Raw genomic sequence first — 71,084 nt, 5'->3', positions numbered from 1 at the left:
GTCTTAGGCATGTGTTGCTGCCAAATCTTAACTGGAGTGGGCCAACAGAAAGTTGGTCGATGGGCTAAATAGTTTATCTAGTAGTCAATCGAGCTAGTGTGGCAAAATGGTACCGTGGGTCATGTATCTGTAGATAAGTACTGGTCAGATAGAGTCAGTTAATAGTGTCTATAAAATATACATTTCTCATCGTTAATAAAAAGAAGTCAGACATTCCCAAGTAGCGTGTGTTTTCTCATATCTTCGATGCATCGTCATCCTTTTATAAGAGTAAGTGTCATACTGCCCTGATGTGGTATACAATAGATTGCATCAGGACCATGTGATGATCTACCTTATTTTGGTCGATCTTGTACTAATCATTGTTGTTGGCAAGATTTGCTAATTATCATTGTTTCGTTTAAGCTATGTTATGGATTGTTCTTACATAGTCAGATGTGTATCGCTCGTCCAGTAGTTACATTCCACGATGTGCGGCTACAACATGTGCATACAACAACTCGAGAGACCAATACACATCTAACATCCTGCCTTACATGTCTTAGTCGCATCATCTGTCCGGGGTTGTTGGACACCAAAATGAGCGGACGGTCCGGCCCTTGGGCCCGGACGGTCCGCGTGTCCCGAGATTAGATTAACTCAGATGTTTATCCTTATCTCGTGCGTGGTTATCCATCTAATCACGTGGGAGTTTGTTGGCTATCTCTTAGGAAAAGGTCCAGACCTCCTCCCCTATAAATATAAAGGGGTACGACCGATTGAGAACCCCCGAACACATTCCAATCGAACCAATTACCTTATTTACTTTTCCTGCCCTAGGAGTAGATGTAGCATAGTTCTAGTTGTAGTCTTCCACATATCCACCTCCATCCCTATTCAACTCTACGTCGTCTAGATCCGTCTTGGGTGGCCTGCCGATCCCAAGACAATCCTAGGATCTCACCCCTCCCGGGGGCAAGATCTAGTTGTCCATCCAAGATCTCTTCCTAGAATTGATCTCTTAATTCCTATGCGGCTCCATGTCGTCTGGGGACGCCCCGGGTGATCTATCGACCCAGAGCACCTTAAGATCTTTTCCCCCCAGGGGACGAGATCTAGATTCCAGCAAGGAGGAGGAAGACGACCATGTCGCCAGGTCGCGGACCGTCCGGCCCTAGAGCGTGGACTGTCCGGCCGTCAGGCAGGGAATCCTAGCCTCGCGCCAAGTCGCGGACCATCTGGCCCTGTGCCGCGGACCGTCCGCGCCTGACCAGAGAGCACCGCCGCCGGTTCGTATTGAGTGATTGGCGCCCCCAAAAAGGCACCAACATACTTTTGGCGACTCCGCTGGGGACGAGGTTGAAGATCTACAAAATCAGGCTTATATGGTCGATTCTAAAGATCTCAACAGGGCTTCTCCAAACAGCAGCACAAGGCTGACTAATTTATCGGCCGCTGAGCATAAAAGATTAAAAGATGACATGAAGAAAATAGACGAGGAGGTCCAACGACAAAAAGATCAGGTGCTCAAGGTGGCGGATAAATGGTTCCTCTCGCACTTCAGGGTGGATTGCCACCAGAAGACCGTCCAAGAAAGGGAAATAGACGTCGATTACATGTCATCTGTGCTGCAACAGCTCCCCACAATAGGTGATGCCAGGTCAGTCGATGATATTCCATCTATTAAAATTTCTTTTGATAATCGGATTAAAAGTATCACAGAGGATATAGAAAGGATGGCGCATGCATTAGGAAAAACTCACATGCCTAGTTTTTTTATCACATAAATTAGGCGCCAAAACAATTGCGCCAACACACATCGGCAACAAATGGGTTTCCCCAGCCATACTCTAGTATGCCGATGGACTCATATCCAGGATGACCGTCACCACCATCTTCACTAAATGGTGAGTCAACTCTAAGCGCGGTCGGACCGTCCGCACACAATAGCGGACCGTCCGGCCCTCCGTCAGACCGTCCGGCACCCTACGCCGGACCGTCCGGAGTTACACAGAGCCCACAACAAGGGTCACAGGTGTTGCCTGACGTGACCGGACAGTCCGAGGATAGTACCGGACCGTCCGATCCACCTGCAGACCGTTCGACTGTGCAGGTCGGACCGTCCGGAGCACCAGAAGTCACCTGTGATCCGCCTAGTGCGGAAGGCCGACATAAAATAATCGGCCACCCAAGCCCCAAGAACTAAAAAAGTCACATGTCCCTGAGCTTGTTTGGCCCACTAAGGCTAAACCTTCTGTTCGCCCTCACCCGCACTCGACACAAAAGGAAAAAGTTAAGTTCACATTTAATATTACTAAATGTGATAAAATATTTGATGAGTTGCTTAAACATGGTAATATTAAATTGTCACATATAATTCCTCCGGTTGAACAATTAAAAGGGCGCGTTTATTGCAAATGGCATGGCTTCTTTCTCCACAACACCAATGGTTGTGCCGTCTTCCGTCGGCAAATACAATCGGCTATAAACGAAGGCCGGTTGAGGTTTCAAAAAGAGGTGAAAATTGACAGACCACCTGTTCCTATCACCACATTAGAGCCAACGAGCAAAAAGGCCATAATTCGGCCTTGTGCGGCCGATAAAAGTAAAAATAAAAATATCGTCATTGGTGATCCTCTCACACCAAATATGTCACGCAGAATGGTTACTCTGAAGGCTTCGGACAAAAGAAAGACCGGAGGCACCGGGGGGCAAGCACGATCGGACACCCGATCACGGTCACCTATCCTGCGTACGCCGGACGATCCGGGTACTAAGGCCGAACAGTCCGAGACAGGCGCGGACAGTCCGGCTATGATGGTCGGACGGTCTGCAGATGGTCAGAAGCAGCAACCTCAGACCATCGGACCACAACGTTCCAACACAAGTGTTAGGAAACAAAACACTACTAAGACGTCTGGACGACTCAGTAGAGTCGACCCTACTTTTGGTCAGTTGCTTGCCAAATATATGAAGAAGGCCGTTCCACACAACCGGCCAATAAAACAAACGAAGTCAAAAGGGCGACATGTGCGAAAGCAAAAGCCGACTAAACGGACCCAAAGGGTAGCACAACCAAGATCGCCTTGTCATCCTCCTCCGGGGATAGCATGGTGCGTCCCGTTCTATCCATCGCCGATATGTTGTCCTGCTCATGTGTGGGGTGGTACGGCGATGAATTCGTATTACTGGCCCAATCTGTTTGCTTATTTGGGCTGGGGGGCACCACAAGTTTTTGCCTATTGACAGGTTGGTCAGGTAGACATGGTCGAAGAGGCTGCGATCCGAAACGGCCTCTGTGCATTAAAGTTCCATCAAGTATTTATATTATCTGATCGCAAGAGCCGATGACTTGCATCGAGCTGAGTCCTTACTTCGGGAACAAAAGCTCATGAGGTCAATTGTTTCCGAAGTTTTCGCTGATGCTTTTGGTTCGCCAAGCTCCACCAAAAGGCAGGGGGGCATATGTTGGACACCAAAATGAGCGGACGGTCCGGCCCTTGGGCCCGGACGGTCCGCGTGTCCCAAGATTAGATTAACTTAGATGTTTATCCTTATCTCGTGCGTGGTTATCCATCTAATCACGTGGGAGTTTGTTGGCTATCTCTTAGGAAAAGGTCCAGACCTCCTCCCCTATAAATATAAAGGGGTATGGCCGATTGAGAACCCCCGAACACATTCCAATCGAACCAATTACCTTATTTACTTTTCCTGCCCTAGGAGTAGATGTAGCATAGTTCTAGTTGTAGTCTTCCACATATTCACCTCCATCCCTATTCAACTCTACGTCGTCTAGATCCGTCTTGGGTGGCCTGCCGATCCCAAGACAATCCTAGGATCTCACCCCTCCCGGGGGGCAAGATCTAGTTGTCCATCCAAGATCTCTTCCTCAAATTGATCTCTTAATTCCTAGGCGGCTCCACGTCGTCTGGGGACGCCCCGGGTGATCTATCGACCCAATGCACCTTAAGATCTTTTCCCCCCAGGGGACGAGATCTAGATTCCAGCAAGGAGGAAGAAGACGACCCTGTCGCCAGGTCGCGGACCGTCCGGCCCTAGGGCGCGGACTGTCTGGCCGTCAGGCAGGGAACCCTAGCCTCGCGCCAGGTCGCGGACCGTCTGGCCCTGTGCCGCGGACCATCCGCGCCTGACCAGAGAGCACCGCCGCCGGTTCGTATTGAGTGATTGGCGCCCCCAAAAAGACAAAAAGACACCAACAGGGGTGGACTTCCTTGGAGATCCTGATCTGTGTTCGTGTGTTTGAGCATCGACTCATAGTTACATATGTTTTTAGGGTTGTCACCATGATACATATTGTAGATTAGATCTAAGATGTTTTATGTACGGTTTACCTGGCCTGGATTCATCATATGGTGTGGGTAGTAATGATGGCTCTCTGGTCCGTTTCTTCGCCTTTGCTTGCGCGCATCGATCTAGGATAATGACGATCTAAAATCATGTTTTAGGCAGGTTTATTTCCTTTAGGAACACTTTCAATATACGCCTATATGTGACCGCTGTGACCGAGAACGTTTGGAATTATGGGCTGTGAGCTGTGTCGGCAAATCGTCATCTGACTGCCTGACCTCTGCTACTGCTACTGGCTTTTCTGAGAGCCAAGGCCTGATTTGCTGCCTATACATTCTTGTTGTTCCGGGCTACACTGGAAATCTACTAAAGGAAGTACTACAGTAGAGGACAATAAAACAAGGAGAAACAAGCACATCATTCTGAGTTTCCAACGACTAGCCGTTGCAGATCCTAGCTGAATCTTAACCATGCAGTCGTCGCCATGCCGAGCTCATCGGTACAGGCAGCCCCTGTACGCGGGCGCCCAGCAGTCCGGCAGGGTGTCATCCTGGTATGCTTGCGAGGTCAGCGAAACAGGGACCAGGCAGAGCCCCCTGCCCCTCAAATCATGCCCCGTCCCGCTTTCCTCCTCTTCGCCTCTGAGTCCAATGTGACCCTGAAATAAAATACCGGCAAAGGTCGTGGCCACGCATTATTGGAAAAATATTAGTATAGATCTGTTGCTTTAGTGGTACCTTGTACGTGCTTTTCGTCATGTACGGTTCACTAAACATCTGCAGGATGGAAGAGTGGATCAGCTCATCAGCATGGTGGTTAACTTTTTTTAAAAAAAATATTTAGCAATCAACTTGTCAGCATTACTAGGCTTCAGAAAAAAAGAAAAGAAAAGGTAGACTAATGGCTGTGAGAGTGTGTAATCGACCCTTTCCCCCCTTGGTCTATCTATTGGTGTCTGAAGTCTGGAAAAGGACAGCATGGTTGTTGCACAGGACTTGGGCATGACTTGGAAGTCCACTGACAAAAGGTCAATGTGGTATGCTCACTGAAACCAGGGCAAATGGCTGGTCCACTGTATGTATATATTATCTTGGATGGTAGTATATTACATAATTACACGGCCTACTCACATTTCTCAGATACAGTTTATATAAACCTGGTGACGATTAAGGATCTTAGCTTGTTTCTCAATCTCAACTTAGTGCTGCTCCCTCTATCTTAAAATTATATGATGTTTGTTTTTCTTTATTACATTGTATATCGAGACATAGCGTATATTTAAATACGTAGTAAAAGCTACTCATCTAGAAAAACAAAACGTTTATAATTGAGAACTGATTGAGTAGTTACAAACATATATCAGATATTGCAAATCGTGTACATGGAGTTACCCGGATCTGCTCATGAAGAAATTTTATGTACTCGATCGTTTCAAACAGCACCGATGATGTATCAGTCTGGCAAAATGGAACGTTATTTATCAATCAAAAGAGAAGCAGGAACAGATCGAAATAAACTGCATGGATTTCATTTTTGAAGCACAAGTGGCGGCAAGAACCTCGATCGTACGTACCTTCCCGAAAGGTGACACGATTTGCTGCAAAGCTGTGATCTTCTCTCCTATCTTCACTCTGGGCGCTTGAGGCTAAGTTTGAAACAAAATCGTCAGAACGCTTGCTTGCTTGCTCAAAAGTTCCGGGACCAACGCCTTCGCTAGTTAGTTCATCCCTAATTTCTTAGTGATTACCTGCTTGGGGGAAGCCTCCTGCTTAGATTTCTTCGTGTTTCCTCCAAGCCCTCCATCTGATTTCCTCCTCGTGGCAGCTCCTCTTCCACTGCTGCTACCGCCCACCCGCTGCTCCAGTCTGTCGCTGTTGCTGGACATGAAGTCCGCACTTGACCTGTTGCTGTTGTACTCGTCACTGAAAGAACCAGCAGCATCCGGCAAGCTCCCCACGACGCCAAAGGAGGTCTCGAGTCGACTTTGAGACACCATGCCTAAATAACCCAGGCCACTCTGGAGCTTCGTCTCCACTCGGCTCGGGATCATCATTTCCTGCAGAAACGCGGCCGCGGGAGCTCCAAAACCCTGCGGCTGCCTGCCACCAGTTGGCCGTTTCTCCTCGTGGTCGTCGTCGTAGCATGGCATGCTGGTCCCGCGCACCACACCGTCCCCCGAGTACACGAGTGGCGAGCTCGCCGTCTCATGGTCGACTGGAGGAGCACGGCTGGCAACAACAGGAGAGTAGTACGGGTCGAGGAGGCCATAGGCGGCGGCTGGGCCGGCCATGTTGCTGGCGGCGGCGGCCGCCCCTCCTCCGACTCCGAGGTAGTCGCGAGACGGTGACGCCGCGGGAAGAACGACGACGTCGTCCTCGAACATCTCTGGCGTCACGTTCTTCGAATCGAGCAGAGACAGGAAGTAGTTCCCTCGGTAGCCGCTGCCCCCGTCACGCGCTCCCACGCTGCTGAAAACCATGCAGAACGTCGGCTTGTCAGTCGTACAAGAGCACGCATCGAGGTAGCAGTCATGTCGATCGTATGCGGCGCGGGTGGGATTGGATGTGTATGCCGGTGCGGTGTACTTACGGGGCGCTCTGGTTCCAGGCACAGTCGGGGCCGGGGCCGCGCTCGCTCGGCAGGCTCGAGTCTGCCGCTGCCACCATGCCGACCCCGGCGGCGAACGTGCCGGCGTAGGGGATCCAGGAGGGGAAGGGCGTGTGCGCTTGCGTCTGCCGAGGAGACTCCCACATGCCGGTGTCTCGTGAAGGGGAGGAGCTGCTGCGACTGCCACCGACTACTGGAGCTTCGTGTGCTTCTTGGGCCATGAAATATACTACGGAACTAGCTGTGCCAGTGCAGTGCCTGCTGCTACGTTGCAGTCCTGTCTGCAGAAGAGAAAGAGATGCCCGTGCGGCGTGCATGCGTGCGTACGCGGCGCGCATGGAGCAGACGGCACTACGGACGCAGTGGACCAGGTTGACGGATGGGGCTATATTTTTGTAGGTGCGCGACGGATGGGGCTTTTCCTTTGTCCTCCCGAGGCGTGGGGTTATCGAGGGTGATATGTTGTCGTCGGTATGACGTGATCATTTCGACAATACCCGTCTCGAGCCTCAGGTCGATATATATTATCAGCAGTTGAGCAGAAACTATAGCGAGTCATTTCGATTTCTAGCACCACAATCATTGTCGGGACAGACGGCCCTCCTCGACATTCAAATCGAGACAAAGCACAAAAAGAGTCTAGTTAAATCTCTTAACTATATTAGCATTCATCTATTTCATCTAGAGTAAAATACAGCAGTGGTCCTTAAACTTGTCATGTTGTGTCGTTTGGGTCCTCGAACTTAGAAACCCAGCAAAACGAGTCCTCTAGCTTAGTCGTTCCATGTAAAATTGTCTAAACTAGATTTGCTCCAATTGGATGCTGACATGATATGACACATTGGAGCACACTAATCAAAGTTTGGGGACGCAAGTGACATAGCATACCAAGTTCTTGAACCCAAAGAGACATGTCAAGTTCATGGATCCAAGTGAGTCCAATGTGGCACGACACGCTGACATTTGGTTTGAGCAAAACTGGTTTTAGACGATTTTATATGAACGAACTAAGTTATAAGTTATAGGACATGTTTTTGCTGATTTTCTGAGTTCGGTGACCCAAGTGACACAATGTGCCAAGTTCGAGGACCGTTGATGCAATTCACTCTTAAAAACCAAGTGTTCTCTCTTGCAGTATTGAGAATAACCAGGGGCAGATCTGAGGGGGGGCTAGGGGCTCTACCCCCCCCCCCCTCCCTCGACGCCTGCACAGACAGTGGAGGAAGAAGGGAGAGAAAGGAAGAAAAGGGGTAGGGAAGGAGAAAAAGGGAGAGAAAGGAAGAAAACCAGGAAGAGAAAAAAAGAGAAAGAAAAGGATAAAATGGAGATAATCAGCCCCCAGCCCCCCTTGCGATGGATCCTGGATCCGCCACTAGAATAACTATATAAATAACATCTTCGTATGGTTTTTAAGGAAAATTTTCTGATGTAGCATAATGTGTTCATGATGGCATGGATGTTCATAACCCCCTAAAATGTTGAGTGTTGACTGTATATAACCCCTAATTTTAAAAGTTGCTAATGTATAGTTATTAAAGTATCTGCTAACATTCAAATGTCTCTGAATGGTTTTGCCAGACTAAATTTCCATTATAAAATGTCACATATTGGTTTGATTACAAATGTCAAAGCATAAGTACATCTATAAGATAAGTATGCCTAGCTTGCTAAGGTTGGTGTGGGACAGGAAGAAAAGGAACTCATTGGTGAACTAGCCATATAGAAGAAAGTGGGAGTGAAAAAGGATGTGGAGGGGATGTCGTTAACATAGACACTCTGGGTGAGCTTGGTTTCCTTGCTAGATACCATGTTGCCTTGCCCAATAAGAAGTTCGGGTGAAATGGAGGTTTAGTTTCTAGGCAACGACAAATTACACCTTGATTTTTTCAAACTTTCCATGCTAAAAGAGGCGGACAAATTTTGCTCTCCTGCACAAGTGAGGTTCGGGTCGCCTTGCCCAACGAGCACATGTTAGGTTAGCTCTAAAACCAAGCACGCCCTATGTGTGAGCATAGATGCCATCGAGGAGTGATGGTGGTAGATCATGAGACAAGCAGTCATAAGTTGCTTGCAAAAAGGTGTGGTAGGCTAGAAAAAGATAAGGTAAAGGAATGCATGCATACGGGGCAGTGAGAATGAAGGGTAAAAAAGAATGTACACACTTACAACTATGCTCATGTGATAATCAAGTCATCATGATGAGGTTATTGTAGTATGACAAACTATCTCAAGGGATCATTTGAAAGGTATCTAAAATAGTAGTCATTATAGTTTAGAGGTTATGCAGTCAATCCTCAATATGTTAAGTAGTTATGTAATTTTTTCTATTATTTGTTGATTCATAGTGTTGACGACAAGGGAGGCGTAGAATGGGGACGGTGATGAGAGGAGGGAATGGACAGGCTTGGTAGCAAGAGATGCAACTACAATGGGAGGAGGCAGGGTGACGATCGTTAGTGTACATGTATCATGAGATGAGCATGACAAAGAAAAGAGCATGCGACGGGCAAGCCCACATGGGTGTGTGGCATATAGGGCAACACATCGGCGCCATAAATTATGACACTGAGCTTATGGCATATCGATGTGTCACCCATTCACCCAACCTTGTCCTCCAAACTGAGCGCCATTCCTATGGACCTTAAAAAACCGATTTAAGATGACCAAAGGTATAAATATGAATATATTTAAAAAAAAAAGAAACTAAAAATAAAACAAATGGCAAAATATATGATGTAGCCTCGTGAAAAGTAAACCCCTCAGTCTTTGGAGACCAGGTGAACAAAAGACTTGTGTGATGAAGCCAATGCCTAGGAATGTTTAGATGGCAAATGATTATGGTGATGAATGATAATCTAATGGTCCATGCATGTGAAAGGTACCTGAATAATGCAACCGGTGGGATCTCTCTCGCTGTCCGGCAGTCCCTTCTCCAACGCCCATGCCGCCATGCGCATATATGTTTCTATGCAAGCACGCGCGTGCTCTCGAGGTCTCGCCAACCGCACGCACATACAAAATAAAGTACATTTTCGCCAGGAAGAGAAACAGGTCACAACCTGTCAGTTTGTCGACACTCGACAGTTTTTTGCAGGACATCGCTGTCGCGTTTACAGTGAACAAACAATGGCACAACAAGATTATAAAGTACAAGATGCTGTTAGTAGTGATAATAGTTGACGAGAGCCTTCCTTTTTGTAAAGAAAAATAACCCATACATGTATTGGCGTGATCTGTCTTTCAGAAGGAAAACGGTTACTATACCGGCATTGCCTTCACAAGTGGAGATGGGCCACGCGATTTCCAGTGATGCGTGTGCCTACCTTATAACAATTCGTAGTCTTTAACCTAAGTTTGAAATAGAGGATAAGATAAGAAACCTGCTATTTACATAGTGAAATTTGAAATATAGGATGAGATAAAAGACATGCTGAAAATGGCCTTAAAAGATTAAACAGTAGCATAATTCTTCGTTACGAAATAATGACACCGGCATCTAAGCTACGGTACAAGATAGGATATTCTTTTGACAAGAGTGAGCAGTGCACCTTCAGTGGGTCGGTGCAAAGTTGTGGTATGTAGGGCTGCACATGCATCTGTTGTGAGACATACTGTGGAAAAGACTGCGGTCTGCAGTCTGCACAGGTACAAAGACCTTACCATTGCGGCCATGGCGTCGCGTTGGTGCGCCAGGGAAGTTTCAAGGCTGCAATCAAGTGCTTCTAGACTGTAGCACGTAGGATGTGGATCAGAGGATACAAGGAAAGGAGTGTCTGGACACCCCGTCGCAACTGGAGAGCCTTTTATCTTGGAGCTCTCAGCTCTCCAACCGAAGCCAGAACATACAGCATACAAATTAATTAATACTGCTCTGAAGAAAAATAACCATGTAACAAGGAAATCATTCCTCCTGCGGATCAGCTTCAAACGGATGACAAAATGCTGTAATTGACATCACTTCGCCACAAACACAAATGTACATAAGCGGCATTGGCAAAAAAAAATAGCAACAGAAAATAACTTTAGCCAAGTAATTTTCACTACAACTCCTAATTTAAGGTTTTAAAACGTAAACACAATGGGCAGCAAGACTAACTTATTATCATGAAGTCATGACAGAATCACAATGAGCAGCAAGCCTGTAACTTATCATCACCTTTGCACACTAATCCTTATTCTACCTTTCCAATCTTCGAAAAAACATTGTACGGGCACGGATTCTATCTACAGCTGAAAAACACAAACGGTCGCTGCAGCCATTCCACAGTGTTCCGTTGAGTGGCTCGCAGCCACAGCTGCAGCGGCAGGTGCCGCTTTGGCTCAAGCGAGCATAGTTTTTAAAATTATTTGCAGCTAATATAGCTATGTACATTTGCAAAGGTGATAATCTCTGGCAGATTCAATAACAGAGTATCTTGTTTCCAATTCTCAGCAATCAGAAAGCAAAGAGCCTAATAAGGCAACAAACTTGCAGCATTAGCCGCATTTATTGGTGCCTCAATTAAATTAAAAGGTTGGACGGGATGAAGCTTTTATTATGATCTATAAACTACCACCATTAGCCGCCAGAGACTGGTACCTGTAGTTGGTTTTAAATACAATCTTCATCAAAAGGAAACTGAGAACAGAACAACAAGCTCTTTTTATAATGCATTTGGCTAATAGCTAATTAGACAAAAGCCCTTCTTGGAAGACAGCAAACTGTTACCAAAATGCCCATTTGTATCCAGCACCAAGAAAACGTGTGGAGCTAAATGATACCTGATGAAATGTCAACGTAAATATGGAGAATATGGTCACAAAAAAACCATCCTAACTAATATGATCCAAGAACCAAAACCAGTTACTAGATGCTATATCACAACTACCAAACTTCACTTTCAAGAGAAGGGCCTGGTGGTCCTAACTTTCAGAAAAGAAACAAGAGGCAAAGCATGGATATCCAGCACTGAGCATGCGTACAATCTATTCTAATTGAGGAGAATAAGATGTGAAGGTATGGATCACTTGCTTTCTAAAAGCAGGGTTAAACCTTGATCTAAAAAAAGAATAAGAGATGAAGGGTATTATTAAGAGCCCTCATGCCGAATGCGTCTTTGTTGTTTACTCTATGTTGACACCTTCCGTATCAACCACTAGGAACAGGTTCATCTCAGGTGGGTGGGGACTGACATAAGGGCTCTAGAAGCATTTTTCCCTTATTATTGTGTGCTGACATTAACATGGATAAAGGGATAGCTGCATGCCTGAATCTACATTGAATTTTTCAGTAGTGGTGTGCAGGATACATGCTCACAGTCACACTGGTTCAGTCAAAAGTGCTTGTGCTAATGGGAGAGTTGCTAAAAGGGCAATATCTTTCACTACAGTCACTACAAATCTCTATTGAAATTATAGTAAGTTGCAAGGACTTCTTTGTGAAGTATAGGATACATACTCACAACTTCCATTTTTTTTACAAAAAACGGCTAGATATTACATTAATATTTTACAGAAAATACCACACAGCATAAGGGGAACTTTTGTTAAAGCTATCTTCAACGGTCTCTCATATCACATCTCTTATTTTAAACTCCACTTTATAAACAGTGTAATCTACGGTCTAACATCTCTTATTTTAAACTCCACTCCGTAAACAATGTAGCCTGTAAAACAGTATTTTACAAAAACAGTGTTTTACACGACAATATGTGTGATCTGCTGCAAACAGCCTTAGGTCTACCTGTTCTAGGATCTAGCCTTTTGAGCTGGATTCAAACAGCAATGCAAGTTTGCAACCATATCGGCCGGTTATCCTTGATAGCTGATTAGATGAGCATCTATGTTTTGCAGAAATACAAATCATCAGGAGGTAATTGTGCTACAGCCAGAGGCGGATTTGAGCCCTAGACCACCTGAGCCATGGCTTGTGTTAAAGTATTGTTAAGAGTTTCGGGGTTAATCCTTGTGTATTTACTTGCATACCCACTATTTCGGGGCTAGTCCTTGTGTAAACGGGTCAACTTACCATGGCGAAAGCTACACCAGCTGCAGCTCTTGCTGCCTCCCTGAAAATGGTGGCTCCAGCAATACCAAGCCTCCCACCTCGTCCACGCTTGCTCCTCGCAACTCTCCAGCGCCGCCCCAGCGCCCACATCAGCAGCACCCCAGTGGTGGCTCGGGTGGCGGCTCTGGATCTTCGCAGCAGTGCTGGAAACGCGGCAAGCGCGATGGTGGACACACTCCTGGTGGCAGCAGCCACACCTTTGGTGCCCCCAACTCATCCATGGACCATGGGCCACAACTACTACAACCCCTGGACGGACGCCATCTATGTGGCTGGGGCAACGTCCTCCCTCTTCCTCTTCTTCACGTCCTCCTGCTGGGCCGACCTAGCAGTCACACGCTCTCATCGCCGGAACGCCCGGACAGTGGGGTGTCCCGCTGCAGCTTATGGGCCTCCACCTGGCTATGTTGGCCCGGTCTCCTCTCCGCCTGGTTGGGACCAACACACCTTGGCCACCAACTTCCAGACCATGACTCTTCAACGACCACAAGACTGGTATTTTGGTACTGGTGCTTAGAGTCATACTAGTCGGTTGCCCGTGCGTTGCAACGACTTACACCAATACCCACGGAAACTATCCATAAAAAAATTTCAAGATTTTTTATTGATTGTCTCCGCTCTCTGTATAATATATTTTTTGATTTGGCTAACTGATGTTATTGTTTACTCCATGCAAATATGTCTTGGTACAACACGACCAATAAAGTGAGCGATTAGAAGATAGTTCACAACGATTGACTGGATGAACAAAGATTATAAAATGATATAATTCCATCATACAAAAACCAAATAAGAGAAAGTTTGTGAGATCAAGTTTATAAAATAAGTGCCATGAAGTCAAACTTATAAAAAATAGATCAAAAATATGGAGTGATTGCTAAAGTCAGGCATCAATAAAAACTGGATGCGCTCCATATAAATTACGCTACTTCGTAGCAATTACTAACGTTTAAAATCAACAAATAACCTTTCATTTTGTTGTTAGTGTGATAAATCATTGCTGCTCCATCCAATTCAGCAACCTCAAACACCATGTAGTCCATTGCACCATGTGGTCTCAGAAACGACCTAATGCTTGCAAGAGCAAAGAACGTCGTGCCGTGCTTGGGCTGTAGCCTCGGCCCTTAGTGCTGGCCCGGCCCGACACGATTATTTTTTATTTTACAAAAAAACATATATACAATTTATATTCAATATTAAAAACATCTTAGCGTGATGTTCTACTGGTTAGACAGTTTCACCCAGTGTCTCCCGTCCTTCTTCTATCACCCCACCTCCTGCACCGTTTTTTAACATTTTACGCTGATTTAATTAAATGAATCAACGGGCTAACAGGCTGGCCCCGGCACAGTTAGCAGGCCGGCATAACGTGCCTGTGCCATAGTTCTGGCCCGCGTGCATCTAGCCCGTGTCGGGCGTCGTTACGCTGATTTAATTAAATGGATTGACGGGCTAACGGGCTGGCCCAACACAGTTAGCAGGACGTGCAACAGATTAATTTGAAATAGCTGTGAGGGGTTATTTGTAAAAAAATGACGTATGACAACCGTTGAAACTGATGCTTTAATATAGTATAGATGACCTCCGATGCTGGTACTCCCTCTCACACAACCCCCTCTCGCCATCTTCCCTCTAACATTGTTGTCGGTAACGAGAATCTTCTCCCAGTTACCTCCACTGGCACCGGCCAGCTACCTCATATTTTCCGCCTCAATAATGTCTTAGTTCTCCAACTCTTATTAAAGATCTAATTTGTGTATGCCAGTTTACTACAGATAACAATTGCTCTATGGAATTTGACCTGTTTGGTTGCTCTGTGAAGGATCTTCCCACTCGACGCATGATCCTCAGATGTGACAGTTCCAACTTCCAAGCAACTCTATCCCTTGAAGTCGTCTGCCTCTGCTCTCCATGTGTCCACCACCTCGCTATGGCACCAACGACTTGGTCATCCCGGATATGCGACCCTCTCCAAGCTTGCTCAGTGCTCTGCTATTCCCTGTATTGCTAGCACCTGTGAACCCCTCTCTCATGCATGTCAGTTAAGACGTCATGTTCGTCTACCATTTCATATGTCTTCCAAACATGCTACTCGCAATTTTCAGTTAACTCATTGTGACCTTTGGACCTCTCCCGTAACCAGTGTCTCAGGTCATAAGTATTACATGGTTATTTTGATGATTGCCCGCACTATCTGTGGACTTTTCCTTTATGTCTTAAATTTGACACCCTTCCCACACTTACCTCGTTTTTTGCTTATGTCCACACACAGTTCGGCGTCACCATCCAAGGAAATCAGTACGACAATGGTCGCGAGTTCAATAACCTCAACGCCCGCACATTTTTTTTTCCCTCCCACAAAGTTCATCTTTGCATGCCATGTCCCTACACTTCCGCTCAGACCAGTTGTTTGCTCCTTACTCTTCCAGGCCAGCATTTCTCCCATCTTTTGGGTTGTTGTCCTAGGAACTTCCACCTATCTCCTTAACATTTTACCAACCAAGACTCTAGACTTTCAGACACCTCACTTCGTTCTCCTAGGAAAACCACCCTCCTACGAGCACTTTCGTGTTTTCGGTTGCAAATGCTATCCTAATCTCACCGCTACCACCACCCACAAACTATGTCCCCGCTCTTCCTTGTGTGTATTTCTTGGTTATTCCCTCCACCATAAAGGATATCTTTGCCTAGAACGTCCTTCCAATCGCCTCATCATCTCCCGCCATGTGGTCTTCGAGGAAAACTCTTTTCCCTTTTTGAGGTTTCCTCTCCTCCCACGTGTGCATCCTTTGATTTTTTGGACGACATACCTAACACGGCTCCAGTTCCTTTCGAGCTATCACCATTTGTTTCTACGGGGACTACAAACGTTGCATGAACTCCTGGTGTTGCTGGCACCATGCCTGCACCCTGCACATCCTCTGGCCCGGGTCCGACTGCTCATCCGTCGGCTATGGTCGGACCACCACCTGGCTCCCCCCCCATCGGTTCTACCACAACATCAATCGATGAGGGCGGACCTTCAGCTGTCTCAAGCAGACAGCAGACTCCGACCAGGACGGCACCTCTGGTTGCCCCTGTCGTTTTCGCGGGCACGTCTACTCATGTCGTGATCATGGTTCAGCCCCTGCTATTGCACCACCGATCGTCCCTGCTTCTTCGTCGTCACCACCCGGCTTCACCGCACCCGACTCCACTGCGCCCGGCTCCACTACGTCGACCACTTCTTCCTCACCATCACCATCCGTCCGTGCTAGTGCTGTTCCCGTCACCAAGGCCGACCCTGAGGGATGGTGACTCGTGCTAAGTGGGGTCTACGGTTTCTAGCTCTATTTGAAGCCACAACGCTCTCTCCAATTCCTCGAAGTTGCTGGGTTGCTATTGCCGACTCAAATTGGCATGCTGCCATGCAGCAAGAGTTCTTAGCTCTCTTGGCAAATAACACCTGGGATCTTGTGCCTCGACCACCACACTCCAATATTGAGACAGACAAATGGGTTTTCAAGCACAAATTCAAGGCTGATGGTTCTCTCGAACCTTACAAAGCACGGTGGGTTCTTCGTGATTTCACCCAACGCCCTAGTATTGTCTTCTCCAAAACTTTCAGTCACGTTGTCAAACCAGCTACAGTTCGCATAGTTCCCTCATTGGCTCTCTCACGTGGTTGGGCACTTGGGCTATACACCAGCTTGATGTCAACAATGCTTTCGTCCAAGGCTCCCTCTCTGAGACTGTTTACTGTGTTCAGCCTACTGGATTTGAAGATTCTGCACATCCAGATTTTGTGTCGTCTCAACCGCTCACTCTATGGTCTCAAGCAGGTCCCTCGTGCCTGGTACAGTCACTTCGCCTCACATCTGCTTCGACTCGGATGTATCACAAAGGCGACGTTATGGTGTACCTCTTGCTTTATGTTGATGATATTGTGCTAACCGCGTCATCACCAACTCTTCTTCGACGCATCATTAATGCCTTACAGCAAGAATTCTCCATGAAGGATCTTGGGCCATGACACCACTTAGTATGCATGTTCAGTACACGGCTTCCAATTTGTTCATGAATCAGTGTCAATACATGCTCGAGATTCTTGATCGTGTTGGTATGAGTGATTGCAAGCCATGCACCATTCCTGTTAATGTGAACCCAAAGCATCCTGTCGTTGGTGATCCTGTTGCAGATCCTACAGTTTTTCACATCTCAGTTGGGGCTCTTCAGTACCTCACTTTCACCCGCCCTGAGATTTCGTATGCAGTTCAGCAAGCATGTCTTCACATGCATGATCCTCGAGAACCTCATCTTGCTGCTTTAAAGCGCATCCTACGCTATATATGTGGTACTCTACATTTGGGTCTGCTTATTCGACCTTCTCTGTCTGAGCTGGTGGTCAATTCTGATGCTAATTGGGTTGATTGTCTAGATACTCGCAGGTCCACGTCTGGGTATGCTATTTTTTCTTGGTGACAATCTTGCCTCCTGGTCTTCCAAGCGTCAGAATATTGTATCCCGCTCAAGCATCGAAGCTGAGTATCGTGTTGTCACCAATGCAGTTGTTGAAGCTTCCTGGCTCTAACAGCTATTGATTGAACTGCATTCCCCCCTACGCGAGTCCACATTGGTTTATTGTGACAACATCAGCACAATTTATATGTCTTCCAACCCCGTTCGGCATCAGCGTACTCAACTGTCACACCCGGTTTTAGAAGGCAAACCGAATGTGAACCATGTACGTGTCAAGATAAAAAATCCACGTACACAGCGATTACATAGTTGGACATCATCACATATTACTCGAAATAATAGCAGAAATAAGTACTTTATTACATCATGATGTCCAAGACATCCACAGAGTCATTAACTTAAGTCGTAATCAAAGTGCGAACATGAAACGTAGTACGATAAGGCCTTCACAAGCAACTGATTGGGGGTTCGCCACTAATCTAATCTAAAACTCATCGAAGTCCTAAAACTCCTTAAAGTCCTCCATGTTGCCTTCATCTTCTACTGAGCAAAGGTTGCAATGGGGACAACCTGGGTTTTGGTGTTTTAAAGCAAGTGTGAGTACATATCAACGTACTCAACAAATGTCCCGTTTGGCTAAACTGGACTAGTTGTATGTGGGGTTAAGCTTAAAACAGTTGCTTTTAGTTGTCAGTATTTATTACTAGTAGAGAGCCACCAAGTTTTAGCAATAATTCCAAGTTATTACCTAATTAGTACTCCCTCCAAGAGAAAATACCAGAATTCATAATTATAATCACCATCATTAAGCATCATCATAAAGTATCTAGAGCAACTCTAATCAAAGGAGCTCTCAAGACTGCTCATAACCGTGAGCACGGCTGATATACCAGTTTCTAACACTCTGCAGAGGTTGCACACTTTAACCACGAGTCGTGATCCCTTCCCAGCCTAGGTTGTACAGACCCGATCTTCACTACCGAGGTGAATGGCCAGGGATACACTACGTAGCCTTTACGAAGATTTCCCTGGTGTGTAGTCGCCCGTTAGGTTTCACCAGTCGTACAAACACAACACTCCTCCCTAAGGTGGGTGACTAACAAAACCAAAACGAATGAACATCGACACTCACCCTTAGCAGAGCAAGCACTATGCCCCGGCCCCCATTGACGGCACAACGGCGAAGTCAACTACACCCTCAAGTTCCTCCAATTAATCAGCTAAGGGCGTCCCATTCCACCCTCATGGTTGTACTGTTTTCCCGGATGGTCATCCAACGAACAGGTCCTTACGGAGAGGTACTCGGGAAACAGCTCGAGCCCCCTAAAGTAACAGAAGCTCATCATCATAATCAAGATATCATCAATGTATCGTGAATGTTCTCATCATGTTCATTGATTAAAGTAAAACAGTAGCATAATGTTAATCATAATAACCAATTCCTAAAGGGTAAATAAGAACAGGAAAACAGAATACTAGTAAATCCTTAGGTTGTTCTTTTTATGCGGGACAATGAATTATAAAGTAAATAGGACATAATGGGTCAGAGGACACTTGCCTTCACCAGGTTGCTGCTAAGGAAAGTCTCCTGCCACACACTCGGAAACCTCGGACTGCTCGTTGTCTACGCAAAACAATCATTCATTCAACACACTAGGGAAATGACAAAAGAACAGTACACCAATCATATGCAACAGAATAAACACAGGTTCAGTGAAAAAGTACAAACACACAAGTGAACTCTAGGTTCTAGGGTAGATCACTATGTTTAAGGGTCTACTGTTCTCCAACTACTGACTATCTCAGTAGATTAACTACCTAACTATGTCTATCTTAGTAAATTACTAATTTAGATAAAGTTATTCGAGGGATAGGATTACATTAATTGAGATTAGAATCTACCAATTTAGGTACATGAATATTCACTAGGTCCTACCTTTTATTTTAACTTTAATAAATATTCTATCACTCTAAGTTAACCTAGAATTGGAGTGTATTAGAAAAGAGAGATCATAGGGGAGAGAATTGGATCCTGCAGATCTGCAGGTTTCCATAGTCAAAGGATTGATTCATGCATATCTGCAGGTTTCCATAGTCCTGATAGGTTTCCTTTAGCCTCCTTTTTCACCCCTATAAATGTGCTGCTGCCAACTCTCATAAAACATAGTACAATTCCTCCAAACCTCCTTCACTTAGAGCGAGCAAGGCGCCTTAGCGTTGGACCGCTGCCTAGACGCCTAGGAGGCGCCATTAAAACAGTGGGTTAAAGTAGTCAAGAGTAATGCTAAAGTTCACAACCATGGTGGATGGAAAGAAGTGAAAGTAAGATGATGGAATCAATCAGAATAGTATTCATATTCATTCAGGATATAATCATGCCAGTTGCTCGAGAAATTCAGCATACAATATGCAAAAAAATGTGGAAGAAGGTTAAGTCCATTCAACTCAGACTACTGGTATTGACAAGTAACAGTCCAAAGCAAAAGAAAATAAGAGGTATACCAATTAGGAATAAGATAATCAACAAAAGTGTGCGACTAACAATGCTTGACATAGAAAAAAAAAACAGGTGAGATTTATGTATCAGTACAACTAAATAACATGCAGTTCAAGCTTAAGTCCCACCTGGCCATGTCCAAAGAAATTGTCAACCAGACAATTTGTAGCAAGTATAAACTGCAAACACAACTACACATTAACAGCCAGGTTAAAAATTAGCATGCTCAGTCAGTAGTACTAAACCTAATATTCAGTAAACAGGCGGAAATTAGAAATATGGTACCAGTACCAGACCACCAGTTGCAGGTACAAGAAAGTGAACCCTAAACTTGTATCTTTAATTCTAGTAAAATATGATGTAATATACCCATACATGATTTGTCACTTGTAACTCTGTCACCACTTATGGTTAGCAACACAAGCATACATTTTCAGACCCTTCACCCTTCTATGGATCGGAATTGTACTTGCTTCTTCTGTGGTTGATATCCATGACAAACCCAAACAAAGAATTAAACAGCACTCAGAGTCACCACTAGAAGACAAACAGCACACAGTTACTACTCAATTTCACCTTCTGGTCTCTATTAAGTTGCTAACCATTAGCATAAAACACAGCACTACAAAATAAACAATCTCCAGGCGGTAGTATTCTCTTAATCAACCCAAAGAGGGCAGAACAAGTTTATCGGAATAACATGTGCAAGAATCCTTATGTTTGCTAATTACTAGTACAAATATGCATAAGGAAAATGCTTGACTAGCACTTTGACTACTAAACAACATGCCGTGAAGGATCATAATTCTCCAAAGAGGCCATCTTCAATACACTGAGCAATACAGCTGCAAACAACAGCAATGACCAATGAGTGAACCTGTCAAAACCAGAGAGAATATCAGGCCACATTCAGCGTAAACATTTCAGTAAGAGAAATAACTAGTATATAATTCGTACACAAAATAATTTCCATGCTAATAAAGCAATATAATGAGAAGGTAATAGCTACAAGTTTTTTAACAAGTTGAAGCTAAAGGATACAATGAGAGAACCATATGTTGTTAATTCTCTACAAAGTTTTCTGGGATAGATGTCAAAGACGGGAAGTAAAAATAATGGAGAGTAGAATATATTGACCCTAAAGCAGAACCCAAATGTAGTGTCAATATTGAACAACCAATTGAATAACATGATACATATTGAGCACCTAGAACAAATAAACATAAGGACTATATGGGAGGTTTCCATCCTGCATGTGGAGTAAGATTACTAGATTAGCAACTCTGTATTTCGAATTTCTGATACACTGCTATGTCCTCTGATGGAGCAAAAACATGTGACATGTTTGATGGCCATTGCTAAAATCATTACAGCTAACCTAAACAGGCCATTGATTTCATCTTATTCGTACCGATTATTTTCACCAATATTACCATGTATATGACCTAATCCACCACATCATGAGTTATTCCTTGAGTCACATGTTGCAAAAACAGGAACAACAGTCCAAAGTGTCATTGAAGATATTCAGTCCCAACCATGTTCGAACATTGGTTGAGTCTTTCCTCGTACCAGTGATGTCAGAATTTCTAAATTTCCATTGCACAGAGTAGATTTTCTATCAATAAGGTTGCAATGTACATTAATAAACACTTTGAACAGTCATTGGGCTGCACTGCTGCAGTAGCAACGCAGCGCACCTCATTGTTGCACGGTTTGACTTCGTAATTAGTAAGATGGCCTGCAATCGATCATGTACTCTGTAGCTCATGAAAATTCCTAAGGGTCCGCTTGCAGCTCTAGTGTGCCAAAACAAAATTAGGCCATGACCAAAACCAGGGCATGGCCAGATTCATAAGTGGGTGGCAGCAACAAGCAACTCAAATCGAATCACTCGATTGAACGGGTACCTAGATCAACTCAGACAAAGCAATCTAAGGAGTCGATTATCTCATTCGGACCGGACGAGACGAAAACCCTAACATATATTCCAGCACCTCACCTCATTTGCAGTAGCGGTCGGCCTTCTTGCGGACGCGGTCGTCGAGGGCTTCCTCGACGGTGCGGTTCCGGGCGGCAGCGCGGGCGGCGTTGTCGGGGTCATACCCGAACTTCTTCGACTCCACAGGGAAGAGTTCCTCGTACTTCATCTTCTTCGCCGCGTCGATGGTGTAGTCGTCGCCAGTGCCGCTGCCGGCACCTCCGCCGCCTTCAGCACCCTCCGCGGCCGCGGCTGCGGCCTCGATGTCGCCGTCGGCGAGGGCGTCCGACGCGGGCTTCTTATTCTTCTTGTGCTTCTTTGGCTTGTGGATGGAGGCGGCTTCGCCGCCCTTGAAGACGAGGCGGCCGGGCTTGGCTTTCCTATACGCGTCCGACATGGGGAAGAGTGGAAGACCGGAAGAGGGGAGCGGGGGACAATCCAGAGAACGGAGATGAGAACGAAACTGGCACCTCGCGCGGCCACTTCACACCGGCGTATATATGGTGCTGATGATTACTTTCAGGCAAAATTAGGTGGGGGACACAAAGAAAAGGTGGCCTCGGCCACAACACATCAAAAAAACTTGGCTTTGAACGGACACACTAAAAAGTTACTTTTATTAGGTACCGGACACTCCACCTTTTATTATAATCATTTTTAATAGAAGCTACATGAAAAGACAAAATTGCCCCTGCCTATTCTCTCCTTTCCTCCACTGAAACTGGATCGCAAAAATGAATCACCTGCTGCTCGCGCCGTCCAGGTGCTCCCGCCGATAGGTTCGTCGGCTCCCTCCATCCGCCGTGTCCTGCTGCCGCACCTCCCTGCTCCAGGCGCACAGGGTCGACACCTTCACCAGTGCCCCAGGCTCAGGCCGGTTCCTGCGTGGGAGGCGACGTGTCACGGCGGCGGCACCTGCTCATGGCAGGGCGGAAGCACCCAGGAGATGGAGGAACCTCCACGATTCTTCAGCGATATTTTTGCAGAGAACCACGCCGATCTGTCATGGGATCTCGACGGGTAATATTCTTGCCATTTTCCCCTAGAGTTAAGGTAATTGTAGGCTTGATTTTGCAAAGGAAATCATACCCTAGTTCGTCCTGTTCATATTTGTGCCCCCTGTATGTGTAGGATGGATCCTAATTCGTCCTACAGGCTTGCTGTTCGAGTAGGCGCTTATGTCAAATTAACTGATGATGATGGTCGTGAATATTGTAAGGCATGCAACATTCAAAAGATTTTAGACAGGGATAGCACAAACTGGAATGATTTGCTTCTTGAAATTGCTACAGAAATTAAGTTAGGCTCAAAACAAAAGTTGCGTGTCACCTATTGGGATAATATTAGTCGTAGCTATGAAGAGATTGCTTCTGACCAAAAATTGCTTCATGCAATTGACATGTATTGGGATATAAGGAGGCTTTCAGTGCAAGTGGGTGTTATAGGGAAAGATGATAAGGATCACATACGTGATATTGGCCGGCTGGAGAGCATGCCTTGTGTTTTGCAGGGAAGTAGTGATGCCCCAGCCAACCAAACTATTGCACAACCTTCACTTGAAACTGACTCATCTCTTGTAGAGCCACCAGTTCATCAAATTACGGAAGTGGCTTGGGTGGATGATGACCTAGAGTACGTTGGTCTGAATGATGAGGATCTAATTTCTGATTCATCGGAGTTTGAACCAGATAGTGATGTAGACTATGCTGGTTCAGAGGATGAATTAGTTGTTCAGGATGCATTGGGTTGTGAGACAATTATCCATGTAACTGACTTGGAGAATCCGAAAATAGAAGTTGGTGTAACTTTTGGGGATGGTGATACTTTCAAGAAAGCTATTAGGCAATATGCAATAAAAGGTGAATATGAAATTGCAGCTCCATATTCTGAGGCAACAAGGTATAGAGGCTATTGCAAAGCTGAACAGTGCAAGTGGCGTATACATGCTTCACAATTGCAGGATGGAAGGACTTGGGAGGTTCTTATTATTTTCCCAAATTTTGTATACTATTTTTTGTATGTTTGTACTTAATTAATTCTTGCTTGTTTCAGATAAAGAAGATGCCTTTTGAACACACTTGTCAAAGCACAGGGAAAGTTGAGAAGAACTGCATGGCAACAAATCATTGGGTCAAGGATCGAGTTCTAGATTGGCTTGCAAAGGACAATAAGATTGGAGCTAAAGAATTAAAGAAAAGGCTAGAGGAGCAGTATCATCTGAAATTGTCATACTGGGTAGTTTGGGATGGAAGAAAGAAGGCTTTGGAGCAACTCAAAGGGAAGTGGGATGATAGTTTTGAGTGTATTTTCAGTTTCAAGACAGAGGTGGAGAAGACCAATCCAGGCAGTTTGGTAGACATTGAATATGAGAAAGTTGGGAAGAAAATGAGGTTTATTAGAATGTTTGTTGCGCTAAAGTCATGTGTGGATGGATTTTTAAATGGTTGCAGGCCTTTCCTTGGTGTGGACTCTACTCATTTGACTGGGAAATGGAAGGGTCAACTTGCATCTGCTACTGCTATTGATGGGAACAATTGGATGTTTCCAGTGTGTCATGGTGTGTTTGGATCAGAGACAACTGACAATTGGGAATGGTTTTTTAGTAGGCTTCATCAAGCAATTGGATCACCTCCAGGCCTAGTGATCTCAACTGATGCAGGCAAAGGAATTGATTCAGCTGTTACTAAAGTGTTCAAAAATGGGGTTGAGCATAGAGAGTGCATGAGACACTTAGTTGCAAACTTCCAAAAGCGATTTCGAGGTGAAGTCTTTGAGAAGCACTTGTGGCCAGCATGTAGAGCTTATCAAAAACACAGGTTTGAAGAGCACTACAATCTAATGTATGAAGCATGTCCTGAAGCCATGAAGTGGATACATAATACTCATAATCACCTGTGGACACGACACTTCCAAAAAAGGTTGCTGGAATTTGAAGCCTCCATAGAGCCTGTTACCTGTGCAGCACTATCTCCTGTAGGCTTCTTGGAGAAGGGAAAGGCAAAGAAGTTGAAGGTTGTCAGGTCTAAGAAAGAGTAGAGAGTGTCAGATCAGTACCATGTATAGTTTTGGTAGCATCAAGATGCCAGATGTGGCTTGAATCTGTGATTTCCTTTTGTTGAACCTGTTGAAGGACAGGGGTATATATGTCTTTTATAAATGTATTGATACCTGTTTGATGAGAATATGTTATAATATGTGTTATAGTGTCCAGCACCAAATTGCCATAGAGTAATAATGTGTTCTGTCAAAGACATGTTTCTTTAGTGTGTTGTGGCAAAGGCCACCTTTTTTCAGTGTCCAACACCCAATTTCGCCTTACTTTCAATTTTCAAGTTATAACTAGAACAGGAGGCCCGTATGGGCGCCCTATCGGAAAAATGAATGCGGTAGAAGTATTTTCCAATATCATCATGCACATAGTATATAGTAAAATATAAACATTTACAATATAGATTAAAGAATGGAAGAAACTCTACGTGTTAACTATTGCATGTTGACGGTTTTATTTCATTAGAAAATTGCTAGCGATAAGGAAAATATCATCAATGTGCGTTTCTAAATTACACACAATATTCTAATGTAGACAAAACTAAATCAGTACGCGAAGAGATGAACAAGCCTTAGTCACAAGTAGTAGAGTAAAATACATATAATTGTGGAAGAGTCCCCTATAGCTGAGTTAGTTGAAGCCACCAATGCAAGCCTTTGCTGCCGCACGGCGTCTTTTTGAAGTGTACATATTCGATTTTGTTAATAATAATTTGGATAGCACAATGAATATGGTCTGCTTTATAAATTTTGGTCAAGGCGAACTTTTTATCTAACTGCACAAACATTTGTTCGATTTGTGTTTCTTCCAAAAAAAACAAATTTACTGGTATCATAATTGTTGCAAACAAGTATGATCGGCACTAAAAAGTCGGGTTGATATACAATGGCGTCGTATTGATGATCTTGTCTATACTATCTGTTAATAAAGCTGCTTTTAATAGAATTTAGATCCGCAATGAGAAATACTTGGACATGTAAGCCGAAACAGTCTTACCCCATATTATTGTAGTAACAACAAAAAATAGAGTGTAGAGTGTTGAGTCCAGTTATTAGATCACCACACTATACTGGGATCCTGAATAGTATGCTCAGAGCAAAAGTAGTTCCAATTACTATAAAGAGTAAACCACCACCTTAGCTGATAAGAAATTACTGGAAAATTCAACATAAAGCTAAAAGACTCGGTTTTGTGATCCGCTAGTTTGATAGACAATTCACCATAGCAAACTATAATTTCCAATTTATATCTAGTAAAGAAGTAGTTTCACGCCATCTGCAGTACTACCAAACGGTTGGATTGTAAAACCCATGTAGCTCTGTGTTGATTTGAAAAATAAAAAACATGCAAAAAAACAACTGAAATGTATTTCCTATATCTTCAGGAATGTCACGTGCAACAACAGGAAGCTCTGCAAGAATCCATAAGACGAAATTTGTGACCTAGGGATATTCAGCCCTGCAATGCTTCCCTGCATACAGACCAATATCACAAACTATTAGCAGTGCTCAGTTGCTCACAAGGATTGAAGGAAACAACAAATTAACAAAACTTGGATAATTTTCAACCAAACCGCAAATATAGACTATGTCATTGGAATACTTGTTTTAAACCATCTAGACAGTTCGTTCCTTATGTCTAAAAAGCTTTGATCTAAGCACTAGTCCCCACAGGAGCTCTCAGGTGACCACAATATCGACTGGCCACTGATATTAATCCCAAAGGAGAGCACATCAAGAGAAGGAAAAGAGGCATTAATCTATCTGAGGTTCTTTACCTGATCTTCATTGTCATGTCCCTTTGATTTATTGTTATTACGACATAAATATGTTATCCATCCTACTCCATGCAGGTTGTAAATTCTTTTGCCCTCAAAACTAAAACCAAAGATGACACTTGATGCACATATCAGTAATAATACACACCATTCCTTACTCGGCAGTTCCTCCAACCATTGATTGCAACGTTGTGTTCATCCATTTGGTGCTTTGATTTCATTGGTTTTGAGCTGATGGGGCCTCCACTATTCCTGGTGTTTCTTCTACCCGAGTCGTTGTTCCGCCTTCTCCAGTGAGTCCAGTGTCCATATGGCACGCCCTAGCCATCAGGCACCTCATAGCTACCTTGATGGTTGTCCCATAGATCGATCTGAATAGCTGCAGGATCCCAGCCGTAATCATGCTTCCAAGCATCCTGGGAACCATCCCTCATAATTGAGAGGCTAATGCAAGAATTCGTCTGCTCCTCCTGGCTGCTGGTTTGATCCTGCTGTTTCCCTGAGTTTTGCTGACCAGTTGTTTGAGCAGGTCGCTTGACTAAATAATCCTAATTTGCCGACATATGTTTATGATTTGCTTCAACTGAGTGTTTTAGTTGATTGTCCCAATTTACAGAGACCTGCTGGCCATCATTGAAGCTGGTCTCCGTGTCACCCCATCCTGTAACTGGAACTGGCTTGTCAGAGAAAATAAAAGAGTCCCAGACATCAGGAACACCATCATCTTTTCTGGGAACGCGACGACGTGACTTCTCCAGATCAGCCACCAATTCAGGATCAACATACTCATCTAGAGATGGCAATGGGTACCCGAAACCCGAAACCCGATGGGTTTTTACCCCATTAGGGTACGGGTTTGGGTCAATTTTCATACTCATGGGTTTGTTAATGGGCATAAATGTATACCCGACGGGTTCATGGGTACGGGTTTGTTCCTATAGTACCCAAACCCGTGAACCCATGGGTTTTTTAAACCCGACCAAACCTAGTACATATTGTAATCTTATTTTATAAATGAACAACAAACTTGTTATCTATCTATTTACTTCCTAATTTTTATCAAATTGTGAATGTATAAGTAGTTGATGATAGTGTTGCTTGCTTGCTATTATAGTTATTACTAGCGTTATATATGTGGTGGATGTATAACTTAGTGCAAGGTAACTTGATTATACAACTTATTATTTGTATTTAATTCTCTCTACTAATATTTTTATACCAAATCAAGAACTCGTTGTTCATTACATAAATTTTGGACCATGATCTCATTAATCATTACAATACTTATTGATTATAAAAAGAATAAGCATATTGGAGATAAAAACCCGCGGGTAACCCGTGGGTACCCGCAAACCCGATGGGTACGGGTTTGGGCAAAATTTCAAACCCGTCATGGGTACGGGTTTTTTAACGGGTGTAAATATTTTTCACGGGTACGGGTTTGGGATAGCGAAACCCGGCGGGTTTGTACCCGTTGCCATCTCTATACTCATCTGGGTTGATTATATCAATAAACATGTCTGGGTCAGGCAAAGGGATATCATAATGTTGACCATGATATATAGTGTAAAAGTGCGCCTTTGCATCATTGAAGGCTTCTAATGCAGCCAAACCATCCCAATCAACCACACTTTTGTACAGAGACATCAATCTCTTGGTCTCACACAATTTAGCCTAGGGGATATCAGTGCAAAAATTCTTTTCCCGCATAGGAACTGGCAAATTTACACTGCCTGAAATAACACATAAGCTGCCCTCTGGCTCACGAACGGGAGCGGGACGGAGGCGAGCCGGAAGACAGGGTCGGAGAAGGGGAGGAGGAGGACGTGAGAGATGAAGGGGCCGGAAGTGGGGCCGTGGCTGACGACGGCGACAGCGAGGAGGAAGGGAGCCAGCAGATGAGGTCGACGGAGGAGGCGAGTGGGCCCGACTATGGTGATGTACGGGAGACAGAGGGGGATCTGGCGAGCATGGGGAGACGAAGATAGAGTTGACCACGATGGGTGCTGACACCTTGCTGCGGAGCGGCGGCGAGCCTGGCTCCATCGAGAGGCGGCGGCGTGGGGAATATGTGAGGGAGCCGTCCTGTAGCTCGTGAAGTGCAGTGGACTGGAGAGGGAGAAGTGGACGTGGACGCGAACGGGTTCTGTCAAATTGAAGAAAAAATTCGGGTCCGAGGATGGGCATACATCGACACGCGTCAGTGCCGGAATGGACAAAGCCCTGTGAAGCACGGACAGACTGCCAATTCCTAGCGGCTTTTAACAAGAAGTAATTCGGTTGAATTTTTTATTCCAAATTGATTGTTTTTATTATTAATAAGAAATATTTATTATTGATTTTTACTGCATATAATATATTTATTTTTTCTAAAGATTTTAAATAAGATAAACTGATCGAACTTGATAAAAAATCAAATAAATTATGAATTGATACGGAGGGACTGTCACATAAAATCTGTCAATTTTCTATCTACGCTATTCCACCCTAGCTACCCACATTGAGTCAGCAAGAAGATAACGGACATGTTTGATATGATGACTAATTTGTCACAGGTGTCACATATAGGGATGGTATTAGGTTCTAAATTTTATATTATAGTTTAAAAAATTAGATCATTTTAGATCGGGCTCCATTTCTATTTATTTTTGAACTAAAATTAATTAATGGCTCAAACGAACCGTGGAGAAATATTTGAATCATGATCCATTACCACCTCAACCTATAAGGGAGTGTTTTGAAGCAAAGTATTTTTAAAGTTTTGCGGTAAAACCATGGTATTGGAGAATACCATAGTTTTTTTGCCAAAAGGTGTTTAGCTACATGGTACAAAATTCTGTTTTGAATACCATAGTTTTGTAGATGTCATGTTATTTTTGGAGTATTTGAAACTCCACTTCAACCCAAAGTTTTTTTGACTATGATTATACTTGCATATGTATACTCAAAACCATGGTTTGAGATGCTTTGTCTCCAAACATGTATTGCTAAGTGTGACGTAAAAAAATACTACGATTGTGTCATGACATCTTAAAAGCGTAGTATTCCAAAACCATGGTTTTGAAATACTTTACTTCCAAACACGCCCTAAGGTTAGGCAGATTTAATTAGCTTAAACGTATGTTTGGTTGGTAGACACAGTTATGGCAAAAAAACTCTTATTATGTTGGATCCACTCATCAATAACTTATAAAAGTGTGGTAAGATTCTTTTAGACATACAAACATTTGGTGAAAAAACTGAACGCATAACCTTAGCAAGTGTGGCACAAGATATATCTATATCTATACTACTTATTAAGAACGCAAGGGTAGCCTGCCTCCTTGCGTTCTGCCGTTAGACAATCTCAACCGTCTGATCTAAACCGTCCGATCCCACACAACAGTCCCACTCCTCGATCCTGCCCACCAGCCCCGAAGCCGTCGCGGGTGCTGCTGCGGAGGCCCAGGACCGAAATTGAACTGCGGTTGGTGAGGTGGCGGTGGACCGGGTGGCGGCAGGGGCGGGGGCCCAGCGTGGTAGGGCGGCACCGGCATCCTGTTGTAGGGCGCCTGCGGCGGCGGCGTGTACGGATTCATCTGCGACGGGTAGCCGCCCTGCGGAGGCGGCGGTGCGTACGACCTGTAAGACGCCATCGCGCGGCAGCTAGGGTTCCTCGGAACCCGAGCCCCAGCACACAGACACCGCGCCCGCGGACACTGCTCGCTCCCCTTCTCCTCCGTCGCCGCCACCGCAGAAGCCTCTACCACGCGCGACCAGCTCGCCGCCGCACCCGCCGGGGCCGACGGCCTGCACGCGCTCGCCGAGCAGGTGGTGCAGCTCGTGCTCGCCGACGGCTCCGGCGCCAGCAGCCCGCGCGTCGCCTTCGCCGACGGCGTCTTCGTCGACTCCTCGCTGAAGCTCAAGCCGGCCTTCGAGGAGGTCGCCGTGGGAAAGTACAGGGCCGACACCCAGTCCGTCGACTTCCAGAAAAAGGTTGATTTGATCCCCTTCCCACCGAGCTCCCGAACACTTGTGTCCTGCTACCGTAGGTGCTAAAGATTGTTTGCCTGGATGTATGAATCAAATCTTGTCGTTTCTGCTACGGGACATACTGGCTTGTAGCTAACTTTCTCTGTGAACTGTTCGGCACTGATGAATTACTGTAGGTATTGTGTGTGACAGTTCACTTTTTATTGTCACCTTTATGACTCAGTTCATACTCTTATGACAGTGGTCATATCAACCAGAACTTATCAAGGAAGTGTGAAGCATTAGTTGTGTCAGGTTTGGCAGAATATGGTGATGAAATAGATGGGATTGCCCCAGCTGATATCATGAAGATTCAGCCTATCCTGCAGTAAGATTTCATTACTTATGTTTACTTGAAGCTACAGTTGAATGCATAGCCTATTCTTGCTTTTGTCTATTTATGGTGCAACCCTTAGTGAAACATATTTGGAGATAATTCACCTTATGAATATGATAGAGTCACCTAAGTGTCGAACCATTACTGAAATCGATCATCTGTGGGGTGCTTCCGTTCTGAAATTCAGAGAAGATCTGAAACTAGATTTTTCAAAATCACGTACAAATAAGACAGGGAATGCTGAAATTACTAAGAGGAGAAGGGTACTCTTTTGGAGAACATATGACGTGATTCGGTTTAGGGATTTTTTAGGAGGAGAATAGTGCGGGCTTTTTCTTCGGGGGATCTGCGCGGTTGGGGAAATTGGGAGCTCAGTGCTGCTCGATCTCGCAGTGTTTTGGCCTCCGGTGCTCAGCGGGGTGCTAAATTTTAGTTTTTAGTGGGTAATTTATGATGAGTGGGCAGGGGTTTGGTGGATTCAAGCTTGGGTTTCAGGTCACCCGTGCTCAGGCTCTTGCTAATTATGTTATATTTTGCATGCAAAGTTGTACATAAAATTTATATTCCTTTTGATCTCATTGAACTATTTCAATTTGCAGATGGTCGTGATAGATGAGGTAGATTCTTTTCTCTTCAGACCACATGTTGGGCTTAGGGCCAAGTACCAGGCAATATGTAATTATTAAAAGCACATTATGTGCCATTATTGTTTCAGAAATTCCATAGACAACATCTTCATTAATATTGAATTTTACTGAATTATCTACCAAACTGGCTTCTAATCATTAGAAATATGATTTACATTATGATTTTTACCTTCTAATTTGTGACATCTCTACAAGTAATTTTCTTACCAGATTCTTCTTGCAAACAAGGGAGATTGACCTAAAATTGCAAAACAGATGGTGGATGTCTACGCGCGCAGTTTAAGGTTTGGATGCGTTTCAGCTTTCTATAGTTGTTTATGCTTATTGTGTGAATGATTTGTTAGCCTTTATCTTTCCTTTTTTCTTATTAATATAATGTTGCAAAACTCTCCATGTTTGAGAAACAAAAATCATGTCTTCCATTATATTTAAGTTTTATTACCCATCACATGGGCATCTCATGAGTTTCCTTCATGAGCATTTTGTGGTTTGATCAATGGGGATGTCTGTGTAACCAGATGTTGAGGGCCCGAACCGCATGTAAGGTGGTATTGTGGCACTTCAAGTTTGTACAAAGATGGGGTGATCCTCTAGGGAGGGTAACACATTGGTAAAATAGTCACTTACGTGTGGTACTGTGGTGGGGTAGTGACATATTATCTTGTGATCTTTGAGCATGTGGTCATGCTTTGTTTCAGTGCTTGGAACATTGCCAGCCATCTTGTTGATGTGTTTCACTGGTAATTATTGTTGTCCAGCCATCACATGTAATTTGGGCATGACATGCTATTCTGTGTTCATGCATTTGAATTCACAATTTTAAGAATGGGCATGTTACAATGGACATGGACTTTTGTTGGGGGAGGGGATCTAAATATCATTCTTTCGGTAACAAAATAAACATTCTTATGTTTGAAACACTATATTTCTAAATCATGCTACAGTGCACGCGCTTGGCTGACTGCCCAGTTAGCTATTTGCATACACCAAGCGGCAGTGTATATATATTTTGTTGGTTTAAGGACCATCTGCAATACAATAGATCGATCGTCAGCCGCTTAAGAGGAGCAGCTCCCCTTATGGTTTTGTGTTCTCACAATTTATGGTAGGATGTCATGCAAAACCCTTTTGGTGCAATCACTCACTTCATAGTTCATATTGTATGGTGATTTACTTCTACAACAACATGATATCATTAGCAACCCTTTTTCTGTGAGACTATCCTTGTCCCCCATACAATACATCTAGGAGTCTTGTGCATCTGTTGGTGAAGAGATGATGGCAGTTTAGTTGTTGGCTCTAAACTCTGAAAAAAAAATATTTTTTTACCAAATACAACATCAGATGTAATCTCTACTATTCTTAAGAAGATACCGTAGGCGTCCACAGTGGTGTGGCGCACGGTTCTGCCCTGCCCCTGCCTCCGACATCCTCCCCTTGCCCCGCTCTTGGTCGCGCAATCCCAGGAACCCTCCATCCGCCCCACCATCATCGCACTATCCATCGCCGCCCCGCCATCATCAGCCCGCGCCCGTGCGCATGCCCTGCCCCCGACATTCTCCCCTCGCGCCCTTCCATCGGCGACCGCTCCCACTCGCTGTGCATCGTGCCCTCGCCCCCGTCAACCACCCCGTGCGTCGATGCCTGCCCCTGCCCCTGCCCCCGCCCCCATCCCTGCGATGCCCGCGGCCACAGCGCCCCCTCCCCTCGACGCGCTCTGCACGCCATGCCTGCTAACCAAGACCACAGCGCCTGGAGCAATGGGGAGGATGTCGGCCTTGCATGGCACCAGAGAGGGCGGCCCCTGCGCGAACGCGGCCCCCGGCCTCAGCCCCGATGGCGGCGCGCTGCCCCACCGGCCCCCTGACGCGAGCGGGCGCGCCGCGGCCCCCACCCGACGGCGCGAGCGAGGCACGCGGCCCTCCCGGCGGGGTGGACGCGGCCCCTGGCTGTGAGGCGACGATGGGGCTGGGGGCTGCGATGGCACTGGGCGACCCACCGGCGGACTACGCATCCATCGCGACGGCGGGGCTGTTTGTGGCACTCATGTGTGTATGCATCATCGTCGGGCACCTCCTCGAGGAGAACCGCTGGATGAACGAGTCCATCACCACGCTCTTCATCGTGAGTCCAACTGCCTCCTTTTCTTTTTCGCTTTTGCCCTGCTGTGCTCATGCTTCTATTCTTAATCGAGGCTACGGGACCTTGATGTTGCAATGCTGTATGTTGGGGATTGCAGGGGCTGGGAACTAGAGCAGTCATCCTGTTCGCATCGAGCGAGAAGCATTCGCGTGTGCTGGTGTTCAGTGAGGACTCTTATTTATTTACCTGCTGCCACCGATCATATTCAATGCAGGGAATGGGATTCATGTATTGATGCTATGTTCTAGCGTTATGGTGTTATTATTTTATTTTTTGTTAGTATTTATATCAGTTTTTCCTGCACATAATAATAAACACAACGAAAAAAGCAAGAAGACTCTAACTATTAAAAGCAGTATTTATATCAAGAGAGTTGTTGCTACCCTGCCTGTGTGCTCAGAAAATTCCTCCTTTTCTTTCTAATTGATGCAGGAGGCAGGAGCATCCTTAATTGAACGACAGTGATCGTGCAGTTTATGTTGGAAAGAAATTAACATAGGAGCATTGCACGTATTTGGTTATTGTTTTAGAACCTATTTCTATAGGTTTTCTCTTTGGAGCTTTCTGAGCTAAAGTCCAAAAAGGATTCCAACTTCTGAACACTTCAGTAGCAAAGCAACTATGTTGTGCTATTAAATATAAATCTGCAATTATTCCACCAAGTCTTTGGCGTTAGGAGTGTAGCTGATATGTTGTCATGTATGATTATGCTGAATATCTGGCACTAAGAACCTTTGTGTATAACCCACTCACAATTCTTTTTTTTTCCTTCCCCAATAAGCTAGGTTCCAAGTGAAGAAGAAACAGTTCTTTCGAAACTTCATTACTATTACACTGTTTGGTGCAGTTGGCACCTTGATCTCTTTTACTGTAATATCCCTTGGTAGGTTCAGTCCCAAATTTCACTTTTAACATGATTATATGCTTCTGGATTTCTGCCTGCCTAACTCACATTTGATCTCAATAGGCGCTCTAGGACTAATATCAAGGCTTAATATCGGCGCACTTGAACTGGGAGACTATCTTGGTAAGTTCATCACCCAAAGCATAAACACTTATGTTGCCCATATACAGTTCTTTCTTTCTGACTCTTGTACATCTTAAATTTCAGCACTTGGGGCAACATTCTCGGCCATAGACTCGGTTTGCACCTTGTAGGTGTTAAGCCAAGATGAGACACCATTCTTGTACAGCCTCGTGTTTGGTGAAGGTGTTGTCAATGACACAACTTCTGTTGTGTTGTTCAATGCAATCCAGAACTTTGATCCTGGAAATATCAGCGGTGCCAAATTACTGAACTTCATTAGCAGTTTCCTTTATTTGTTTGGCTCCAGCACCATTCTTGGAGTAGCTGTAAGTTATATGCTCTTCCGCTTCTAGCTTTGCTAAAGTTTACTGACATGTGTTTTTTTCTGCAGTCTGGACTTCTTAGTGCTTATACCATTAAGAAGTTGTACTTTGGCAGGTTTGTACTTGACACAACACAATTTTTTTAATTGAAAAATTGATGGTATTTCCACATCTTACATTCCTCTTATTTGACATGCACCCTAGGCATTCAACCTATCGTGAAGTTTCCATTATGATGCTAATGGCTTATTTATCTTACATGCTAGCTGAAGTGAGCACCCTGTACTTTTAACCTCTGCAGGCATTTTACATTTTTTAAAAGCAAACATAGCTGTAAATTGTTATTAACGGGTTGCCTTTTTATTGTAAGTTGCTCGATTTGAGTGGAATTCTCACTGTGTTTTTCTGCGGTGTCGTAATGTCACACTATACTTGGCACAATGTAACAGAAAGTTCAAGGGTCACAACCAAGTAAGTAGCTTCATACCTTCTGTATGAACATTTGCTTTTGATCATGCATTCTTTGGTAATGCTTATGTTAATGTACTATTGGATGGATCACAGGCATGCCTTTGCAACATTGTCGTTTATCTCCGAGACTTTTCTGTTTCTTTATGTTGGTATGGATGCATTGGATATAGAGAAGTGGAAGATTGTCGGTCAAACTTATAGGCATACTCTCTCCCTCTTTCTCTCTCTTCATTGCTCAACTAGAAGATCTTTCTTCTAGATCTGTATTTTCTATCATGTGCAGCCCGGTAAAGTCTATCGCTTTGAGCAGCACCATTTTAGCCTTGGTGCTGGTTTCAAGAGCTGCTTTTGTTTTCCCACTATCCTTTCTATCAAATTTGACCAAAAAAACTCCAAATGGAAAGATATCTTTTAGGCAGCAGGTAAGTCTTTAACTTAGCAACATCTTAACTTCTTATGTTCTCTTGAAACAGTTGTTATATTCCTTACATGATATTGGTCATTTAGGTTATTGTTTGGTGGGCGGGTCTCATGAGAGGTGTTGTGTCTATTGCGTTGGCTTACAATAAGGTTAATCTTGTGTTTGGTCTATATGGTTTGAGCTTTGGTCTGGAATTGTGTTACTGCTTTTGCTTCCTCTATCCATTCCAAAACATAGGACATTTTTTGTTGTCGTAAGTCAAAATTCTCTAACTTTGACAAAGTTTATAGAAAAACAAACCAACATCAACAACCTTCATTTCTTAATCTTATATAGAAGTTGCAGTATTTTAGTTTAATAGATGGACATGTTTTAAATTTTGAGGCATTGAAACAATTTGCATCATGAAGGCATTTGACTTAATGTTTCCAAGGTTCTGTGGCAGTGCGAGGCATTTTGGGAGGTGGTGAGCGCCTCGCTTGGCACCTTCATTTTCGTGATGATGCTATCCTTCAGGCTGCAGTGCCACACAAGTTCGTTTGGTGTAGGTGCTGCTTGATTTTTGGCGGTGCATGCCGGGTGTTCGACAATGTTTCTGAGGTTTTGTGGCAGTGTGAGGCATTTTGGGAGGGACATCATCATGCCCAACTTGAAGTCGTCCGTGACCACAACAGCGAGCGCGGTGGAGTACATGGATGAAGTATTGAAGGTGTTGCCGCTAGGTAGTACCTTCTTCCCACCCATGACACTACCTCGTAGACAACACAAGTCTAGATGAGATCAGGCTCGCAAGTATGACCTACCTGTTGCCATTTTTTGTTAATCTTTTAAACTGAAGCAAAAGTTTTCCCCGTGAGATTTTTCCCCTGGTTGTGTCGCGATTAGGCGTAATGGATGCCTCTTTTGCTGCTCGCATGTGCTTGTTTTTTTTCCCGTGTGTAGCAACCTTTGCTTAGCATTCATAAGAAAATGTTGTCGTCCCCATATTTGGATAGATAAATGGATCTAATTAAATATCACGTGCCTATCATAATGTTCGCGTTGCTAGCAGATTTAAAGGGGGGTAGTGGGGAAACACCATTTTCCGTTGGTCAAGCAATTAACTCGCCTGAGTTAGTGTGAGCCATTGCTTGCTTTACTGCCACAAGAGGGGTCTTGTTGCAGTTATGCAGCTATCTGATTTGTATGCCTTTTCTTGTCCGGAGATTAAGTCGATCTGACCGGTGCATTCCCATCCCCACCATCTGGTGAGTCCTTTTATTTGTTCTTCTGTAAAAATTTAAAAATGTCTCTTTGTTTTACAGGTGAGGCCAAGAATGAGGATTCACGAACACTGCAATTCAATTATGGTTCATTCAAACATAAGGCATTGGATAAATTCTTAACTAAAAAGGTTCCTAAAAATCGTTTGACTTCAAATACTAAACTAACACAATGTTGCTCTATTGTAGGGATTTTTGAAGCACTAACTGCATTCCCCTTCTCCCCTTCTCCCTTCCTGCTGTGCGAAGCCGTGCCCCAAACCCTCTACCATCTTATTTCAGTCCCCACTCTCTACCATCTTCCAGGAAAAAAACACTAGCAATCTTACATGAGTTCCAAGTTTTGCAGGTCGTTGCTGTTTGTGAATGTGGTTTGGATTATGACAGACTTCAGTTCTGTCCGACAGATATGCAAAAAAAGTATAGAATCTTGTTCTCCTATGCACACAAATTGGCATTTAATCTATTCATTTCTGAGTGATTTATTTTGTATTAGGTACTTTGAGAAACAATTTGAGTTGGCTGAAGCAGTAAAGCTGCCCATTTTCTTCACATGTGTGCTGCTGGTGAAGACTTCTATGAAATCATGACACAAAATTTGCACAGGTAGCATATAATTTGTATTCCGTAGGTGGTGTTCCTCAATGATGCCCTGCTGGATACACTCTTGTTTTTAATGAAACAGTTGAAAGTACACTGGCCGTAGGAGTTACCTATGTTTCAATTCACTTGTTATGTTGAAAGCTCTCTTGTGAGTTTTGGTGTTTGGATGACAACTCAATTAAAGGACTAACAAGTGTACTAAGTGTTGAACAGGTGCTTAAGGTAAAGCCTACAGGGTTCAACACAAGTGAACAAGTGTGATGGTCCAAGGACTAGATGATGATAGATAATGGGCATCACAAGTAAGATGGACATTGCAAAAGTGATACTCGGGTGCATAGCTCGGAGACAACTGATCAAGCCAAGGACGGAGGCAAGAAGAAGCTTCGAGGTACCAAGTGCATGGGAGAAGGTCAAGAGGGCTAAGGAACCCAAAGCCAAGGGTGAAGAAGAAGGCTTGCAAAGTTAAGGGTGATCGAGTTGAGAACAGCTACGGCACATCAAGGATCACTATATAAGGACGTGACTTACAACCAATGAGGCAACAACTACAGTTATGTGGTGTAAGTCATAAGGCTCAAGATCAAGCTCTAAGAAGGAGATCAAGGTCACTAGAAGGAGAACAAGTGTCAAAATCAGAACTGGAAGCAGCCCAAAAGAGTTAAGTTCTCCTTAATCTTTAGTTTGGGTTGTTCCTATGTTTGGAGATGTTCTATGTGACCTTTGCAGGATGTTGGAGCCAAGAAATGACAATCTAGATCAAGTCAAGCCAACTTGATGATTTATGAGTCCAACATCAAAGCTCAAGCATGTGAAATGCTATAGATGTAATAATTAAGAGAAGGTATGTTTCTAGACTTAGTACATTGGTTTTAGTGTACTAATATACTTGTCTAAGTGTTAAAAACAGAAAGAAGAAGAAAAGGAAAGAGGTGCAAAAGGCTTGGCTATGTACAGCCAAGACTCTGCTCAGTCTGGGTGCACCGGACTGTCCGGTGGTGCACCGGACAGTGTCCGGTGCGCCAGGCTAGCTCGAGCGAACTGGCCGCTCTCGGGAATTCACCGGTGACGTACGGCTATAATTCACCGGACTGTCCGGTGTGCACCGGACTGTCCGGTGAGCCAACGGTCGGCCGGGCCAACGGTCGGCCGCGCGATCTGCGCGGGACACGTGGCTGAGCCAACGGCTAGATGGAGGCACCAGACATGTCCGATGCGCCAACGGCTCCAAGACTGCCAACAGTCGGCTTCCCCATAGAAGGAAAGAAATCGGGCACCGGACAGTGTCCGGTGTGCACCGGACTGTCCGATGCGCCACCCGACAGAAGGCAAGATTTGCCTTCCTGGATTGCTTTCAACGGCTCCTAGGCTCCTTGTGCCTATAAAAGGGACCCCTAGGCGCCTCAAGCAATACACAAGCGCAGCCAACAAGTGTAGACATCACTCGAATCAATTCTCGCTCTCCCTCTTGTGTGTAACTCTATAGTTTGTGTAGAAGGCACAACTATAAGCCTTTAGAGAGAGGAGAAGTGCTGCTAAGAGCTAGAGCAAGGTCTTGAGCGTATCGTTACTCTGCCAAGGTGCTGCCGAGAAGTCTGTAAGCAGCCACAGTGTTGTTGTAACCCAACTCAATAGTGAAAGGCTCTATCTGTCATACTGACAGATCTGAGCAAACGGGTGAAGGAGTTGAAATAGACTCCAAGCCCAGGTGTGGCTAACTCCAACGAGGACTAGGCAAGCATTTCAGGCTTGGCCGAACCTCGGGATAAATCCTTGCGTCTGTGTGCTCTGTTCTGTATTGTATCCTGACTCTCTATCTTACTCGTCTTTATATCTGCACTTCAATACTTATCTGTGGTATAAGCTTTATTTGAAGTGCAGGACATTTTGAGACAGGATCTTCCATTCCGCTGCAACCTACTCGAAGGGTCTTCTCATTCCACTGCGTGCTAAGTCTTCGAGTAGAGTAAGATTTTAAGTTTTAAAGTGATAAGTTTTTATTCGCCTATTCACCCCCCCTCTAGGCGACATCCAGATCTTGTTCCTAGGTCAAAGGGAACTATCAATTGGTATCAAAGCTAGGCCTCTCCAGAGTGGGCTTAGCCGTCCGGAGACGACGATGTCGTCACAAGAGGTAACTGTAGAACTTCTTTTAGGCGATGGTTCTAATTACAAATCTTGGTCTATCTCTATTTACAAAGCTTTCATGAATGTTGATTCTGATTTGAGACAGATCTTTAGTAGAAGTATTTTTCCCTCTGATCTTGGTAAAAATCCTTCTAATGAAGAACTAAGATGTTTATGTCTCAATCACCTTGCTTGCAACATCTTAGTTGACTCCCTTTCTAGAAATGCTTATTTTGCCATCATGAGCAGTGTTAGTGATCTATTTGTTGATGCTCATGATGTATGGAATAGGATTAAAGAAAAATATTCTGTGACAAACTGTGATGCTCCTACTCCCTGTATTACTTGTGTTGCTAACCATTCAGAGGGAGAAGAACAAGAACGATGGCACCCAAACAATGAATCCACCTCGTCGACAGGTTCGTTCTCCACTAGTGATAAATGTTTTATTGCTAACAATGACGGTGGAGACGAAAGCCACAATGAGGAGGAATATGAGGATGATAGCAAGGATGAATCTTCATCATCACAAGGTACATTTTCCTATATTGCTTCCACTGACATTAATGACAGGGAAAATGAGACCGATGATGTGGAAGAAGAGGAGATTCGTCGTTTCTACAACCATCTCGACAAAGCGGACAAAGCTCTCTTGGTTAAGTTATTGAGAAGAAACAAGGAACAAGGCAAGACACTTCTCAGGCTAGAGGAGACTCTCATCAAAACCAACGACAGCCTGGTGAAGATGACCAAAGAACATGAGGAGCTAAAGTACTCTCATGGGAATTTGGTCCAACGGTATGAATCGATTTTAATTGAGCAAAGAAATAATCATGATGTATTATCTAATGCTGCTCAACTTAAAATTGAAGATTCTATGCTTAGGAATCAAGTAGAATTGTTAAGTCATGATAACCTTGCTCTTACAGAAAAATATGACTTATTGTCTTGTTATCATGATGATCTCTTGGATAGACATATCATGCTTGAAGTTGCTCATGAGGTCGTAATTACGAACTTAAGTTCATGTGAACTTCATTCTTGCATAAGTACACATTTAGATAATTCATCACCATGTGCTAACCCCTGTTGTTCAAAAGAAAGCCAATGTTTGAATAAGCATCAAGCTGCAGGGTCACAAAAGAAATTGTGTGGGAACAAGAAGCAAAGACAACTGAGGAGAAGACACATTGCTCAACTCCTCAAGATATCCACGGGCGCGTGGTGAAGAAGCTTGAGAAAGGAAAAACTGCAGCAAGTGTCAAGCTCAATAAGAAAAATGTTCCTAAAGATGAAGAAATCAACATGAGCTTGGAAAAAGGTAAAAATTCAATTAATCATGTTGTTTGCACTGATCATCTCTCCATGTCATTCAAGTACAAAAAGGGAAAAGGAAAAAGGAGGTGCTTCAAGTGCAAGAAGTTAGGCCACCTCATCGCGTCTTGTCCGTACAAAGACAAGAATGAAGGGACAAGGAGTTGTTTTGGATGCAACAATAAGGACCACACGATCACTTCATGTCCGGTCATGAAGAATCAAGGATGTGCATCCTCCAAGGTGACCCTCACCAAGGAAAATAACAACCAACAAGCGTCATGTCAGGTTGAGCGACGCTTCTGCTACAAGTGTGGTGAGCAGGGTTATCTATCCAAGGTATGTAATAAAGGTAAGGTTCCTAAGCAAGTAAATTTGTCTCAATCTTATTCGCTTAGGAGACCCAAATCATACACTTATGCTAGATCTATAACGAGATCACCTAGAACTAGCACAAAGACAATTTGGGTACCAAAGGCACATTTAGATGATCATTATGGACCCATCCCGAGATGGGTACCAAACTGTGCTAACTAGACCATGCAGGTGCCTTGAGATGGACTGGAGACCATGGGAGAGCTTAAGACGGTTATCCAAAACTCTATGCTTAAGTTGTTAATTGTTTTGGTGTTTATTAACCCAAGGTTGAATTATTGTGAAACACTAATCCCATGTTCATCTCAAGTGAAATAAGGTGTATAGGTCCTGAATCATTATTGGTGAATCAAGTAAAGGACTTTGATGAGAATCTACAACTTGCTCTCCAAAGGATGGTACCCGTGCATTCTAAGTACATAATTGCAATTTAGTATTGCTCTTAAGTTGGCTTGTTGTGCTACCTGTCTTTGGAGTAGTTATGCTTTATGATTGCCTGTGTTAAATGAATCATAATGATGTTTGCTTAATCATGACTGGTGCTATATAGGATATATCTTTTGAATCATTCATGGGTAGCTCTTTCATTTGTTATATCGACAACGATTAACTCTCTTGGTGTATATGGATAAACCTGTAACTTTTTGTAAGTCATGCTATGTGCAATTATGACATTTTGTTCAGTCCATGTTCACATGATTACCCTAGTTTGGTACTGTGTGAATTTCAAATCCATGTCGTGCCCTTTTGAGCTATGAGGTGCATGAGCAAAAGGAGCCCTGAATTGGTGATAACAAGTGCTCTCATAAAGGCAAAGGTATGGAAAATGGAACTGTGCAATTTTATTGAATATCTTGAAGTTCCATTGATAGTGATCATAGCTGTGTTCTTGCATTTCATTGGTAGCATCGTGGCTTAGGAGACTTATGCCTTAAAATGATGTTTCTTTTGATGTACCTAAAGAATCTTCTTAACTATGATGTGCTTAGACATGATCATGTTGTTTTTCAATTAGTATATGTGATGTAATGATAGTTAAGTATGAAGCATGTCTAAGTTGCGTGTAAATGTTATACTTCCTGTGAGTATTCAATTGGCTTAGGTGCCACTGAGGCATGCATTGTTGTATTTAGTAAACCTTTCATTTAGCCTTCAATTGGTGTTAAGTGGCTTTTCTTTTGATATTCAAATTAGCATCTTTGTGTGATGAAAGTGATAGAGTATGCCTTGACCAAGGTATGTGGTGATCCCCTCTAGTTCTAAGGAAGCTAGAATGTGCAAAGTGCAAGTCATTCAAATACTTGATGCACAACTTGAGGGGGAGCACACATAACTTGTGTCTTTTGAGACTAACTGTTTCTTGAGCAATCTTGTATAGTCTCTAGGTGGAAAAGAGAAGATGTGCAAGAAATGGAGCAATCAGGACTTGGGTACCTCTGTAAGTCAAGAAATTGGTATCTCAAGTCATGAGTAAGTGCATATTTTTAGATTGCTCATGCTCTATAATATCCGGTGATAATAGATGCTTATTCTTAAATATCATGGAGCTATGATAATAAATGAACTTTGAAATTTATATCTTTCAATTGGTAGCCGTGATAGTCTGCTTCAATTGACATCTTTTGATAATCATTAGAATAGAAGTTTCTTCATGTGCCCAATACTATAACTTGTTCTAAGTTTGGTGTCTTAGCAACAAGAAAAAGTTAGAAGAAAGAATCAGGCACAAGTGTGGAGAAGCTCTCGATAGATTAAATACTTTCAAGATGGGAAGTACACTACAACATGGTAAAGGTACAAAAGGAAGTATTAATCTTTTTACATATATGTATCTTACCTAAATGTTGATAGTGCATATGTTCAATAAGTAAGAGGGAGTTTTGATAGTTGTTTTTCCTCCTTAACACCCTGTTGTCCCTTGACATCATCCTATGTTCTTGCTTGAGTATGGTTTTTTGGTGTTTGATGTCAAAGGGGGAGAATTTGTGTATTAAAGCTTATCTCAACCTGAGAGGAAAGCTTATCCTAAGGGGTGATGGTTTAGTTTAAGCTTTGCTAGTGTGTTATTCATATGTCATATGCTTCCTGCAGTATTATATGTGTTGCATCATATGGACTAGTGTTTCTGCTGCGATAAATTAACTGGCTTCTATAGTGTAATAGATAGTCATGTGGTTAATGGTGCTTTAAGACTAAATGTGCTTTAAGATTGCTTTAAATTGGTATCTTAATCTAAATTGGTATCTTAATGGTGAATAGTGGTAGGTTGATATTCCTGTTATATATCCACTAATTTGAATGGTGTTTAAACTCTGATTATGTGCATTTGTGTGTTATAGCATCATGGTTTGATTCTTGACACAATGCATCCTAAAAAGTGCTAAGGTGTAGAAATGTTTCGAATTGCCTAAGTATGTGCAAATTGGCGTCTGAGGTCAAGATTATGTTTTTGAAGTAAGCACATATTTAGGGGGAGCATTCTATAAACTTAGAATTCAAACTTTGTGCTTCAAATCTTATTCTTATGTAAGCTTTAATTGTGTTGCCATCAATCACCAAAAAGGGGGAGATTGAAAGCTCTCTTGTGAGTTTTGGTGTTTGGATGACAACTCAATTAAAGGACTAACAAGTGTACTAAGTGTTGAACAGGTGCTTAAGGTAAAGCCTACAGGGTTCAACACAAGTGAACAAGTGTGATGGTCCAAGGACTAGATGATGATAGATAATGGGCATCACAAGTAAGATGGACATTGCAAAAGTGATACTCGGGTGCATAGCTCGGAGATAATTGATCAAGCCAAGGACGGAGGCAAGAAGAAGCTTCGAGGTACCAAGTGCATGGGAGAAGGTCAAGAGGGCTGAGGAACCCAAAGCCAAGGGTGAAGAAGAAGGCTTGCAAAGTCAAGGGTGATCGAGTTGAGAACAACTACGGCACATCAAGGATCACTATATAAGGACGTGACTTACAACCAATGAGGCAACAACTACAGTTATGTGGTGTAAGTCATAAGGCTCAAGATCAAGCTCTAAGAAGGAGATCAAGGTCACTAGAAGGAGAACAAGTGTCAAAATCAGAACTGGAAGCAGCCCAAAAGAGTTAAGTTCTCCTTAATCTTTAGTTTGGGTTGTTCCTATGTTTGGAGATGTTCTATGTGACCTTTGCAGGATGTTGGAGCCAAGAAATGACAATCTAGATCAAGTCAAGCCAACTTGATGATTTATGAGTCCAACATCAAAGCTCAAGCATGTGAAATGCTATAGATGTAATAATTAAGAGAAGGTATGTTTCTAGACTTAGTACATTGGTTTTAGTGTACTAATATAGTTGTCTAAGTGTTAGAAACAGAAAGAAGAAGAAAAGGAAATAGGTGCAAAAGGCTTGGCTATGTACAGCCAAGACTCTGCTCAGTCTGGGTGCACCGGACTGTTCGGTGGCTCACGGGACAGTGTCCGGTGGTGCACCGGACAGTGTCCGGTGCGCCAGGCTGGCTCGAGCGAACTGGCCGCTCTCGGGAATTCACCGGCGACGTACGGCTATAATTCACCGGACTGTCCGGTGTGCACCGGACTGTCCGGTGAGCCAACGGTCGGCCGGGCCAACGGTCGGTCGCGCGATCTGCGCGGGACACGTGGCTGAGCCAACGGCTAGATGGAGGCACCGGACATGTCCGATGCGCCAACGGCTCCAAGACTGCCAACGGTCGGCTTCCCCATAGAAGGAAAGAAATCGGGCACCGGACTGTCCGGTGCGCCACCCGACAGAAGGCAAGATTTGCCTTCCTGGATTGCTTCCAACGGCTCCTAGGCTCCTTGTGCCTATAAAAGGGACCCCTAGGCGCCTCAAGCAATACACAAGCGCAGCCAACAAGTGTAGACATCACTCGAATCAATTCTCGCTCTCCCTCTTGTGTGTAACTCTATAGTTTGTGTAGAAGGCACAGCTATAAGCCTTTAGAGAGAGGAGAAGTGCTGCTAAGAGCTAGAGCAAGGTCTTGAGCGTATCGTTACTCTGCCGAGGTGCTGCCGAGAAGTCTGTAAGCAGCCACAGTGTTGTTGTAACCCAACTCAATAGTGAAAGGCTCTATCTGTCATACTGACAGATCTGAGCAAACGGAGGAAGGAGTTGAAATAGACTCCAAGCCCAGGTGTGGCTAACTCCAACGAGGACTAGGCAAGCATTTCAGGCTTGGCCGAACCTCGGGATAAATCCTTGCGTCTGTGTGCTCTGTTCTGTATTGTATCCTGACTCTCTGTCTTACTCGTCTTTATATCTGCACTTCAATACTTATCTGTGGTATAAGCTTTATTTGAAGTGCAGGACATTTTGAGACAGGATCTTCCATTCCGCTGCAACCTACTCGAAGGGTCTTCTCATTCCACTGCATGCTAAGTCTTCGAGTAGAGTAAGATTTTAAGTTTTAAAGTGATAAGTTTTTATTCGCCTATTCACCCCCCCTCTAGGCGACATCCAGATCCTGTTCCCGGGTCAAAGGGAACTATCATATGTTTTATAACTATTCCTTGATCTTTGTGTATGTTTTTTCTCTTTGGCAGATTCCCTGGTGGGGTTACACATTCCTTCACTGACTCAACAGAAGATCAGGATAGGCTACTTTCTTTTGAGAAGATGTTTATCGGTAAAATCTCTTTACCTAGCAATAAAAATCTACATCTCTTGCAACATGATAAACTTCAGAGTAAAGATAGTCAATTGACCACCCTTTAGGTAGTTGTAACAAGCTATTCCGAATTCTGTTGTAATTCCTCTTTGTGATTCAGTTCTGTGTTGAAAATTTCCATTTGGATATTGATAACTGAAACAACTGTAAAATTTGATACTCTGTTATTCTTTGTCTCCCAGTCGGGTCAAATGATTGTGCATCGTGGTTGCAGGTGTTAATGGTTCCTCTCTGAAAACTAACCGAAATCTTGAGGTTCTACGAGGCATTCCTGTCGAGAGGTTGATGATGGAAACATATTCTCCATATTGTGACATAATAAATACTCATGCTGGAAGCCAGTATGTAAAATCTGTCTGGCCATCCAAGAAGAAAGAAAAGTATGAGCCAGATTCAACAGTAAAAGGTCGCAATGAGCCTTGTTTAGTCAGGTACGTTGCAACAGTTTGCCATCAATTCTTAGGTTTTCTTGCTCGGTATAGACTGGTTGCTGAGTTTTTAAATATGACCATTGTTTTCCAGTGTAGAGAATATTTGCTTATCATTTAAGTACTCCATTCTTTTATGCATGTGCTTGTTTTTTCCCGCGTGTGGCAACCTTTTCTTAGCATTCATAAGAAAATGTTGTCGTCCCCCGTATTTGGATAGATAAATGGATCTAATTAAATATCTCGTGCCTATCAAAATGTTCACGTTGCTAGCAGATTTAAAAGGGATAGTGGGGAAACACCATTTTCCGTTGGTCAAGCAATTAACTCGCCTAAGTTAGTGTGAGCCATTGCTTGCAACTTTACTGCCACACGGGGGGTCTTGTTGCAGTTATGCAGTTGTCTGATTTGTATGCCTTTTCTTGTCCGGAGAATAAGCCGATCTGTCCGGTGCATTCCCATCCCCACCATCTGGTGAGTCCTTTTATTTGTTCTTCTGTAAAAATTTAAAAATGTCTCTTTGTTTTACATGTGAGGCCAGGAATGAGGATTCACGAACACTGTAATTCAATTATGGTTCATTCAAACATAAGGCATTGGATAAATCCTTAACTAAAAAGGTTCCTAAAAATCGTTTGACTTCAAATACTAAACTAACACAATGTTGCTCTATTGTAGGGATTTTTGAAGCACTGACTGCATTCCCCTTTCTCCCTTCCTGCTGTGCGAAGCCGTGCCCCAAACCCTCTACCATCTTATTTCAGTCCCCACTCTCTACCATCCTCCAGGGAAAAAACACTAGCAATCTTACATGAATTCCAAGTTTTGCATGTCATTGCTGTTGGTGAATGTGGTTTGGATTATGACAGACTTCAGTTCTGTCCGGCAGATATGCAAAAGAAGTATACAATCTTGTTCTCCTATGCACACAAATTGGCATTTAATCTATTCATTTTTGAGTGATTTATTTTGTATTAGGTACTTTGAGAAACAATTTGAGTTGGCTGAAGCAGTAAAACTGCCCATGTTTCTTCACATGCGTGCTGTTGGTGAAGACTTATGTGAAATCATGACACAGAATTTGCACAGGTAGCATATAATCTGTATTCCGTAGGTGGTGTTCCTCAATGATGCCCTGCTGGATACACTCTTGTTTTTAATGAAACAGTTGAAAGTACACTGTCGTAGGAGTTACCTCTGTTTCAATTCACCTGTTATGTTTTATAACTATTCCTTGATCTCTGTGTCTGTTTTTCTCTTTGGCAGATTCCCTGGTGGGGTTACACATTCCTTCACTGACTCCGCAGAAGATCGGGATAGGCTACTTTCTTTTGAGAAGATGTTTATCGGTAAAATCTCTTCACCTAGCAATAAAAATCTGCATCTCTTGCAACATGATGATCAATGCTCAACAACATTGATCAGGGTAGAAATACAAATTTCCAGTGTAGAGAATATTTGTTGCTCATTTAAGTACTCTATTCTTTTACATGCTTTCTCTGTAGAAGCATCCAAGTAATCCAACCTTAACTCATGCCCTTCTCTATAGAGAGACTAAACAAGAAACTTGTCTTTTACATGGAAATTTGTATTTCTACCCTGATCAATGTTGTTGAGCATTGATCATTGACTTTTGTGCTTCATTAGCCTTATTCCCTAAGTCATGATTGTTCTATTGTTATTACTGGGAGCTGAACTCGTCAGACTTATCTGTTACTCAAATTTTTATTCTCACATGAATGTTGCCCCCAGAAAATTTGACTTGGAGCTATCAGTTTCAGGCAAGTTCTTGAGGTAGTGGCTAGAAGCAAAGAAATTTCTGACATAGAAGGCCTGAGTAGAACTCTGTACCACAACACATGCAGGTAAGATAACTTCGTACCAACCTTAGAATTTTTGAAAGTCGCCTAGAGGGGGGGGTGAATAGGGCGAAACTGAAATTTACAAATATAAACACAACTTCAAGCCGGGTTAGCGTTAGTAATAAAGAAATGAGTCCGCGAGAGAGGGCGCAAAACAAATCCCAAGCCAATAAGCAAGTGAGACACGGAGATTTGTTTTACCGAGGTTCGGTTCTTGCAAACCTACTCCCCGTTGAGGAGGCCACAAAGGCCGGGTCTCTTTCAACCCTTCCCTCTCTCAAACGATCCCTCGGACCGAGTGAGCTTTCTCTTCTTAATCACTTGGAACACAAAGTTCCCACAAGGACCACCACAAGTTTGGTGTCTCTTGCCTCAATTACAAGTGAATTTGATCGCAATGAAAGAATCAAGAAAGCACGATTGAAAAAAGCCAAGCGACAAGAGCGACAAACAACACACGGATCCCTTTCTCTCTCAAGCCACTAATCACTAATGATCTCTTTTCTCAATTGTGAAACTTGGAGAGATGGAGGCTTTGAATGTGTCTTGGAATGGATTGCTAGCTCTTGTATTGAATGTTGAAGGTTGGAATGCTTGGATGGAGTGAATGGAGGTGGTTGGGGTTGTATTTATAGCCACCAACCACTTCCTAGCCGTTGGGCCATTCTGCTGAGCGCGGACGGTCCGCCCTCCTGGTGCGGACGGTCCGCCCCTGTAGATCAACGGCTGAAAAAGCAACGGTCAGCAGTAACGGCTATATTGCATTTAATGCGTCGTCAGATGTCAGACAGAGCCAGTCGCGGACGGTCCGCCCGCCTGGTCCGGACGGTCCGCGAGGCCGCTATAATTCATTTCTCCGAACCCGTTACCTTCGGGTTTTTCGGTTTCTCGCCTACCGGACGGTCCGCGCCAGAGGCCGGACGGTCCGCGCAAGGGCTCGGACGGTCTTTGCTTTTCCTCCGGACAGTCCATAGCACAGACTTGGATTTTTGCATTGGTTCTGGCCGAGTGATATCCTCGTGTCGCGGACGGTCCGCCGCAAGGGTCCGGACGGTCCGCGCTTGGCCTGTTTTTCCAAAAAGCTTTTCTTGTCCGGAATAATCTACGGTATTCCGGACAGTCGATTTAGTATAGTTATAGATGAACCTTTGGCACCTGTGTAACATATAATCTAGAGCAAACTAGTTAGTCCAATTGTTTGTGTTGGGCGATTCAACCACCAAAATTAATTAGGGACTAGGTGTAAGCCTAATTCCCTTTCAATCTCCCCCTTTTTGGTGATTGATGCCAACACAAACCAAAGCAAATATGGAAGTGCATAATTGAACTAGTTTGCATAATGTACGAGCAAAGGTTGCTTGGAATTGAGCCAATATAAATACTTACAAGATATGCATGGATTGTTTCTTACTTATAACATTTTGGGCCACGCTTGCACCACATGTTTTGTTTTTGCAAACTCTTTTGTAAATACTTTTCAAAATTCTTTTGCAAATAGTCAAAGGCAAATGAATAAGATTTTGAGAAGCATTCTCAAGATTTGAAATTTTCTCCCCCTGTTTCAAATGCTTTTCCTTTAACTAAACAAAACTCCCCCTAAATGAGATCCTCCTCTTAGTGTTCAAGAGGGTTTTGATATATCATTTTGAAATACTCTCCCCCTTTTGAACACAATAGGATACCAATTGAAAATTCAACACTTAAGATTTTGAAATTGGTGGTGGTGCGGTCCTTTGCTTTGGGCTCTTACTCTCTCCCCCTTTGGCATGAATCGCCAAAAACGGAGTCATTAGAGCCCTTGAAGTGCTATCTTCCTCTTTGGTCATAAATAAATGAGTTAAGATTATACCAAAGAAGAAGTCCTTTTGCTTGGTGCTCATGTTTTCTCCCCCTTAGAACGGAGAGTTGCTTGGAGCGACGGCGAAGGATGAGTTACGTAGTGGAAGCCTTTGTCTTTGCCGAAGACTCCAATTCCCTTTCAATACACCTATGACTTGGTTTGAAATAGACTTGAAAACACATTAGTCATAGCATAGGAAAGAGATATGATCAAAGGTATACAAATGAGCTATGAGTGCAAGTTAACAAAAGAAATTCCTAGAATCAAGAATATTTAGCTCATGCCTAAGTTTGTTAAAAGATTGTTCATCAAGAGGCTTGGTAAAGATATCGGCTAATTGATCTTTAGTGTTAATGTATGAAATCTCGATATCTCCCTTTTGTTGGTGATCCCTAAGAAAATGATACCGAATGGCTATGTGTTTAGTGCGGCTATGTTCGACGGGATTGTCGGCCATTTTGATTGCACTCTCATTATCACATAGCAAAGGGACTTTGGTTAATTTGTAACCGTAGTCCCGCAGGGTTTGCCTCATCCAAAGCAATTGCGCGCAACAATGACCTGCGGCAATGTACTCGGCTTCGGCGGTGGAAAGAGCGACGGAATTTTGCTTCTTTGAAGCCCAAGACACCAAGGATCTTCCCAAGAATTGGCAAGTCCCCGATGTGCTCTTTCTATTAATCTTACACCCTGCCCAATCGGCATCGGAATAACCAATTAAATCAAATGTGGATCCCCTAGGATACCAAAGCCCAAACTTAGGAGTATAAGCCAAATATCTCAAGATTCGTTTTACGGCCGTAAGGTGAGCTTCCTTAGGGTCGGCTTGGAATCTTGCACACATGCATACGGAAAGCATAATATCCGGTCGAGATGCACAAAGATAAAGTAATGAACCTATCATCGACCGGTATACCTTTTGATCCACGGACTTACCTCCCGTGTCGAGGTCGAGATGCCCATTAGTTCCCATGGGTGTCTTGATGGGCTTGGCATCCTTCATCCCAAACTTGGTTAGAATGTCTTGAGTGTACTTCGTTTGGCTGATGAAGGTGCCCTCTTGGAGTTGCTTTACTTGAAATCCTAGAAAATACTTCAACTCCCCCATCATTGACATCTCGAATTTCTGTGTCATGATCCTACTAAACTCTTCACATGTAGACTCGTTAGTAGACCCAAATATAATATCATCAACATAAATTTGGCATACAAACAAGTCATTTTCAAGAGTTTTAGTAAAGAGTGTAGGATCGGCCTTTCCGACTTTGAATCCATTTGCAATAAGAAAATCTCTAAGGCATTCATACCATGCTCTTGGGGCTTGCTTGAGCCCATAAAGCGCCTTAGAGAGCTTATAGACATGATTAGGATACTCACTGTCTTCAAAGCCGGGAGGTTGCTCAACGTAGACCTCTTCCTTGATTGGTCCATTGAGGAAGGCACTTTTCACGTCCATTTGATAAAGCTTAAAGCCATGGTAAGTAGCATAGGCCAATAATATTCGAATTGACTCAAGCCTAGCTACGGGTGCATAGGTTTCACCAAAATCCAAACCTTCGACTTGGGAGTATCCTTTCGCCACAAGTCGAGCTTTGTTCCTTGTCACCACACCATGCTCATCTTGCTTGTTGCGGAAGACCCATTTGGTTCCTACAACATTTTGGTTAGGACGTGGAACTAAATGCCATACCTCATTTCTAGTGAAGTTGTTGAGCTCCTCTTGCATCGCCACCACCCAATCCGAATCTTGGAGTGCTTCCTCTACCCTGTGTGGCTCAATAGAGGAAACAAAAGAGTAATGTTCACAAAAATGTGCAACACGAGATCTAGTGGTTACCCCCTTATGAATGTCGCCGAGGATGGTGTCGACGGGGTGATCTCGTTGGATTGCTTGGTGGACTCTTGGGTGTGGCGGTCTTTGTTCCTCATCCTCCTTATCTTCCTCATTTGCATCTCCCCCTTGATCATTGCCATCGTCTTGAGGTGGCTCATTTGCTTGATCTTCTACTTCATCAACTTGAGCCTCATCCTCATTTTGAGTTGGTGGAGATGCTTGCGTGGAGGAGGATGGTTGATCTTGTGCATTTGGAGGCTCTTCGGATTCCTTAGGACACACATCCCCAATGGACATGTTCCTTAGTGCGATGTATGGAGCTTCTTCTTCACCTATCTCATCAAGATCAACTTGCTCTACTTGAGAGCCATTAGTCTCATCAAACACAACGTCACATGAGACTTCAACTAGTCCAGTGGACTTGTTAAAGACCCTATATGCCCTTGTGTTTGAGTCATAACCAAGTAAAAAGCCTTCTACAGTTTTAGGAGCAAATTTAGATTTTCTACCTCTTTTAATAAGAATGAAGCATTTGCTACCAAAAACTCTAAAATATGAAATGTTGGGCTTTTTACCGGTTAGGAGTTCATATGATGTCTTCTTGAGGATTCGGTGAAGATATAACCGGTTGATGGCGTAGCAAGCGGTGTTGACCGCCTCCGCCCAAAACCGATCCGAAGTCTTGTATTCATCAAGCATGGTTCTCGCCATGTCCAATAGAGTTCTATTCTTCCTCTCCACTACACCATTTTGTTGTGGAGTGTAGGGAGAAGAGAACTCATGCTTGATGCCCTCCTCCTCAAGAAAGCCTTCAATTTGAGAGTTCTTGAACTCCGTCCCGTTGTCGCTTCTTATTTTCTTGATCCTTAAGGCGAACTCATTTTGAGCCCGTCTCAAGAATCCCTTTAAGGTCTCTTGGGTTTGAGATTTTTCCTGTAGAAAGAATACCCAAGTGAAGCGAGAATAATCATCCACAATAACTAGACAGTACTTACTCCCGCCGATGCTTATGTAAGCGATCGGGCCAAATAGATCCATGTGTAGGAGCTCCAGTGGCCTGTCGGTCGTCATTATGTTCTTATGTGGATGATGTGTGCCAACTTGCTTTCCTGCTTGGCATGCGCTACAAATCCTGTCTTTCTCAAAATGAACATTTGTTAGTCCTAAAATGTGTTCTCCCTTTAGAAGCTTGTGAAGATTCTTCATCCCAACATGGGCTAGTCGGCGGTGCCAGAGCCAACCCATGTTAGTCTTAGCAATTAAGCATGTGTCGAGTTCAGCTCTATCAAAATCTACTAAGTATAGCTGACCCTCTAACACACCCTTAAATGCTATTGAATCATCACTTCTTCTAAAGACAGTGACACCTATATCAGTAAAAAGACAGTTGTAGCCCATTTGACATAATTGTGAAACGGAAAGCAAATTGTAATCTAAAGAATCTACAAGAAAAACATTGGAAATAGAGTGGTCAGGAGATATAGCAATTTTACCAAGACCTTTGACCAAACCTTGATTTCCATCCCCGAATGTGATTGCTCGTTGGGGATCTTTGTTTTTCTCATATGAGGAGAACATCCTTTTCTCCCCGGTCATGTGGTTTGTGCACCCGCTATCGAGTATCCAACTTGAGCCACCGGATGCATAAACCTACAAAACAAATTTAGTTCTTGACTTTAGGTACCCAAACGGTTTTGGGTCCTTTGGCATTAGAAACAAGAACTTTGGGCACCCAAACACAAGTCTTTGATCCCTTGTGCTTGCCCCCAACAAACTTGGCAACGACCTTGCCGGATTTGTTAGTCAGAACATAAGAAGCATCAAAAGTTTTAAATGAAATGGCATGATCATTTGATGCATTAGGAATTTTCTTCTTAGGCAACTTAGCATGGGTTGGTTGCCTAGAACTAGATGTCTCACCCTTATACATAAAAGCATGATTAGGGCCAGAGTGAGACTTCCTAGAATGAATCTTCCTAATTTTGCTCTCAGGATAGCCGGCAGGGTATAAAATGTAACCCTCGTTATCCTGAGGCATGGGAGCTTTGCCCTTAACAAAGTTAGACAGGTTCTTAGGAGGGGCATTAAGTTTGACATTGTCCCTCCTTTGGAAACCAATGCCATCCTTGATGCCAGGGCGTCTCCCATTATAAAGCATGCTACGAGCAAATTTAAATTTCTCATTTTCTAAGTTGTGCTCGGCAATTTTAGCATCTAGTTTAGCTATATGATCATTTTGTTGCTTAATTAAAATCATGTGATCATGAATAGCATCAATATCAACATTTCTACATCTAGTACAAATAGATACATGCTCAACAATAGATGTAGAGGGTTTGCAAGATTTTAATTCTACAACCTTAGCATGCAGCATATCATTTTTAGTTCTAAGGTCAGAAATTGTAACATTGCAAACATCTAGTTCTTTAGCCTTAGTAATCAACTTTTCATTTTCTACTCTAAGGCTAGCAAGAGAAATGTTCAATTCTTCAATCCTAGCAAGCAAATCATCATTATTATCTCTAGGAGTGGAAATTGAAACATCACAAACATGAGAATCAACCTTAGCATTTAAAATAGCATTTTCATTCCTAAGGTTGTCAATTATTTCACGGCAAGTGCTTAGCTCACTAGATAATTTTTCACATTTTTCTACTTCTAGAGCATAAGCCTTTTTAACCTTGACATGTTTTTTGTTTTCTTTAATTAGACAATCCTCTTGGGAATCCAAAAGGTCGTCCTTTTCATGAATAGCACTAACTAATTCGTTTAACTTTTCTTTTTGAGCTATGTTAAGGTTGGCAAAAAGGGAACGCAAATTATCCTCCTCATCACTAGCATTATCATCACTAGAAGATTCATATTTAGTGGAGGAGTTGGATTTAACCTTCTTCTTTTTGCCGTCCTTTGCCATGAGGCACTTGTGGCCGACGTTGGGGAAGAGGAGTCCCTTGGTGACGGCGATGTTGGCGGCGTCCTCGTCGTCGGAGGAGTCGCTTGAGCTTTCGTCGGAATCCCATTCTCGACAAACATGGGCATCGCCGCCCTTCTTCTTGTAGTACCTTTTCTTCTCCTTTCTTCTCCCCTTCTTGTCGTCGCCTCGGTCACTGTCACTAGATATAGGACATTTAGCAATAAAATGACCGGGCTTACCACACTTGTAGCAAACCTTCTTGGAGCGGGACTTGTAATCTTTCCCCCTCCTTTGTTTGAGGATTTGGCGGAAGCTCTTGATGACGAGCGCCATTTCCTCATTGTCGAGCTTGGAGGCGTCGATTGGTTGTCGACTTGGTGTAGCCTCCTCCTTCTTCTCCTCCGTTGCCTTGAATGCAACGGGTTGGGCTTCGGATGAGTCGCCAAGCTCGTTGATTTTCCTCGAGCCTTCTATCATGCACTCAAAACTTACAAAATGCCCGATAACTTCCTCGGGGGTCATTTTAGTATATCTAGGATTACCACGAATCAATTGAACTTGAGTGGGATTAAGAAAAATGAGAGATCTTAAGATAACATTTACCACTTCGTGATCGTCCCACTTCTTGCTCCCGAGGTTGCGCACTTGGTTCACCAAAGTCTTGAGCCGGTTGTACATGTGTTGCGGCTCCTCTCCTTTGTGAAGCCGGAACCGACCGAGCTCCCCCTCGATCGTTTCCCGCTTGGTGATCTTGGTGAGCTCGTCTCCCTCGTGCGCGGTTTTGAGTACATCCCAAATCTCCTTGGCCCTCTTCAACCCTTGTACTTTGTTATACTCCTCTTTGCTTAAAGAGGCGAGGAGTATCGTCGTTGCTTGAGAGTTGAAGTGCTCGATTTGGGCTACCTCATCCTCATCATAATTCTCATCCCCTATTGATGGTACCTGTACACCAAACTCAACAACATCCCATATACCTTTGTGGAGCGAGATTAGATGAAATTGCATTAAATCGCTCCACCTAGCGTAATCTTCACCATCAAAAGTTGGTGGTTTGCCTAATGGGACGGAAAGTAAAGGTGTATGTTTGGAAATGCGAGGGTAGCGTAGGGGAATCTTACTATACTTCTTGCGCTCTTGGCGCTTAGAAGTGACGGAGGGCGCATCGGAGTCGGAGGTCGATGTTGATGAAGTGTCGGTCTCGTAGTAGACCACCTTCCTCATCCTCTTGTGCTTGTCGCCTTTCCGATGCGGCTTGTGGGAAGAAGATTTTTCCTTCTTCTCTTTGTGGTGAGAGGAAGATTTCTTCTCCTTCCCTTTGTTGGAGGAGCTCTTCTTCTTCTCCCTCCTTTTGGTGCGGGATTCTTCCGATGAAGTGCTCCCGTAGCTTGTAGTGGGCTTTTCGCCGGTCTCCATCTCCTTCTTGGCGTGATCTCCCGACATCACTTCGAGCGATTAGGCTATAATGAAGCACCGTGTTCTGATACCAATTGAAAGTCGCCTAGAGGGGGGGGTGAATAGGGCGAAACTGAAATTTACAAATATAAACACAACTTCAAGCCGGGTTAGCGTTAGTAATAAAGAAATGAGTCCGCGAGAGAGGGCGCAAAACAAATCCCAAGCCAATAAGCAAGTGAGACACGGAGATTTGTTTTACCGAGGTTCGGTTCTTGCAAACCTACTCCCCGTTGAGGAGGCCACAAAGGCCGGGTCTCTTTCAACCCTTCCCTCTCTCAAACGATCCCTCGGACCGAGTGAGCTTTCTCTTCTTAATCACTTGGAACACAAAGTTCCCACAAGGACCACCACAAGTTTGGTGTCTCTTGCCTCAATTACAAGTGAATTTGATCGCAATGAAAGAATCAAGAAAGCACGATTGAAAAAAGCCAAGCGACAAGAGCGACAAACAACACACGGATCCCTTTCTCTCTCAAGCCACTAATCACTAATGATCTCTTTTCTCAATTGTGAAACTTGGAGAGATGGAGGCTTTGAATGTGTCTTGGAATGGATTGCTAGCTCTTGTATTGAATGTTGAAGGTTGGAATGCTTGGATGGAGTGAATGGAGGTGGTTGGGGTTGTATTTATAGCCACCAACCACTTCCTAGCCGTTGGGCCATTCTGCTGAGCGCGGACGGTCCGCCCTCCTGGTGCGGACGGTCCGCCCCTGTAGATCAACGGCTGAAAAAGCAACGGTCAGCAGTAACGGCTATATTGCATTTAATGCGTCGTCAGATGTCAGACAGAGCCAGTCGCGGACGGTCCGCCCGCCTGGTCCGGACGGTCCGCGAGGCCGCTATAATTCATTTCTCCGAACCCGTTACCTTCGGGTTTTTCGGTTTCTCGCCTACCGGACGGTCCGCGCCAGAGGCCGGACGGTCCGCGCAAGGGCTCGGACGGTCTTTGCTTTTCCTCCGGACAGTCCATAGCACAGACTTGGATTTTTGCATTGGTTCTGGCCGAGTGATATCCTCGTGTCGCGGACGGTCCGCCGCAAGGGTCCGGACGGTCCGCGCTTGGCCTGTTTTTCCAAAAAGCTTTTCTTGTCCGGAATAATCTACGGTATTCCGGACAGTCGATTTAGTATAGTTATAGATGAACCTTTGGCACCTGTGTAACATATAATCTAGAGCAAACTAGTTAGTCCAATTGTTTGTGTTGGGCGATTCAACCACCAAAATTAATTAGGGACTAGGTGTAAGCCTAATTCCCTTTCAATTTTCCACTGGTTATCAGTAACTAGAAACAACCCATGTCATAATCATGTTGCTTATTTGTAGCTCCAGCTCTGCGGTGTTCGATAAGTCATCTTTTAATCAATGTGAATACGTGATTAATGGATCGACCAATCTTGCAGGCTCTTCTTTCCTCAGGATCTTGACGCGTCTGCTAATGCGCAGCTTGAGAGTGGTACTGCCGTCCAGGATTGCTGATGTCAGAGTGATTTTTTAAAAAAATGTTTCCTTTTGGTTGGCGTTTGGTTTCGTACAACTTCCAATATGCCTATGAAATGTTTTTGGTCTTATAATTTTCCCTCGCTGCCAATTTTGCCATGTTTCATGAGCCTGATGACATGTCAGGCAAGTCCTGACTATGTACAAGTACCCTACTGAGACTATGTCGTAAAATCATTTAGGGCTGAGCATGTACAAGTACAGTTTGATGGCTATGTTGTTCACTACAATCAAACAACAACTAAGCTCTATATCTATATTTTATACAAATTTTTAAATCTCGTGGCAACGCACGGACATGTACCTAGTAGTAATTTATGGCACCTTAGCATACAACCAAACATGTCCAACAACCGACAACAAGGATGTCAAAGACTCGTCATGTATCTTCAAGCCTAAGGTATGTTGGGTTGACCTCTTTAATTAGGTCAGTTTTATATTTATTCAAAACATACTTAAAGGGTAGAGAAAACCTAGGATATCATAAAAAATCTATTTATGGACTAAAAGAAGTGCCTAGACTATGATATCTTAAATTTGACAAGACAATTATTTTTTTGGGTTTAAGAAAAAACATAGGACAAATGCATTATACAAAGTTTAAGAATGTGAAAATCATATTCCTTATGTTATGTGTGGATGATATCTTGTTGGCAAGCAGTGATAAGGATCTGCTGTTACAAACTATGATTTTTTTGTTCCCATATTTTAACATGAAGGAACTTAGAGAGACATCTTATGTTTTAGGAATTGAGATTCACCAAGTCAAAAAGAAAAGAGGTATTAGATTTATCGCAAAAGGCATACATATAAAATGTCCTTAAAAAGTTTAGTATGCATGCGTGTAACTATACACATGCTCCAAAGGTTAAGGACAATAAGTTGGGGAGTCATCAATGTCCTAGAAACCAATTTGAGATTGATTGAATGGAATTGATTTCATACGATTCAGTTGTCGAAAGTATAATGTGTGATGAAATACGTACTCACCATAATTTAGCATTTATGACCGGGATGCTTGACATATTTTATAATTATTGTTATTTTCTATTGTGTTATTGTTTAGCATATAATATACTTTAAATATGGATTTATTTTTTTATTTTTTGTAAACTTTTTGAATAGAACAAGTCGGTCAACGTGACAAAAAAATCAAACGAATTGTAATTTGGAACGTATCTATCTAGAGAAGAGCGAAGTGACCTGAGCGAAGTGACCATCCAATAGTAGACAACGGGCCGGGAACAGCGACGTGCAGCAGTGAATAGTGATGCAGAGAAACAACTGGGCCGGGGTCCTGTGTGCGCATGTGAAGGAAACTCATGTTGTGCATAGTATAGTGATGCAGATATGCCGAAAGGTACCGCCCAGGCGCCAAGGCCGCCCGTGTCATCCTGCTACTCTGCGAGAGCGGAGAGCCCAGCCCACCATCTCGTAAACAGTTTGACGTATAGGGGCTCGTCATCGCAGCGCAGCACTGCCGATAGGGAATCTACTATTGGATGGTCGATGTTCAAACGGCCCGTCCATCACGGTCTTCAGTGACCGGGTCCGGCATATATAACGTGCTGTCCAGACCATGCAAAAATAGAGTTTTTCTTGTATGACCATCGATTCATGTACCATGCATGCCAGTTTTGATAGAAGTCAACTTTCGATTTTAGCAAATGAAGAAACGTGCTGTTTGGTTTAGGACTCCGTGATTGTAAGCGACAACGCCTTCAGATGATGGGACGCCTTCAGACAGAGACGAATCCATAACGACGAACAAGAGGAGGGGCGTCGACGAGGACCAGAAGCCGGCCAAGTTAGGACTCAGCTAGGACACCATCTCTCAGTTCCTAAAGCTCCACTTCCACTCGATAAGAGATCTATGAGCATCTCCTCCATCTCTCGACTGCTTGTAACCCTACTATAAGTTTAATCACCAATGGTGCATGTAACGCAAGTCACCAATAACTGGATGTTGGAACGTTCTGACTGAACTAATATAAATCTCGTGCTCTCCGTGCACACTTGTCGGCGTTTCGAGACCGGGGGGTCCCTGAGCCGACGAGTGAGTGTGCCGCGTGCCCCAGCCCAGATGGGTCGAGCGCGTGGGCGAGCGCGAAGGGGGGAAGCGAGGCGGCCGGAGACGGGCGTGAGAGAGGTGGAAATCCCGCGGCCTTCGTGTTCGTCCCGCGCCCAGGTCGGGTGCGCTTGCAGTAGGGGGTTACAAGCGTCCACGCGGGTGAGGGAAGCGAGCGGCCCCAAGAGAGCGCCTGCCCCGTACTCGTCCCCGCGCGGCCAACCTTCTCTAAGAAGGCCCTGGTCCTTCCTTTTATAGGCGTAAGGAGAGGATCCAGGTGTACAATGGGGGTGTAGCAGAGTGCTACGTGTCTAGCGGAGGGAGAGCTAGCGCCCTAAGTACATGCCAATGTGGCAGCCGGAGAGATCTTGGCACCCAGCTGGCGTGATGTCGTGGCTGTCGGAGGAGCAACGGAGCCTGGTGGAGGGACAGCTGTCGGAGCGGTTGAATCCTTGCTGACGTCCCCCTGCTTCCGTAAGGGAGCTGAGAGCCACCGTCGTCACAGGGCTAGCGGGGCGCCATCATTGTCTATCTGGCGGAGCTGGCCAGATGGGACACCGGTCTTGTTCTCTGCGGCCCGAGTCGGCTCGGGGTAGGGTGATGATGGCGCTTCCTGTTGACGTGGCGGGCCTGTGCCCTAGGTCGGGCGACGTGGTGGCTCCTCCGAAGCCGAGGTCGAGTCTGTCTTCCGTGGCCGAGGCCGAGCCCGAGCTCCTGGGTCGGGCGAGGCGAAGGTCGTTCGGCAGAGGCCAGGGCGGAGTCCGAGCCCTGGGGTCGGGCGAAGCGGAGTTCGTCGTCTTCTAGGGCTTAGCCCAAGTCCGAGCCCTGGGTCGGGCGGAGCGGAGTTCGCCGTCTTCCGGGGCTTAGCCCGAGTCCGAGCCCTGGGTCGGGTGGAGCGGAGTTCGCCGTCTTCCGGGGCTTAGCCCGAGTCCAAGCCCTGGGTCGGGCGGAGCGGAGTTCGCCGTCTTCCGGGGCTTAGCCCGAGTCCGAGCCCTGGGTCGGGCGGAGCGGAGTTCGCCGTCTTCCGGGGCTTAGCCCGAGTCTGAGCCCTGGGTCGGGCGGAGCGGAGTTCGCCGTCTTCCGGGGCTTAGCCCGAGTCCGAGCCCTGGGTCGGGCGGAGCGGAGTTCGCCGTCTTCCGGGGCTTAGCCCGAGTCCGAGCCCTGGGTCGGGCGGAGCGGAGTTTCTTATGGCGCCTTTGGCAGGGCCTTCGCGTTAAATGCTCCTGCAACTTGGTCGGTTGGTGCGACGATTTAGTCAGGGTTGCTTCTTAGCGAAGGCAAGGCCTCGGGCGAGCCGGAGATGTGTCCGCCGTTAAAAAGGGGGGCCTCGGGCGAGACGGAAACCCCTCGGGGTCGGCTGCCCTTGCCCGAGGCTAGGCTCGGGCGAGGCGTGATCGAGTCGCTCGTACGGACTGATCCCTGACTTAATCGCACCCATCAGGCCTCTGCAGCTTTATGCTGATGGGGGTTACCAGCTGAGAATTAGGCGTCTTGAGAGTACCCCTAATTATGGTCCCCGACAGTAGCCCCCGAGCCTCGAAGGGAGTGTTAGCACTCGCTTGGAGGCTTTCGTCGCACTTTTTTGCAAGGGGACCAGTGATAGTCGCCTAGAGGGGGGGTGAATAGGGCGAAACTGAAATTCCAAAAATAATCACAACTACAAGCCGGGTTAGCGTTAGAAATATAAACGAGTCCGGAGAGAGGGAGCAAAACAAATCGCAAGCAAATGAAGAGTGTGACACGCGGATTTGTTTTACCGAGGTTCGGTTCTTGCAAACCTACTCCCCGTTGAGGAGGCCACAAAGGCCGGGTCTCTTTCAACCCTTCCCTCTCTCAAACGGTCCCTTGGACCGAGTGAGCTTCTCTTCTCAAATCACTTGGGAATCAAACTTCCCGCAAGGGCCACCACACAATTGGTGCCTCTTGCCTCAATTACAAGTGAGTGTTTGATCACAAGAAAGAATCAAGAAAGAAGGAAGCAATCCAAGCGCAAGAGCTCGAAAGAACACAAGCAAATCTCTCTCTCTAGTCACTAGGGCGTTGTGTGGAATATGGAGAGGATTTGATCTCTTTGGTGTGTCTAGAATTGAATGCTAGAGCTCTTGTAGTAGTTGGGAAGTGGAAAACTTGGATGCAATGAATGGTGGGGTGGTTGGGGTATTTATAGCCCCAACCACAAAAAGTGGCCGTTGGGAGGCTGTCTGTTCGATGGCGCACCAGACAGTCCGGTGCCCCCTGCCACGTCATCAATGCCGTTGGATTATGACCGTTGGAGCTTCTGACTTGTGGGCCCGCCTTGGTGTCCGGTGAATTATAGCGGACTAGCCGTTGGAGTTTCCCGAAGCTGACGAGTTCCTGAGGCCGACCTCCCTTGGCGCACCGGACACTGTCCGGTGTACACCGGACAGTCCGGTGAATTATAGCCGAGTCGCCTCTGGAAATTCCCGAAGGTGGCGAGTTTGAGTCTGAGTTCCCCTGGTGCACCGGACATGTCCGGTGGCACACCGGACAGTCCGGTGCGCCAGGCCAGGGGTGCCTTCGGTTGCCCCTTTGCTCCTTTGTTGAATCCAAAACTTGGTCTTTTTATTGGCTGAGTGTGAACCTTTTACACCTGTATAATCTATACACTTGGGCAAACTAGTTAGTCCAAAGATTTGTGTTGGGCAATTCAACCACCAAAATTATATAGGAACTAGGTGTAAGCCTAATTCCCTTTCAATCTCCCCCTTTTTGGTGATTGATGCCAACACAAACCAAAGCAAATATAGAAGTGCATAATTGAACTAGTTTACATAATGTAAGTGTAAAGGTTGCTTGGAATTGAGCCAATATAACTACTTACAAGATATGCATGGATTGTTTCTTTCTTATTTAACATTTTGGACCACGCTTGCACCACATGTTTTGTTTTTACAAACTCTTTTGTAAATCCTTTTCAAAGTTCTTTTGCAAATGGTCAAAGGTAAATGAATAGGATTTTGCAAAGCATTTTCAAGATTTGAAATTTTCTCCCCCTGTTTCAAATGCTTTTCCTTTGACTAAACAAAACTCCCCCTAAAGGAGATCCTCCTCTTAGTGTTCAAGAGGGTTTTGATATATCATTTTTGAAATACTACTTTCTCCCTCTTTTGAACACAATAGGATACCAATTGATAAATACTCTTGGAAAACACTAAGTTTTTGAAATTGGTGGTGGTGCGGTCCTTTTGCTTTGGGCTCATATTCTCTCCCCCTTTGGCATGAATCGCCAAAAACGGAATTATTAGAGCCCTCGAAGTAATTTCTTCCCCTTTGGTCATAAACAAGTGAGTTAAGATTATACCAAAGATGAAGTCCTTTTGCTCTCTCCCCCAAAGATGGAGAGTGGCTTGGAGCGACGGCGAAGGATGAGTTACGGAGTGGAAGCCTTTGTCTTTGCTGAGGACTCCAATTCCCTTTCAATATACCTATGACTTGATTTGAAATAGACTTGAAAACACATTAGTCATCGCATATAAAAGAGATATGATCAAAGGTATATAAATGAGCTATGTGTGCAATCTAACAGAAGAAGTTGCGTGAATCAAGAATATTGAGCTCATGCCTAAGTTTGGTAAAAGTTTGTTCATCAAGAGGCTTGGTAAAGATATCGGCTAATTGATCTTTAGTGTTAATGTAAGAAATCTCGATATCCCCCTTTTGTTGGTGATCCCTAAGAAAATGATACCGAATGGCTATGTGTTTAGTGCGGCTATGCTCGACAGGATTGTCGGCCATTTTAATTGCACTCTCATTATCACATAGCAAAGGGACTTTGGTTAATTTGTAACCGTAGTCCCGCAGGGTTTGCCTCATCCAAAGCAATTGCGCGCAACAATGGCCTGCGGCAATGTACTCGGCTTCGGCGGTGGAAAGAGCGACCGAAATTTGCTTCTTTGAAGCCCAAGACACCAAGGATCTTCCCAAGAACTGGCAAGTCCCCGATGTGCTCTTCCTATTGATTTTACACCCCGCCCAATCGGCATCCGAATATCCAATCAAATCAAATGTGGATCCGCGAGGGTACCAAAGCCCAAACTTAGGAGTATAAGCCAAATATCTCAAGATTCGTTTTACGGCCGTAAGGTGAGCTTCCTTAGGGTCGGCTTGGAATCTTGCACACATGCATACGGAAAGCATAATATCCGGTCGAGATGCACATAAATAGAGTAAAGAGCCTATCATCGACTGGTATACCTTTTGATCCACGGACTTACCTCCCGTGTCAAGGTCGAGATGCCCATTAGTTCCCATGGGTGTCTTGATGGGTTTGGCATCCTTCATTCCAAACTTGCTTAGAATATCTTGAGTATACTTCGTTTGGCTCAGGAAGGTGCCCTCTTGGAGTTGTTTCACTTGAAATCCTAAGAAGTACTTCAACTCCCCCATCATAGACATCTCGAACTTTTGTGTCATGATCCTACTAAATTCTTCACATGTAGATTCGTTAGTAGACCCAAATATAATATCATCAACATAAATTTGGCATACAAACAAATCATTTGCAAGAGTTTTAGTGAACAAAGTAGGATCGGCCTTTCCGACTTTGAAGCCATATGCAATAAGGAAATCTCTAAGGCATTCATACCATGCTCTTGGGGCTTGCTTGAGCCCATAAAGCGCCTTAGAGAGCCTATAAACATGGTTAGGGTACTCACTGTCTTCAAAGCCGGGAGGTTGCTCAACATAGACCTCTTCCTTGATTGGTCCATTGAGGAAGGCACTTTTCACGTCCATTTGATAAAGCTTAAAGCCATGGTAAGTAGCATAGGCCAATAATATGCGAATTGACTCAAGCCTAGCTACGGGTGCATAGGTTTCACCGAAATCCAAACCTTCGACTTGGGAGTATCCCTTGGCCACAAGTCGAGCTTTGTTCCTTGTCACCACACCATGCTCATCTTGCTTGTTGTGGAAGACCCATTTGGTTCCTACAACATTTTGGTTAGGACGTGGAACTAAGTGCCATACCTCGTTCCTTGTGAAATTGTTGAGCTCCTCTTGCATCGCCACCACCCAATCTGAATCTTGTAGTGCTTCCTCTACCCTGTGTGGCTCAATAGAGGAAACAAACGAGTAATGCTCACAAAAATGTGCAACACGAGATCTAGTAGTTACCCCCTTATGAATGTCGCCGAGGATAGTGTCGACGGGGTGATCTCGTTGTATTGCTTGGTGGACTCTTGGGTGTGGCGGCCTTTGCTCTTCATCCTCCTTGTCTTGATCATTTGCATCTCCCCCTTGATTATTGCCGTCATCTTGAGGTGGCTCATTTGCTTGATTTTCTACTTCATCAACTTGAGCTTCATCCTCATTTTGAGTTGGTGGAGATGCTGGCGTGGAGGAGGATGGTTGATCTTGTGCATGTGGAGGCTCTTCGGATTCCTTAGGAGTAGGACATACATCCCCAATGGACATGTTTCTTAGCGCTATGCATGGAGCCTGTTCTTCACCTATCTCATCAAGATCAACTTGCTCTACTTGAGAGCCGTTAGTTTCATCAAACACAACGTCACAAGAAACTTCAACTAGTCCTGAGGACTTGTTAAAGACTCTATATGCCCTTGTGTTTGAATCATATCCTAGTAAAAAGCCTTCTACAGTTTTAGGAGCAAATTTAGATTTTCTACCTCTCTTAACAAGAATAAAGCATTTGCTACCAAAAACTCTAAAATATGAAATGTTGGGCTTTTTACCAGTTAGGAGTTCATAGGATGTCTTCTTGAGGATTCGGTGAAGGTATAACCGGTTGATGGCGTAGCAAGCGGTGTTGACCGCCTCGGCCCAAAACCGATCCGAAGTCTTGTACTCATCAAGCATGGTCCTTGCCATGTCCAATAGAGTTCGATTCTTCCTCTCCACTACACCATTTTGTTGAGGGGTGTAGGGAGAAGAGAACTCATGCTTGATGCCCTCCTCCTCAAGAAAGCCTTCAATTTGAGAGTTCTTGAACTCCGTCCCGTTGTGGCTTCTTATTTTCTTGATCCTTAAGCCGAACTCATTTTGAGCCCGTCTCAAGAATCCCTTTAAGGTCTCTTGGGTTTGAGATTTTTCCTGTAAAAAGAATACCCAAGTGAAGCGAGAATAATCATCCACAATAACTAGACAGTACTTACTCCCGCCAATGCTTATGTAAGCAATCGGTCCGAATAGATCCATGTGTAGGAGCTCCAGTGGCCTGTCGGTCGTCATGATGTTCTTGTGTGGATGATGGGCTCCAACTTGCTTCCCTGCCTGGCATGCGCTACAAATCCTGTCTTTCTCAAAATGAACATTTGTTAATCCTAAAATGTGTTCTCCCTTTAGAAGCTTGTGAAGATTCTTCATCCCAACATGGGCTAGTCGGCGGTGCCAGAGCCAACCCATGTTAGTCTTAGCAATTAAGCAAGTGTCGAGTTCAGCTCTATCAAAATCTACCAAGTACAGCTGACCCTCTAACACTCCCTTAAATGCTATTGAATCATCACTTCTTCTAAAGACAGTGACACCTACATCAGTGAATAGACAGTTGTAGCCCATTTGACATAATTGGGAAACGGAAAGCAAGTTGTAATCTAGAGAATCTACAAGAAAAACATTAGAAATAGAATGGTCAGAAGATATAGCAATTTTACCAAGACCTTTAACCAAACCTTAATTTCCATCCCCGAATGTGATAGCTCGTTGGGGATCTTGGTTTTTCTCATATGCGGAGAACATCCTTTTCTCCCCGGTCATGTGGTTTGTGCACCCGCTGTCGAGTATCCAACTTGAGCCCCCGGATGCATAAACCTACAAAACAAATTTAGTTCTTGATTTTAGGTACCCAAACTGTTTTGGGTCCTTTGGCATTAGAAACAAGAACTTTGGGTACCCAAACACAAGTCTTGGAGCCCTTGTGTTTGCCCCCAACAAACTTGGCAACTACCTTGCCGGATTTGTTAGTAAGCACATAAGAAGCATCAAAAGTTTTAAATGAAATGGCATGCTCATTTGATGCATTAAGAGTTTTCTTTCTAGGCAACTTGGCACGGGTTGGTTGCCTAGAGCTAGATGTCTCACCCTTATACATAAAAGCATGATTAGGGCCAGAGTGAGACTTCCTAGAATGAATTTTCCTAATTTTGCTCTCAGGATAGCCGGCAGGGTACAAAATGTAGCCCTCGTTATCCTGAGGCATGTGAGCCTTGCCCTTAACAAAGTTAGACAAGTTCTTAGGGGGAGCATTAAGTTTGACATTGTCTCCCCTTTGGAAGCCAATGCCATCCTTAATGCCAGGGTGTCTCCCATTATAGAGCATACTTCTAGCAAATTTAAACTTTTCATTTTCTAAGTTATGCTCAGCAATTTTAGCATCTAATAATGCTATATGATCATTTTGTTGTTTAATTAAAGCCATGTGATCATGAATAGCATTGATATCAATATCTCTACATCTAGCACAAATGGAAACATGCTCAACACTGGATGTAGAGGGTTTGCATGAATTAAGTTCAACGATCTTAGCACGCAAGATGTCATTATTATCTCTAAGATCGGAAATTGTAACATTGCAAACATCTAGTTCTTTAGCCTTAGCAATTAAATTTTCATTTTCTACTCTAAGGCTAGCAAGAGAAATGTTCAATTCTTCAATCTTAGCAAGCAAATCATCATTATTATTTCTAAGATTGGGAATTGAAACATTACAAACATGTGAATCAACCTTAGCATTTAAACTAGCATTTTCATTCCTAAGGTTGTCAATCATCTCACGGCAAGTGCTTAGCTCACTAGATAGTTTTTGACATTTTTCTACTTCTAGAGCATAAGCATTTTTAACCTTAACATGTTTCTTGTTTTCTTTAATTAGAAAATCCTCTTGGGAATCCAAAAGGTCATCTTTTTCATGAATAGCACTAATCAATTCATTTAATTTTTCTTTTTGCTCCATATTAAGATTGGCAAAGAGGATACGCAAATTATCTTCCTCATCACTAGCATTATCCTCATCACTAGAGGTTTCATATTTAGTGGAGGACCTTGATTTTACCTTCTTTTTGCCGTCCTTTGCCATGAGACATTTGTGGCCGACGTTGGGGAAGAGGAGTCCCTTGGTGACGGCGATGTTGGCGGCGTCCTCGTCGTCGGAGGAGTCGCTAGAGCTTTCGTCGGAATCCCACTCCCGACAAATATGGGCATCGCCGCCCCTTTTCTTGTAGTACTTCTTCTTTTCTCTCCTCTTGCCCTTCTTGTCGTTATCCCTGTCACTGTCACTTGATAATGGACATTTAGCAATAAAGTGACCGGGCTTACCACACTTGTAGCAAATCTTCTTGGAGCGGGACTTGTAGTCTTTCCCTCTCCTTTGCTTGAGGATTTGGCGGAAGCTCTTGATGACGAGCGCCATTTCCTCATTGTCAAGCTTGGAGGCATCTATTGGTTGTCGACTTGGTGTAGACTCCTTTTTTTCTTCCGTTGCCTTGAATGCGACGGGTTGTGCTTCGGATGTGGTGGGATCATCAAGCTCGTTGATCTTCCTCGAGCCTTCGATCATGCACTCAAAACTTACAAAATTCCCGATAACTTCCTCGGGGGTCATTTTAGTATATCTAGGATTACCACGAATTAATTGAACTTGAGTGGGGTTAAGGAAAATAAGAGATCTTAGAATAACCTTAACCACCTCGTGGTCATCCCACTTTACGCTCCCGAGGTTGCGCACTTGATTCACCAAGGTCTTGAGCCGGTTGTACATGTGTTGTGGCTCCTCCCCTTTGCGAAGCCGGAACCGACCGAGCTCCCCCTCGATCGTTTCCCGCTTGGTGATTTTGGTGAGCTCGTCTCCTTCGTGCGCGGTTTTGAGCACATCCCAAACTTCCTTGGCGCTCTTCAACCCTTGAACTTTGTTATACTCCTCTCTACTTAAAGAGGCGAGGAGTATTGTTGTCGCTTGAGAGTTGAAGTGCTCGATTTGGGCCACTTCATCCTCATCATAGTCTTTATCCCCTACGGATGGTACCTGTGCACCAAACTCAACAACATCCCATATACTTTTGTGGAGTGAGGTTAGATGAAATCGCATTAAATCACTCCACCTAGCATAATCTTCACCATCAAAAGTTGGTGGTTTGCCTAATGGGACGGAAAGTAAAGGTGCATTTTTAGAAATGCGAGGGTAATGTAGGGGGATCTTACTAAACTTCTTACGCTCTTGGCGTTTAGAGGTTACGGAAGGCGCATCGGAGCCGGAGGTCGATGTTGATGAAGTGTCGGTCTCGTAGTAGACCACTTTCCTCATCCTTTTGTGCTTGTCCCCTCTCCGATGTGGCTTGTGGGAGGAAGATCTCTCCTTCTTCTCTTTGTGGTGCGAAGAAGATTTCTTCTCCTTCCCTTTGTTGGAGGAGCTCTTCTTCTTCTCCTTCCTCTTGGTGCGGGACTCTTCCGATGAAGTGCTCCCGTGGCTTGTAGTGGGCTTTTCGCCGGTCTCCATCTCCTTCTTGGCGTGATCTCCCGACATCACTTCGAGCGGTTAGGCTCTAATGAAGCACCAGGCTTTGATACCAATTGATAGTCGCCTAGAGGGGGGGGGTGAATAGGGCGAAACTGAAATTCCAAAAATAATCACAACTACAAGCCGGGTTAGCGTTAGAAATATAAACGAGTCCGGAGAGAGGGAGCAAAACAAATCGCAAGCAAATGAAGAGTGTGACACGCGGATTTGTTTTACCGAGGTTCGGTTCTTGCAAACCTACTCCCCGTTGAGGAGGCCACAAAGGCCGGGTCTCTTTCAACCCTTCCCTCTCTCAAACGGTCCCTTGGACCGAGTGAGCTTCTCTTCTCAAATCACTTGGGAATCAAACTTCCCGCAAGGGCCACCACACAATTGGTGCCTCTTGCCTCAATTACAAGTGAGTGTTTGATCACAAGAAAGAATCAAGAAAGAAGGAAGCAATCCAAGCGCAAGAGCTCGAAAGAACACAAGCAAATCTCTCTCTCTAGTCACTAGGGCGTTGTGTGGAATATGGAGAGGATTTGATCTCTTTGGTGTGTCTAGAATTGAATGCTAGAGCTCTTGTAGTAGTTGGGAAGTGGAAAACTTGGATGCAATGAATGGTGGGGTGGTTGGGGTATTTATAGCCCCAACCACCAAAAGTGGCCGTTGGGAGGCTGTCTGTTCGATGGCGCACCGGACAGTCCGGTGCCCCCTGCCACGTCATCAATGCCGTTGGATTCTGACCGTTGGAGCTTCTGACTTGTGGGCCCGCCTTGGTGTCCGGTGAATTATAGCGGACTAGCCGTTGGAGTTTCCCGAAACTGACGAGTTCCTGAGGCCGACCTCCCTTGGCGCACCGGACACTGTCCGGTGTACACCGGACAGTCCGGTGAATTATAGTCGAGTCGCCTCTGGAAATTCCCGAAGGTGGCGAGTTTGAGTCTGAGTTCCCCTGGTGCACCGGACATGTCCGGTGGCACACCGGACAGTCCGGTGCGCCAGGCCAGGGGTGCCTTCGGTTGCCCCTTTGCTCCTTTGTTGAATCCAAAACTTGGTCTTTTTATTGGCTGAGTGTGAACCTTTTACACCTGTATAATCTATACACTTGGGCAAACTAGTTAGTCCAAAGATTTGTGTTGGGCAATTCAACCACCAAAATTATATAGGAACTAGGTGTAAGCCTAATTCCCTTTCAACCAGCCTTTCTCGGTTGCATTTTGTTCCGGTGGGTGCGCGCGAGCGCACCCGCCGGGTGTAGCCCCCAAGGCCTCGG

At 44.4% G+C, this 71,084-nt stretch overlaps 4 protein-coding genes, 1 long non-coding RNA gene and 2 pseudogenes across 8 annotated transcripts; 3 read left to right on the top strand and 4 right to left on the bottom strand.

The window, feature by feature from the left end:
- Positions 1–4,490: 4,490 nt before the first annotated feature.
- Positions 4,491–8,066, bottom strand: LOC103641978 (uncharacterized). The gene is made up of 6 exons (XM_008665278.4): positions 6,877–8,066; positions 6,035–6,755; positions 5,861–5,932; positions 5,679–5,744; positions 5,025–5,063; positions 4,491–4,945 (listed from the first exon to the last, which is right to left on the bottom strand). The coding sequence occupies exons 1-6, from the start codon at positions 7,230–7,232 to the stop codon at positions 4,781–4,783; spliced, it is 1,419 nt and encodes a 472-aa protein (XP_008663500.1). The 5' UTR covers positions 7,233–8,066; the 3' UTR covers positions 4,491–4,780.
- Positions 8,067–9,531: 1,465 nt separating this feature from the next.
- LOC103641977 (uncharacterized) lies at positions 9,532–13,307 on the bottom strand. 2 transcript variants are annotated; one of them, XR_560593.4, is made up of 2 exons: positions 10,443–13,307; positions 9,532–10,242 (listed from the first exon to the last, which is right to left on the bottom strand). It is a non-coding gene; the product is annotated as an uncharacterized lncRNA (long non-coding RNA). The 2 variants fall into 2 exon arrangements; XR_560594.3 differs by having other exon boundaries at positions 10,555–13,307.
- Positions 13,308–20,454: 7,147 nt separating this feature from the next.
- Positions 20,455–22,409, bottom strand: LOC100276813 (uncharacterized). Of its 2 annotated transcripts, none has more exons than XM_008663520.3 (2): positions 21,898–22,409; positions 20,455–20,740 (listed from the first exon to the last, which is right to left on the bottom strand). In XM_008663520.3, the coding sequence occupies exon 1, from the start codon at positions 22,271–22,273 to the stop codon at positions 21,899–21,901; it is 375 nt and encodes a 124-aa protein (XP_008661742.1). In that variant the 5' UTR covers positions 22,274–22,409; the 3' UTR covers positions 20,455–20,740; position 21,898. The 2 variants fall into 2 exon arrangements, with proteins under 2 accessions (XP_008661742.1, NP_001158950.1); NM_001165478.1 differs by having other exon boundaries at positions 20,519–20,772; positions 21,898–22,346.
- Positions 22,410–22,597: 188 nt separating this feature from the next.
- On the top strand, positions 22,598–25,155 carry LOC103641976 (uncharacterized). The gene is made up of 2 exons (XM_020545911.2): positions 22,598–23,854; positions 23,929–25,155. The coding sequence occupies exons 1-2, from the start codon at positions 23,000–23,002 to the stop codon at positions 24,910–24,912; spliced, it is 1,839 nt and encodes a 612-aa protein (XP_020401500.1). The 5' UTR covers positions 22,598–22,999; the 3' UTR covers positions 24,913–25,155.
- On the bottom strand, positions 26,836–30,421 carry LOC103642889 (uncharacterized; annotated as a pseudogene).
- On the top strand, positions 33,322–36,255 carry LOC103641975 (sodium/hydrogen exchange pseudogene; annotated as a pseudogene). Its single transcript, NR_161234.1, has 10 exons — positions 33,322–33,821; positions 33,937–34,003; positions 34,625–34,722; positions 34,807–34,866; positions 34,951–35,192; positions 35,258–35,304; positions 35,394–35,460; positions 35,560–35,660; positions 35,944–36,082; positions 36,168–36,255. The product of NR_161234.1 is annotated as a sodium/hydrogen exchange pseudogene (transcript).
- A 415-nt stretch (positions 36,256–36,670) lies between these two features.
- Positions 36,671–58,541, top strand: LOC103641973 (uncharacterized). Its single transcript, XM_035963271.1, is given in 9 exon segments — positions 36,671–36,803; positions 37,386–37,447; positions 37,543–37,763; positions 37,840–37,883; positions 37,886–37,949; positions 46,317–46,399; positions 46,656–46,872; positions 48,651–48,734; positions 58,175–58,541. Coding segments are annotated over 9 exon segments (984 nt in total). The 3' UTR covers positions 58,251–58,541.
- The last annotated feature ends 12,543 nt before the right edge of the window (positions 58,542–71,084 follow it).

Source organism: Zea mays, chromosome 10 (assembly GCF_902167145.1).
Source record: "Zea mays cultivar B73 chromosome 10, Zm-B73-REFERENCE-NAM-5.0, whole genome shotgun sequence".
Lineage (NCBI taxonomy): Eukaryota > Viridiplantae > Streptophyta > Magnoliopsida > Poales > Poaceae > Zea > Zea mays.
Note: the sequence above shows the minus strand (reverse complement) of the source record. Positions and strands in the feature narration are given on the sequence as shown.

Excerpts from the sequence above, each read along its gene's own strand:
- LOC103641978 (XM_008665278.4), bottom strand. The coding sequence starts at position 7,232 with ATGCGCGCCGCGTACGCACGCATGCACGCCGCACGGGCATCTCTTTCT. Across the intron at positions 5,933-6,034 it reads AGGAGGCTTCCCCCAAGCAG|CCTCAAGCGCCCAGAGTGAA; the intron begins GTAATCACTAAG and ends TTTCAAACTTAG. Across the intron at positions 5,064-5,678 it reads TTCTTCATGAGCAGATCCGG|ATGTTTAGTGAACCGTACAT; the intron begins GTAACTCCATGT and ends TCCATCCTGCAG.
- LOC100276813 (XM_008663520.3), bottom strand. The coding sequence starts at position 22,273 with ATGTCGGACGCGTATAGGAAAGCCAAGCCCGGCCGCCTCGTCTTCAAG.
- LOC103641976 (XM_020545911.2), top strand. The coding sequence starts at position 23,000 with ATGTGTAGGATGGATCCTAATTCGTCCTACAGGCTTGCTGTTCGAGTA. Across the intron at positions 23,855-23,928 it reads AGGATGGAAGGACTTGGGAG|ATAAAGAAGATGCCTTTTGA; the intron begins GTTCTTATTATT and ends TGCTTGTTTCAG.